At 47.1% G+C, this 71,786-nt stretch overlaps 4 protein-coding genes across 6 annotated transcripts in view; 1 reads left to right on the top strand and 3 right to left on the bottom strand.

Annotated features, from left to right (window-relative positions):
- LOC135911768 (uncharacterized) overlaps positions 1-6,228 on the top strand; it is a 20,551-nt gene extending 14,323 nt beyond the window's left edge. Inside the window, exons 2-3 of one of the 2 annotated variants that reach the window (XM_070533516.1) lie at positions 508-640; positions 4,673-6,228. In XM_070533516.1, coding sequence (XP_070389617.1) covers positions 4,781-5,953 — 1,173 coding nt within the window. In that variant the 5' untranslated portion in view covers positions 508-640; positions 4,673-4,780 and the 3' untranslated portion in view covers positions 5,954-6,228. Of the gene's footprint in view, positions 1-507; positions 641-3,254; positions 3,511-4,672 lie in introns of those variants that run through there. The other variant, XM_065444110.1, reaches the window with a different exon arrangement.
- A 6,996-nt stretch (positions 6,229-13,224) lies between these two features.
- On the bottom strand, positions 13,225-48,596 carry LOC135911800 (uncharacterized). Of its 2 annotated transcripts, none has more exons than XM_065444144.1 (10): positions 48,453-48,596; positions 38,175-39,743; positions 35,246-35,497; positions 30,041-30,224; positions 28,422-28,679; positions 23,257-23,427; positions 20,998-21,144; positions 18,949-19,073; positions 16,680-17,960; positions 13,225-13,777 (listed from the first exon to the last, which is right to left on the bottom strand). In XM_065444144.1, the coding sequence occupies exons 1-10, from the start codon at positions 48,540-48,542 to the stop codon at positions 13,529-13,531; spliced, it is 4,326 nt and encodes a 1,441-aa protein (XP_065300216.1). In that variant the 5' UTR covers positions 48,543-48,596; the 3' UTR covers positions 13,225-13,528. The 2 variants fall into 2 exon arrangements, with proteins under 2 accessions (XP_065300216.1, XP_065300217.1); XM_065444145.2 differs by lacking the exon at positions 48,453-48,596 and adding an exon at positions 43,969-44,099.
- A 2,116-nt stretch (positions 48,597-50,712) lies between these two features.
- LOC135911787 (cuticle protein 64-like) lies at positions 50,713-51,610 on the bottom strand (the record flags this gene model as incomplete). The annotated part of the gene is made up of 1 exon (XM_065444124.1): positions 50,713-51,610. A coding segment is annotated over one exon (795 nt), but the record flags the coding sequence as incomplete, so codon positions are not given.
- Positions 51,611-67,679: 16,069 nt separating this feature from the next.
- Positions 67,680-71,786, bottom strand: part of LOC135911766 (arylsulfatase B-like) — a 36,169-nt gene continuing 32,062 nt past the window's right edge. Inside the window, exon 11 of the mRNA XM_065444109.1 lies at positions 67,680-67,973. Coding sequence (XP_065300181.1) covers positions 67,771-67,973 — 203 coding nt within the window. The 3' untranslated portion in view covers positions 67,680-67,770. The remainder of the gene's footprint in view (positions 67,974-71,786) is intronic.

Below are 71,786 nucleotides of genomic sequence, written 5' to 3'. Positions count from 1 at the left end.
TAATACGTCATTTCTAGTGCACGTGCTGCAGTTTGCATACTAATGTTTTCCGAAAGCGACCGCCCAGCTAAGCAGTTCTTCATTCCAGTGAGTATAAGCACATGAGCTGCGGCCAGATGAGTATTCGACATTCACCGATTTCAAACGGTTATTTTTTGGCTCCGAAGTTGAACTGGAACGAAAAACTAAAATAACGAAGTTTCCTTTCCATGCTCTGCCCAGGACGATCGTGGGTGAGGTCTATGACAGTGTATCTGCTTGCCAGCTCTCCGGTGCGACACTAGGGAAGACGTGATAACAGTGTTGACACTATTAAAATAACATCAAGTTCAAATGTGTTTACAAATGAGGTACCGTTGTTCAACCTGAATCGAAAACCGCGATTTTTATTTTCCGTTTGGTTCCGGAGTAAAAACAAATATTAACGTAGCCTTAATTTGCGGTCTGTCCAGAAGTATTAGTAATAAACTTGACTTATCAAACGAGCACGCGACGTTTTCACCCTAGGTGGCGGAGTCCTCAAGTCCATGGACGCCGTGGGCCCTGGCCTTCCACCTCGTCCTGTCCACCAGGCTCGCCTGGTTCTTAGGGTTGGCCGGCCCTTCCACTGCTTAAGGATTGGTCCATTGATGGAGTCTACGTGAATAACGGTTTTTTTTTCAGTTTTCGACTTTCGGCTTAGTTCGGGCTCAGTACTCTGGTGAGGGGTCCTGCCTGCAACGCACGTATAGATAGGAACAACACGAACAACACACGGCATACCGCGGAATGCGTATCCTTAAGAGTTATTGAGAACACTTAAAAAGAAAACTCGGCATGGCGCCTCTTATGAAAGAGGCGCCATGCCGAGTGCATATGGCGCCTCTTTTGCCCTGCGGTATAGTTCCACTGTTCACCGCAGGGACTATCACCACCTCGCCTACGCCTCTCCCCCCCTCTCCCCCACTCCCCTCTCCCCCGCCCCTCTCCCTCTACTTAGTTCTTTAGCAACCCAGCACCTGTACGTGTATTCGAGAAGGCGATATTGACTCCCATCAACACTGGCGTTGTCGCCTTGCCCAGCGCTGCGTTAGTTCTGCGCCGAGTGTCGGCGGCCCTCCACCGCCTATCCGGAAGCTGTTCTCACATTTAGATTCTGAGAAGAACCAGCACCATGTGTGCCTAAGCTTCTCAGGATGACAATGCGCAAATATTTATTTCCGTATGTCAGACTAGAATAACCTTTTGAAAAAAAAAATGGCTGTGGCTTAGCTAAGGTTAAACCCAGGATGCGAAGCATACTAGCCTTTATTTTAACGCGACAGCGTTAAGAAGCTAGTGTCGCAGAAACGCCGGTGTCGTCGGCGTCGGCTCAGGCGTGCGGCGCTTGCTCAGGCGCACATTTCGTTGTCGCGCCGAACGCTGCGTTGCTCGACGCTCACCGCGTCCGATGCGGGACGCGTAGTCGCTGCGCCGTAGCAAAGCCACCTAGAAACAGTCTCTGTAGCACGCCGCAGCCTTCGCTTCTCATTCCAACGAGCAGCTCTGTCTCCAGGAGGGATCTCACCTCGTGAGTGTCTAGCAGAGGCAAGCGCAGCTGCTTATATACCGCCGCGACGCCTCGAGCGACGGCGCAAGTTGGAGCCCCGCGTTTCCCCTCTGTCGTGACGTCACGGTGTCACGTGGTATTGAAGGCGACACCGCCGCGCCTGAGGAGCTGGGTTGAGCTCTCGTAATATGCTTCGCATAAAAAACGAAAAGGTGGGTATCTTTCATAAAATTACCATTCTTCTTCGTTTTTTACTTCATCGGAGGAATATAGTTTAGAATTGTCTCGATTCCTACTAAAATATTACCTTGTTCACATGTCAAAAAGTCACATTAGATTTCTTTTTCATAAATATTTCCATAATTACAGGGGGAGGGGATCTTCGTTCATGTAGGAAAACATTGGATGTGCGGCCGCTGAGTTATTGGCATAACTGGTATATGGCGTTTGGCTGCTCTGCCAATTTGCGGTTTCGTGTCTCAGCGATCTTCATTCCGATAGAAGTGGAGCACAATATCACTCGTGTACCAAGATTTACATGCACGTTAACGAATCTGAGTTGGTAAAATAGCCATCCGTCATTGACTGATTGGTTTTAGAGTCCCAAAACGACACCGAATATGAGAAACGCCTTATAGAAGGGTTCTAACCCTACGGATGAATTTTGATCCTGTGCCATGGTTTCTTGCATTTTCTGTGTTCTTAAACCTTCATTCGAAGCTCTGTACACAACTTCTTTCACTATACAGCGTCCCTCCAAACAAAGTTATAGCTTCAGGCCATCGGTCATTGATCAAACTAGCATAATGCGTGTTATTATCAGCCTTGACTAATAAATGAAGTAGTTTCAGATAGAAAACACGTACACATTTATGAAATTGTCCTCCGTTCTGTTGTGTCATGGTTCAAGAAAAAAAAAACTACTGTGGTTCAGGTTTCTCTAATCTTGGTTCCTGGTGAGGAGGATTTTCTTTTTTTTTTTGATCAATAAAAGTTGGCGCAGGTGGGTGGCATGGGCATATTATGTACAAGATGACGCGTCAGCAAATATCAGCTTCTGGTTAAGCTCATTCAGTAATGTAATCTTTAATGCCGGCCTTGAATGAAATGCCCCCTTTACCAGGTCATCTCACGAGACCTTCGCTATAAAAAAAAATTATTTATAAAGGCGCGTACACCAGCAACGCCTTTAGACTGAGCAACGATTCCGTAGAAGCGTGCTCGCATGATCTGTTAAATATCGGCGAAAAATTGAGACAGGAGCCGAGAAACAGTGGCAGACATTTAGAGAACAGTCAGAGTTGATAAAAATTCATAAAGTATTTCTCCATCAAAGCCCTAGCATGTAAATTTCGTGCAGGAGGGTTGCTTAAAACACGCTGGCGGGCTAGTTGGTTAGAATCCATGGTAGAGTGGTAGAGTCCTCGTCCTGTCGCGCTTATACACTCTACCAAGGAGGGTTGCATTATTTCCGCGTCCGCGTTGTCTGTGCTTGCACGACGCTTCACAAATTGTGCCTCGCGGGTCTGCGCGCACTGACTGCGTTCAATCGCAAAGCGAGCGCTCCACACCATATGGGAGTTCCTCTGTTTGACGAACGTACAGGAGCAGAGCATGGAAGAAAGCGACTTTATAGCCAGAGGCCGACATAGGCCAGCCTTGGGGAACAGTTGCGATAGCATACCGACGGAAACTCGTTTAGGCAGTGAGCGCATCAGCAGTGAAAACACGGACACGATGAGAATAAAATGAAGGCGCTGTTCGTTTGGGGTGGCGACGTGATAGCCCAGAAGTGGAGTTGCATACGTTACCGGCGGCACCGCAAGCGCTCGCTGCGCGACCGCCCCGCTGCCCGCGATCTGGGAAAACCGTGTCGTTCTCGCCCAGACCCTCTCGCTGCCGGGTATAAAGAGAGCCAAAGCGGGGCGGCCATTGAGCGAGGCTGTCGTCTGCCTCGTCTGAGCCGCATCATGCGTCTCGCTGTAAGTACTGCTTCTGAGAAAAACCCCGGCGTTTTGTTATTTTCGCTTCCTTTCGTTTCTTTTTTTTTTTTTGCAGCTCCTTTGATTGGGGCGTGAGTGGACTGTATTTTTATTTTAGTGCTCACAAATGAGGCTTCCGGCAACTGTTGAAAATCGTGGCATATTGCATAGGGATACCCAACCCCTTGCATAACAGTGGTGTGAAATTTTTACCGCCCGTTCGTACGCTTACCCTTCTCAACGACACGGAAATATGAAGTGCAAGCGCGTTTAATGAATATTTTAACGTTGTGCACTGGCTGTCTAAAGTAATGTTGTGTAAGAATACGTAGAGAAATGTCTGAAGCGCTCGAAATTCAGAGCGTGCATCATCGTCGCGATATAAGTGAGGCATCACACACCGCATTGGCCCGTTTCAGTAATAATTAACTTCAGTAAATAATCACAAAAGAACTTGCCGAGGAAAGGGTGGGACGATCCCAATAGCTAGAAATGAAATTGTCGCAGTAACTTCGTCATTATAGTCTCTCTGTTCTAGCGCAGTAATGATTGCCTACTGTCTTGTGACTTCAATTGGCTATTAGTAGGCCTTCTTTTGCATTTGCTTTCAGGCACAGTTCTAGTGTAAAGCTGATTCCAGCTATATTTTCTGACAGTTTATTAGCCAAATAATGAACGTAAGCACAACAGCCTGCTGATTCAACCGACCTCACATGAACAGCATGCGGGAGTGCTAACGTGTTAACACATTAATTAGCTCGACAAGCTGCATATTTCGGCGAAGTAGTCTTCAAAATCATGTCTTACACCATATATATATATATATATATATATATATATATACACATTTATTTATTTATTTATTTATTTATTTATGCTCACAGAATATATGCTATCTTCTTTCCCGGGCACATGGTGCAAGTGCACGCGTTTCTTCCAGATAAGTGTACACCACATTCATACTGTTCCATAAAGAACTTCTCGAAGAAATAACGCGAACAGCTAAACGCTACCACCTGCCCGAAAACGTTCAATGCATTAATTTGTTATATTTGTGGATATCAGTATAAGCGCCGCACACGTGATCCTTGCAAACAAATTCAGCTTTTTAAGAAGAGCGTCCTTGCACTATGAAACCGAATGGGGCGTTTCTGTGACCCAGGCATTGCTCTCGGCGCTCGTGGCCTGTGCGTCGGCCGGTGTGCCCGTCGCACTTGGTGGCGGCCCGCTGGCTGGTGCTGCGCTACTAGGCGGCGGCCTCGGGTCAGCCATGCTCGTCGGCGATGGCCTGGGCACCGCCGCTTTCGGCCACCTCGGTGGCCTCCGCGGTTTCGGTGGACTTGGTGGCCTGGGTGCTGAGGGCCTGGGTCATGGTGGTCTAGGTGCCACCAACCTAGGAGTTGGCGCGCTGGGCCTTGGCGGCCTCGGAGACCTAGGAGGTGGAGGAGCACTCCTACATGCCGGTCCGACCGTGCTGGGCGTGGGGAGCCCGGGGTCCGTGGCAGCAGGCCCGGCGACTGTGTCCGGGCCGACGACTGTGTCCGCCCCGGTAAGCGTGTCGGCCCCCGTCTCTATCCCGGGTCCAGTGGTCACGCCCGTAGCGTCTGTGACGTACGTCAAGCAGCCAGTTATTAAGATCCGCTATGTGACGAGACCTGTCACCACCTACGTGAGGCAGCCCGTCGCAACTGTGACGCACACCATTAAGAAGATCGTCAACTACAACAACGCCGGAGCACTGTTAGGACTCGGTGGCAATGGCGACTTGGATCTCAGCGGGGATCTAGCTGGCGGCGACGGATTGGACGGGGGTGACGGAGGCAGTGGTGGTGACTTGGCTGGCGGCAACGGTGGCGGCAGTGGCGGTGGCGGCGGTGGCGGTGGCGGCAGTGGCGGCGGTGGCGGCAATGGTGGCCGTGGCCGCGGTGGCGGCGGCTTCAGTGGTGGAAACAGTGGTGGTGGTGGTGGCTTCGGGGGTGGAAGTGGTAGTGGAGGCGGTGGTAGTGGCTTCACTGGTGGAAACGGTGGTGGTAGTGGCTACGCTGGTGGTAACAATGGCGCAAGCTTCGGTGGAGATAACGGCGGTGGTGACCTCGCTGGGGGCAGTGGAGGTGGAGGAGGTTTCTCCAGAGGTCCTGTCGGAGGCGGGAGCTTTGCTGGTGGCAGTGGGGGCGGAGGAGGCTTCGCCAGAGGACATGGTGGTGCCGGCGGTGGCTTCGGAGGAAGCGGTGGTGGTAGCAGCTTTGGAGGAAGTGGTGGCAGTAGCAGCTACGGAGGAAATAGTGGTACTAGCAGCTTCGGAGGAAACAGTGGTGGAGGCTTCGGTGGCGGTGGCTACAGAGGTGCCGGCGGTAGTGGATTGGGAAGCGGCGGTGGATTTAAGCCTGTGCGAATTGCAGGACGAGGACCATCCTTTAACGTGTATAAGAAGCATCATTACTGAGTCCTCAGCAATAAGTAACACACGTAACAAAAGTGGTGGTGAGCTGCGTTTGTGCACAGCTTGCCTTCAAAGAAGTCGATCCAAATGAGTCAGTTCAAAAGTCACCCACCAGCTACAAGCTAGCTCAGGAACTCGTGCATCAGGGCGTGTCATGCGGTTCCATTGACTGTACAGTACTCCCTTCGCCCCTCATCAGTTTGTTGCCATTGTTTTCGCTAAGCGTGCTTTTGCTGTATAAAGCTATCAAATAAACTTGCCTGTGGCCATTTTTACTTTACATTTACATTTACATTTACATTTATTTACATTTACATTTTTACATTTTCGACCTGAAACGTACTTCAGTTTGGTTAGCATAGGGGAACGCTTGCTAAAGGCGCGTTTATAGTTCGACGTTATCGGCGCGTGTGCGAGCGTCGCTCGACGCCGGGCGCGTCGGAGCGCGTTGGCCACGTCCGGTTACGTTGGCTGCGCCAGTGCTTCGAACCATCGGTCGAAATATAGACGCTGTTGTTCTCGCCAGCGTGAAGTAACGTGTGCGAGCGCTCACGCTACATTGGACTATATTTAGCCCTTAAAACCGCATTTAACGAAAACATGTACCATTATTCTCACTGATATGTTTGCAACCATACCACACACGTATCTTTCTTGGTATCGTTGTGTAGAGAAAATAAGCCATTACTCGAACATGCGTGAATCGCGTGCACAGATGGCGCCGTTGTTGCGCCACGCATAACGCAATCGAAGTTAACTTGTCTCTCGCTCAGCGTCCAGAAAGGCATAGTTGGCGGTACGCTTGCCGATCCGAGTGGGAGTTATCTCGTTTGAGAGAGCTTACTCTGGCCATAGTAGGTATGCTCCTACGAACTCAAACCTGTGCTCATCAGAAATTATAAGGCTTACAGCGTGCAATTTGCTGCCGAAATTTGACCACTGCTCATCTATGGTGACCCAGCGTTCGACACGTAGGGTACAGAAATGGCGTGAGGAGACCCGGACGTCAAGACAGAGGAAGGCCAATTCGCGCCCACCATCTTTGACCATTGTGGGCCCACTCCGAACGGGGAGCCAGTATGATTGCAAGATTAGACCGTAACATCCCCACTAGCTGTATCATCCATTAAGCATGTAAGTTTTGTAATGTTTGTAATGCGTGAATAAATGTCACTTGTGTATTTCGGTACGTCATTTCTGTACCGCAGTGTCCATACACCCTCGGCAGCACGCACAAGACGTTTAATGTGCCCCGCTTTGGCTCTGTGTCCAATACAGCATACCCGATAATTTTTTTTCTCTATGTCTCGAATTTTACATTTCTGAGCTGATGCAGACTGAAGACAATATCGTACGTCTGCATAAACCACACACTTTAGCTTAATACTCCATTTGGTATTGTGTAACATTCGAATTCGCGTCCGATAGCCGTAAGCCTTTTACTCAAGTACGCTACAACTCTGAGCAGGCACTTCCAATATTCATGAGCTGTATTTAATTATATACAAGAGACAGCTGGCAGCGTAAAATCAGAAATTTTGGCTACAAAACCAGAGGTGAGCTTATACTAACGGCACACAAGCGTGAGTGACGTGCGAGAAATCGTCTGATATTGTTTAGAGTTGCACATCGAAGCAAGACAATATAACATTTGTATCAAGCCCCACGGTTGAAGCTCCACGGTAAAAGAAAAAGGGAAACAGTTATGTACATTACCAGTGAAGCTGGTCTTTGTAAGGTCACGAGTGGTGCATATTCTGGTAATAAGGATCAGTGAAGGCAGACAACTAGGGCAAGAAAAATATCAATATATGTTTGTAACAATGGCATTGTACAGGGAGTAATTGTGGACTATAATATCTCTATGGAAGGAGCTCAGCAGGTAAGGTTACAAACATTTATATGCACTCCATCTTCGTAACTCAATGAGAGTATTTCATGAGAGAGACTTACGTCTATATGAAGGCTTCTCGTCGCGCCACTTCCCTAGGTTATTCTGTCGAGCACCAACTTAATTGCATTCCATTTGTTCGTCACACAGATGCACCCACTTCTGCGCAGATATATGTGCACCTTTCTTCAGCGTAAGAATACTTCCACCGGCACGGTCTTCATTCGTGGGCTCTGTTGTTTCCAGAAGGACCATTACCCATGGGTCGGGCGACCCTCGAGTCAGAGTGTTCTAACGAGGGGCCCTCTCTAATATTCTCTACAGCTTGTCAACAGTTGCCAAAGGGGCCCGTTTCGGTCACCGCCGCTTGAAATGTTTAGCGACCCCGACTTGACATCACCAGTCCCTCAAATAGCGATCTTCCAAGATTTTGAGTGACCCTCGTGCGCGCCTTACAATGAAGTAGCATCGCTTTGCCTTGCGGTGACCATTTCTGTAGGGTCGACATGACGTACTATTATGAGCAATATGAAAGGGAACGCAGGAACGCGTAGAAAACACCCTCAGACCCAGCTATGGGTGATACGGAGCGGCCGCCGTAGGAAACGAAGTGGAAAGGGGAAGGCTGTTTTAAGAACTGTTTGCACTCTCGCCGTGCGTCTGCAAATTGCCGAGCTTGGCACTGCCAGCAGACAGTGATAACACTGTTAGATATTGCGTCACTGGTAACGTTTTGCGCGGAATCATTACAAAAGGTAGCACTGTTCCTTGCTTCGATATTGATTTATGGGAAATAGAACAAAAAATGGGCTGTAAGGTTAAGTTCAACATAAGTTTATTGGCACTTGCCGAATATTAGAAAGATATTGAAGCAAATGAAATAAGGCAATAGAGTCAATACAGATTGTGCTCCTCCTTTGTTTTGTTCGTTGGAGGCCTAATAACGCGTCATGCCACCGTCGACTTGAACGACGGCCTACATTCTTCGGGGCAGAGACGCGCAAGAGCCTCAATGAAAGCGGTACCACGCTGAAGGCGCTTCCACTCATGTTCTATTGCTTCCTATAGTTGGTCGGACTTCGCGAATTCTAGGGACCTCTTCGAAAGGTTCACTTTCATACTGCCCCAAACGTGCTCTATAATGCTCATGTCGGCACCCCTCGCTGTTCGAAAAGGCGCGACACATCCTTCGATGTGTGAACGGGAGACAATTCCTGCTGGAAAAAAATAACACCCGGTCCCCGTTTCACCCAAGAGGAAATGTTGAACCTAATTAGGGCCCAGGATCAGACCTCTCAAATTCTGGCAGTACAGAAGGTTCGCGAGAGGGCCGTGAGGTTTCACGTGATGGTCCCCGAGTGGACCTAGTCAGGTGACGTTGAGTTTGCTTGCGTCTATAGTGGACCAAATAAAGTTGTTTCACTCACTCACCCATCCGGGTGCGGCCGGTTCCACACATAGGTGATCATCTGGTGCTCGAGCAGAGTGAAATACGCAGCGCTGGTGAACTTCCCATCAATTCTCACCAGTGCGCCTTCGTGGAAAATCGTACCCCAGACATTCACAGACACGCGACCACTGGCGGCCACCTCCTGTATATTCTGCGGACTTAAGCGCGTGTTTTCGGTCCGCCACAATCTCTTTCGTTGGTCCCAGCGCCTCGAGAACGTGGACTCATCAGAGAAAACCACATACTTCCACTCGCTCCAGCTGCGGTGTTCAGTAGCGAACCTCAGGGGAGCTGCTTTGTTGGCTGCGGTGAGCAGAAGTTTCTCTGCGGCGTTGCGACTTCACAGTCCTGCTTCTCTAAACCTTCGTCGAACCGTGCTGTCGCTTAAGTTGTCTAAGCCAAGAGCACCTCTAACGTCCTTTGCACTTTGAAATGGTTTGTCGCTGATGGCAGCCACGATGCAAAGGTCTTGGTCGTTCATTGTTGATCGGGGTCGTCTGCGGTGCGGCGCATCGTTTATGCGTCCTTCATCTCGGTTAGCCTGGATAATCCGATTGACCGTTTTCAATGGGCGACCTGTCACGAGAGCAGTATTGCGCTGCACCTATTTTAGACATGTTTATTATATCTTCCCGCTGTTTAAGAGGCACTCGATCGAGGCATCTTGAGGCTAAAAATGAGAGTTGTCTACTCTGCGTGGACCACTGCAGTGTGCTGCGTGAATTTTTCTGAGCGAACTTGATGCAGCTAAGTCGCACGAGAGACAGTTTATCAAGGTGTTTTTTATTTTTCATTTTTCTTTATTCTATTCGTCTATCGTCATTCGTTCAAGCGCCGCCGCTGTTCGAGGTGCCACTGACAACCAGGTGCGTCGATTCACATACAGAATCTGTTTGAAATACAGTGCAAGCTTGGTCTAACAGTACTATCAAGCGGTTACGCGAAGAAAAAACAAGAGTGAATGAAAGAAAAGAAAACGTACCGATGCAAGTCACTGGCGGCGATTACCGTCTTATTGGCTGTCGCACGATACCATATTATCGGCGAAATGACGTAAGCTGCTGCTTTGTAGAAATGCCAGCATGGAGGAAGTGCCAACAGTTATTGGAAAAGCGCCCTCCTTCCCCCCTTTGTTTTTCACAGCGCCATACGCGTATCAATCACTCCGAGTCTGTTTCGAGGCTGTTTGCCACGCGTTCCTGTGTTCCCTTCCATATTGCTCATAATAGCACATGCTAAATCTCTCGTAAAGCTCTGCCACCAAGTGGGCCAGCGCTGTCACCGCCTTCGCGGAGGAAGGGGCTATACGTGAACGCTGGAATGATGAGTGGCATCGGAGCCAGCTGCGGAAGACTACGACGACGAACGCGCAAGCATGTGTCACCGGGCACGAGCGCGTTCGCGCGGTTACGCCGAAGGACGCCGACGCTCAACCCGGGAACGGGTGGCTAAAGGCCAAACCACAGAGAAATATCGGTGCTCTAGCGGCCTCACAAAAATGCGAGACGATGTCTACCAAGGCGAAAATGTAAGCCAAGGGGACGCGCGCTTGCGCATCTTGTAGGTTCGAACCGCCGTTCCTCGCGAGGCGTGACCACAGTGTACTATAGAAAGAAACGCAAGACGAGTGAGTGCGAGCTTTCGCGCGCTGGCAAGCGCACGTGTAGTTTGGTCTTAAGATCTGCAGTCTAACATCACACTTTCATCTTCACCAATATCATTAACAGCACGCGTGTCACCTGTAGTTTTTCTCTGGTGCTGAAGATATAGCCAAACATATTTAGTAGAAATTGCAGTTGAAAATAAAGTTACTGCCCATTTCTTATAAGGTTAATACAACATATAATGCCATTACTGCTTATGGCTACGCGTAAGAGTTTTGACATTACTGTGCTAAATACGGTAACACAATCTCAGCATATTTCAGCACGCATCATCACGAGCAAACTTCAGAAAGCCTGCAGTGTTTCGTACGCGCAATCATCCATGGATGGAAGCAAACAACTTGAGACTTCACATTTTCCAATTCTTTGACATTGTCGGTACTTTTTAAAATATTTCCGTTGCTAACATACGACATGCATTATTTTCATCAACTTTTGTTTTGCCTCGCGAGATGTCGCGCTTCACTCGCACGACCATAATTGACGTCGCTACTCATTGGTTTGGAACCGCACTTCAACCCCACCTTTGCGAACATGTGAATTGACTTTTTATGCTGTCTCAAGATAAAAAACAAGCTCGTTGACCACAATATACGATTACTCATTCCATTTCCCCGGGGGACACGCATCCTAATAAATCAGACAACGGAAGCGACAGACGTTTTCACGGAATACTCGTACACTTTGAGCTAGCTGCTTTATTTTTACCGAGGAGAAAACTGCTTTGCTTTATAAAGAATGGTGAGCTCATTGCCTCTATTTCAGTTTCAAAAGGCAAAACGGCAAGTTTGTATCACGTTACTAAAGCAAACCGGCGCCAACGGCGCAATCTTATACGCGTCGCGCCTACGTCACGCGTAGAAGAAAATGGCGCTATGTCAAGAATAGGGCCTTTGGTGGATGTTTGAGTAGGTCTTTCTTTCGTTAATGTGCCCCATCGGCCACTGGCTGAGCACAAAGTGGCTACAGCCATGGGCTCTCCTAGTATCGAATTTCAATCACCGACCCCTACATTGATATACGTATGACTATTCCTGTGTCCATCCTAGACCTGTCGGGCCTTTCATTCTCGTCTTTTCTCGCCCTGTTTTACTGTTTCATGCCGAATGTCTTTGGAATATTAAGGGAATACAACTCTGTCAACCTGGCGCCTTTCTTCAAACGAAACAAAGCCGAGAAAACGTCCTCAACGTCACAGCTACAATTCGCAATGAAAAGACCCGTGTCCACTTCCTAGGGTATTATCGCCGTTAACACGTATGCAACTTAAGGAAATGAGATCCAATGGGCCATTTTCGTATTCATGTAAACGCGGGTACTGACGAAGCAAGAAGCTTTCGCTCACTCAAAGCCGGCAGGTGCTGAATATATTCTGTATGCATGTTTTTGTCGAGTGTTTGGGGAAAAGGAAGCGTATATAATAAACCAATAGCGTTACCAATAGATCTTGACCGCCTACTCATACAAGGGGGCAGCGTTCATTACTTTTGCAACACCTGCATTTGTCCTTTACGGAAGGGGAACTTCGGGAAAAATCGGTTTAAACCAATCCTGACAAAATTTGTTCGGAATGCAAAAATTGGGAATTATTCGGTTTTATCCGTAAGGGAACGAACCTACGCATATTTGATTGTATTGTTGGTGCTAAACAACGCGCATTCGCGAAGATGCTTTCGGATGTGAAGTCCACCTAGGCTTTAATATATCGGAAGCGTCACCTAAATTGCACAAGAGGCGTTTAACTGCGCTTTTATAAGAACATTGTTGCGGCGTTCGTGGAAGCTCTGCTACAGGAGGCAGTTTTAGTCGCGCGTCGCTTACGTTCCGATTTTACGAGCTGAAGGCACTGCAGGGAACTGTAGATTTCCCCATTTGATAAGTGCGCCTTGCGAGACGTGGGCGACGCGCCATCAGCTCAGCAGCAAAACGACCGAGAAGCCAAGTATAGACGCGCCCTCCGCTCAATCGGCTCTGTAAGCGGAGCTATCCGTCAGCTGCCGGCATGAGCGTCATTAGCCGTCTGACCTCTCTAGATAACGCCGCTGACGACTACACATATACCACATGTACCGTGAAAGCTCTGCTACGAGGATTGAGAGTACATGCCGATTTAAGGGCCTGACTGGCTGTACCAGCTGGTAAACCCTTGTGTCTGGAGGCAGCGGTATCGAAGGCGCCAATGAAGCTGATCTTACTGTTAGCAGAATGTGCTATATAAATCGCATGTACTATCCTAATCACACCTTTTAAGCGCTACTCAAAAGGGAAAGCCATTTCTTTGTCACTTTATTTAAAGCGTATAACATGTACACAAAACAAGTACAACTAAAACAGCTGTTACAGAGACACGCGCTGGTTAGTTTGAGTCATGGGTGCAATGTTCTTTCCCTTTGCGTGAAACGAAAAAAAGTTAGAAAGTTATGTGCCCGCACTACAGGCCACAATGGAAAAGTTTCTCGCGGGACCATTGCACAGCGCTAAAAAGTCAGCTTGTTAAAAGATTAAAAGAGAAAGTCAGTTAAAATGTGTGCGTGAGGTGCAAGTGCAGCCTTGCACCTGCGTCAAAAGAAAAATCAGGCACGAATAAATTCGGCAAGGCTGCGCTTCAAGATCGCGCGGGCAAGCCAAGGCTGGAGGAGCAACTCTTCGAGGAACCAGCGCTGCCAGTCGCGGCCGACAGAGGATACGACGATGTAGTGACCGCCTCCGCGGTCGATGCCACGCCGGATGTGAACCTCCTGCACGCCAGACCAAGAGGAGAGCAGGCCGGCCACTTCGTCTTGTCCGTGAAGCAGCATGTCGCGCAAGGCTGCGTTGGACACCTGCGCAACGAAATGACGCCACGCGTAAGGCGCACGGTCCGCTGCCGTGTTATGCTGCGCACTGTAGCTGGAGGACAGCCGCCATCCAGAGCATCGTGTGAATGATTGTGGGCCTTACACAGGAAGCGCATGCATTGCAGAAAGCGCTAATAAACTCATCAGTACATCACCGAACAAATGCAACAAATTCAGATGATTGAACTTTTAAATCAGCGCAAAACAAGCAGCCGACCAGTACCACAACGGAACAAGTAGGATTTCTACCCTCGTTCATCACCGCCTCCTGCGCAAGCAGGAACGGTGGTGGGACAAAGGTGGATGGGTATGAAAGTCGTAGTGGGGCAGACCATGTAAGCTGCCGAACGCTACAGTACGCATGCCTCACGTCGTACGAGCAACATCCAGCCCGGCGGGTAATCCGCCCAGCGCAACCTTGCTGCTCTTGAATGTAGTTTTCAATTTCCAACATGAGCCAACTAAAAGCACCCAATTATATTGGCCAGTGAATGCACGACAGGCCACAACCGTTAAGAACAAAATAGACATTTCTGCGGGAACATTTTAGCGTGGCGACTTGATGGTTAAAAGTACAAGGACAGCGTGGGTTACGTGCAACATCAAACAATGATTACTATATCTTATGCAATAGAAGCTGTGTAAAACTTTACATGCTAGCATTACGCGCTAGCCTGTAGACAAAGGCAAGAAAGAATAGTAAGATAGTAGACCATCTCTTACTCATGATAGCGATGTTAGATTATGGGGTTTTACGCGCCAAAACCACTTTTTGATTATGAGGCACGCCGTAGTGGAGGACTACGGAAATTTTGACCACCTAGGGTTCTTTAACGTGCACCTAAATCTAAGTACACGGGTGTTTTCTCATTTCGCCCCCATCGACATGCGGCCGGGATTCGATTCCGCGACCTCGTGCTCAGCAGCCTAACACCATAGCCACTGAGCAACCACGGCGGGTACATGATAGCGATGTAGCACCGTTGTGTACCCTTCCGACCATCGCCCAGTTACTGCCACTGACATCGTCTAAGCTATTAGCTTACATGATGGAAGGCGTTCCTCCTGCTTAGCCCTATCCGCTGCCAAACCAATGTGGACTCTGGGCTCACGCGAACCCTCCTGTTATGACAATGCGAGCAAACGGGAACGAACGCCAGTAACCAGTTGCAGCTCCACCATGCGGTGGACATCAGGGGGCTATCGTCAGGAACATAGGGCTGTCGATTTCACGATAGGAAATAAAAGAATGAGGCAGAATATGGATATACGGCATATCATCAATGCTACTGCAAGTTCCGTATTAAGTTAACCTGCATTTAGTTAGTGCATTACATTTTTCATGCTCTCACGTCGCTCTTTGTGATAACAGGGTTAGCTACGCAAAGGCGGCGTTCTCGGAGCAGCTGTTATCGCTTCGGCGGCAATAGCAGCCATATGCGCATATACTCGCGGCATTAAATGACTGGCGAAGATGAAAGTAGCCGTGATGGTTATACCGATTGCGCCATTTACCCATTTCGCCGGCTCTTCTGGAAACTTGGCGAGCACTTGCACACAGGAGTAGCAGAACGGATTCGTAAAGCGGCGATAGTTGCGGCTGCCACCAGAGACGAAAACATCATGAAATGATTTCAGATTCCCCAACACTGGTACCAGCAGAGGTACCAAACTCCGCTTTCGAGTGGATGAGGTGGTGTTCGCGGTTGCTACAAAGCCAACTGACGCCCATTTGTGTATCAGAGAGGCAAAAAATATTGCATACTCCGAACGCTTTAGTGCGCCTGATACTATCACCAGTGGTTAGACAAATGCATTGCAGCTGTCCCACTACGGCACTTTAATGTCCAGCTCACCGACACATCTAAATTTCTTCCTAATACGCTATTGAATGCATGCTGCCGAGACTTGATATGGATTGTGAACGTTTCGCTTCTTTCCGTCGTGGCCCATTCATCTTGCGAAAACGACCATACGCTATAGCAACACGAAGAAATTATCGATGTATGGTATAACGAAATTTAAAGGGGCATACGGCGGCTGCCCGTGTACTCCTATCGAATAGAATTAGCTCGTTACATATCTGGTCGAAAGAGCACGCATTGCTTGATATGCAAGATCATCGACTTGCCTGGGTCGTGTTTGCCGACTGTTTTCACATACCTAAAGTGCTGGAGAAGCTTTGACTAGGTCCTTCATGTACGACGACACGGGTGCAGTTTACAGCGGATGCTCGACTGCGCTGCCCATGGAAAAAAAATGCAGGAACCATCGACGATGATTGTTCGGATTACTCACTTACGTTGACACACAAACGAGCGAGCGAGTGATTTTCTTGCCGAGCGATCCACAAAACTCACGCGCATTGTAGCAGGGAGAAAAACTGAGGCAAGCGGCGACTGTCCCGAATGATCCTTCTGCAAGAGAGCCGTGTGTGTTGCGCACAGGCACCAGTTTGAGAGAAATCGAGGGTAGAATAACTTCTGAATAGGCTCAGATGATTCACTACGAATGCCTCACTTTTAGAGACCCTTACGATTTGTTGTCTAGAATTAACGCAGTTTATTTTATGGCTAGCCTCACGATGCTTGCATCCGGTGACGCGTCGTTGTCGCCAGAAGCACTTTACAAACTATTCCATTGGCCGGAAGACCAGTTGGGAAAGGCATCACATGAAGCTGTGAAATATAATTGGGCCTTTTATTTTACCAAGCGGCCTGCACAGAAATGAAGACCTATGTGGTTTTGTAACGCAAGGCCCAATGATGGCCAAAGAGCACCACGGAAATATCACTTCAAAAATTTCATCATTTCTTAAGCAATCTTTCCTCGAATATTCGCATTCTCAAATTGAACTATTCAAAGAACCTTAGAAGAGGTGGCTTACTTTGATGCGGACAGAGCTGCCTTCCTTGATCTCTTGCACGGGTTCATGGAGACTTGCGTCACAAGGCAGGCCCAGATGGCAGAGGTCGCACAAAATTGACAGCATACTGTAGGTCCTGAGTGCAGCCATTGTCAGAGTGTGGGTCTGCGATGATTGGCTGCAGGCGTCGCAATCGGGGAAGACTATGGAGGAACTGCTGACATAACGCAGAAAGGCAGTGACATAACGACCAGCGGAAGGCAGCTGCTTTTCAGGTCCTTTTTCAGCATCCATGGCCTCTTCTGCAAGCGTGCTTTTGGAGAAGAGCTCTTCTAAACAATTTCTGCAAATCCGAGCACAGTTCACGGCTGTAGTCCGCAGTAGCAAGTCTTCTTTCTCGGCCCACTTCAACACCACTTCGAGGGCCACTCTCTTGGCAGAGAATTGCGATGCAGCAGCCACCAACTGGTCATCCAGGCGGGAGACGAGAAGGTTCTTGCTCGTATGCTCATGACGAGAGGAACTCTCTTGCATGACGAGGAGAATGACGTCCGCAAAAGACCAAGGGAAGCTGGAATAGGTCTTCCGTGCATTGCAGTACGTCACCATAAAGCACGCGGATGCCATCTTCAGAAGAATCTGCTTTTTATCTGCTTCCGACCGCGCATTTTCCATGCGGCAAGCATAATCAACTTCTTTGAAGAATCGCTCCCTTGTTGACTCTACTATCGCTCGGTACTGTTTCGCGACAAGTACTTCCACGTTGCTCTTCTCGTAGTGGCTCTTGTTGGAGGCAGAGACGTCGTTGATGAAGCCAGACACTACCTCAGCTTGACTCTTTATGCCATACTGCTTGAGTATGCGCTCCATATCGGACTCGTGGGCAGCAAAAAGCTCCTCTACGATGAACTTGTAACGGTTCCAGCCACCCAATTCAAGCAGTTTGATATTGCTACCGCCATCAACGAGGTGACTGTCGAAGCTAGAGCTAACGACTGACTCGAGAAACCTTTGGAACCTGTACAGGTGTCCGAGAACCCTATTCGAACGGTAAGTGTTTTTGTGACCGCCCTTGTCCATAAAATCCGGGTACTCTTCGGGTCTTTCGTTCCTGTCCAAAAGAGCAGGAACACCAGTCTTTGCAAAGTCGAGACATGTCGAGATTTTTTTCGCTATAGAAAGACATGGCTTTGAGAACACTCCGCTGTCAAGCTTGTCAGCAAGGGCTAGGTGTGCGTTGGACATGACCCCAACGTTGTCGTTCAGGATGTAGTCAGAGATGAATTGCGCCATGCCGTCAACCTTGAAAGCATGTAAAAAGAAAAAAGATCAGTAACTCGTGAAGAACGTTTAAAGCATCCCTACCGAAAAACACTGAAGTTCGGCCGAGTTATGAGAATCGTTTTAATCGCGAATGAAAACGAAAGCCAGCAGACTAAACGAGCGTGGAGTTGTCTCCAAGAAGTCGGATGCATACTACTTGGAAACAGCCTGCTTGCTGACGTCTCGCGCACATGCGCACGTGGATGAGACATAGAAGCCACGGTTCATGAGGCAGGTACGAGTGCAGGGCGTCAAAGCAAACAAGCTACATGGCAAAGTTTTAGGTACACATCCGATCAACGCATCGGAAAAATCGCGCTTATAACGTCACATTTCATGGCGACGCGTCTGTGCTGGCACACACACGCGCGCTCAGACGGGTACGCTGCCTTCGCTGTAGTAAACTAAGATTTTTATCGGTCATACGGTGTGGTGAGGTGAGAGTAAACGATATTATTTTGCGCTGTTAATTTGTTCGCAAATGCCAATTGTAACCACAGGAGAATCCATAGCGCCGCGAGTCGCCGTTTCGTACTACTAACATCGCGAAACCCATTCAACAAGCGATTCAGCGGCGAGAGCGCAATGTAGAGATTGTATACTTGATCGGAAGCGGATGCAAAATTCTTGCAATATAACCCCCGGTAATCCCCGGTGAATATAAAACCCTGAGAAGCCGCGCACGCCTTCTCGAGGTGTGCTCTTGCATATACCAGTGGGTATCAGGCGGGGGGATTTGACCACACCTCAGTGCGTATTGAAGTTCATTGACCACATTCCCGCAATATGTGTCGCGAAACGTGAACAAACAACGCCGATGCCATACGTAGCAGCGAATATCCTTCGGAAAAGGTCAGCACTTCTTTAAGGCATTGACGTCTTTATGTAATTGGAATGTTTCTCTGGAAACGGCACCGCAGACTAATGAACGCCTGAATAATAGCATGTGCATGACGACAGTAATTACCAGATTAAGGTCTGATCGTTGTTGTGGAACCTTTTGTCCGTAAACCATAGGCTCCCTGTTGAACCCCGGAAAGAACAGACTCTCGTCCCAGATGACAATATACTCGTCACCGTCCAAATCCGAGCCTGCAAATGAGAAACTGTTGTATGTCTGTGCTGGGCGAATTTTTTATAGAAGCACGACAGGAATAAAAGTTTTTACATTTATCCGCAGCGGATCTGTGCGCGATCGTGAACAGGACACGTTATGAATTTGTGCCGCCGAAGTCGGGCCAGCAGTACGCCAGTCAGCGTGCAGGCTTCACCATTCTCGGCATGCCGTTCAGCTACAAACATGTGCTTTGCCTTTAAATTGGGCCCTGCCCAGTGCGCCAAACAACTTTCAAACTAAAACTGATCGGGTTTAGATTGACTAGTTTGGCAGACGCGAGAGAGCACCCGTGCGACCGGGGAGAAATTTGGCTGCACTGCTGAACGAGGTGCTTCCGGGAACAGCAGAACGATCTCAGGCCAAGAAATATAGGTCTCGAATCTTCGGCACACGACTATTTACCTAATGTTGCAAACCTTTCCACATTACAGTTATAAAATCAATGTCAGATCAAATGCTAAAGCGCAAGGTGCAGACCACAGCATAACGTAGTGCTAAAATATTAATTATACAGATATGCAAAGGCAACATAGCGACAGTTCTGAAAAATAGTGCAGAATATTTTGTTTACAAGAAACTTCACCCGCGTAAACTGGCTCCGTTAAAATAAGAGCGCAAAGAGTTGGAACATTAAATTATGGCGTTTTACGTGCCGAAACCACTGATTATAAGGCACGCCGCAGTGGAGGACTCCGGAAATTTCGACCACCGGGGGTTCTTTAACGTGCACCTAAATCTAAGTACACGGGTATTTTCGCATTTCGCCCCCATCGAAATGCGGCCGCCGTGGCCGGGATTCAATCCCTCGAAAAGAGTTGGAACATCTATAACAGCTTGCGTTTAATGTTGATTGACTACTAGCCGGATTTTGTAAGAAATGACTGTATATATTGTCAGTATAAAAGCGCAAGCAGACTAGTAGCTAGACGAGGTCAAATAGAATGTCGGCGGCTGCTTTGAAACATGTGCTCCGCTGCTCGCAATCGTTAGCCGGATATAGACAGCGTTCCTTTTGGCGTCCCACCACTCGAGCGTGGCACGCATTTAAAAAGCTCGCAGCAAGAAGCTCGCACTCCAGGCGCCCCTAGCTTCTATAAGTACCGTGCGCTAACCAATTGCGCCACTGGGGATTAACGCGCCCCTAGCTTTCACGTGAAACTATAGCTGCATGTGGCTACGATCACGCCTGGCTGCCGGCGCGCAATTACGGGTGGCTCGCTCCACACCGAAACGATTTGTTTGGTCGAGATCTACTGAACTATGCGAAGTTTTTGCACCATTTTTGATACAGTGCGCACATTCACACAGCATAATGACAGCCGACGATTAACGGAATGCTGAACTTTTGCAGTTTCTTTTTAAGATCGGTCTTACTAGATTTTATTGTCTGCTCAAAAGAGGTTGTAGGAAATGGTGCTGGGCTAGTTTTTTTTTTACCACCTGGGGCTCTTCATGCATCGTAAACAGTACACAGCGTGCTTTTTTTTCCTCCATTCATTCCGCACCCAACTGAATTTCGGCCGCCATGGTCGGGAATGGACCCTACGATCTCAGTAGCAGAATGCCATAGCCACTGAACGTACGCGGTGACAGCATAACTGAATGGGAGCGTGCATCCGAAGTATTGCGCTTCTGCCGTCTGGGCGTTGGCGGAGAGCGCAGATTGGGAATATGCTCGAAAGCACTGAAGGCATTAGAGAAACTTTGCCATTCAAGGGCTTCAGAAATCCATGGTGCATCGTCAATTGAAATATAGCGAGGTCTGTGTGGCCCCGCGCTCAGTAAAGAGCGAGAGAGAAAGGTAAGGCAGGGAGGTTAGCCAGAGAAGATAAGAAAACACGATGCATATTCTAACACGAACTGCCATCCGCAGATGCAAGGTGGTCTTGGTAAGCTTGCCTGCCATTTCGTCAGGATGTGGCCGGTGTCCATTTGCTGGGAAAACAATACAGTCTTTCACATGATGAAGTGCGGGTCGATCGACTGCAGTGAATTTCCTCACATCGCCGGGATGAAGACAGGGACACTTCGTCACCAGCACCGTTCCTGTGAAAATAAGCATTTTACTTCGGAACTCCACATGCCGTCAGTTTTCTGGGAATAAAAAAAACGCACATGCCAAGTAATGGTTGCAGTTCAGTGTAGTCTACCTGAGGGGTTCTCATGACGATGTGATGTGTCTCGTTAGGGACGTTTAAAAAAACTGATACCGAACACAAAATGCTTAACTACGATATGGTCCAGATAAGTAGTCTGTTTAGTTTTCCGATGGGCTATCTTCGCGTGTTCGTCCTTCCCTTTCTTTTCACCGCTTCAATCACACACCGAGTCTCTCGCGTTAAGGCATGAGGACACACTTTTTATATTACAGGATAAAATTGCACGGCTTCCTTCGTTAGGATAGTCTTAATGGTATTTATGCGTTTTCCGCTTAAAGTGCCCAATTTGCCCTTCACGGCACCATTCGTACCTTTGAAACCGATTCCTGCATCCCATAATGCTTTAGGATTTATGGAGAACTACCTATGGCCTGTGCAATGAACTAGAATAAAAATATGCGATACGTGCCTTGGAATATATCCATCAAAAACGAGCAAGAACTGGCGTCGTGCAAGCTTACATTCTGAAACAGGCCATAATATAAAACGACCTGAAGGGAACGGTTCCGAGAAAAAGAATACTGAAGATTATGAGATGTAATACAGACATGAAAGCAAAGGGCCAGAAGACAAATATGCCCCAGACTCTTGTTTTGCCCGTTTTTCAAGCTTTTTTTTCTTGCTTGCTTTGCTTCATCAGTGCACTTGCAAGGTGAGTGCCCGATAAGAGACTGGTCCTTCACAGGGCAAGCTTTATAAGTGAACGAACAAGGTTCAAGTCATATTTGCCGCAAGACATCTAAAATTGCGGGATTTGCACTGTTAACGTGGAAGTTAGTAACAAAGAGGCCAAATTTTAGGATTGGCAGCTTCATGTACGCGGCTGTCGAAATTATGGACACGTTCTGTAGAGCGTGTTGCCCATCCACTTCAGTACGATGCGTCAAATCAGGTCAGTGAGGCGTCCCCTTATGAAAGATTTGAACAAAACATTACCAAACAATGCTAAATATGTTCGGAACATAGCAATGCGCGCGGAATATACTAATCTATTGTAAAACAAGCAATGTGAAATGAGAACTGAAATTTGTACTTCGTGAAACCGATAACTATGGAACAGTAGGAGCACGATTTTTATTTTTTGTTTTGTGATAGGTAGAGGCGTGTGGAGATGCATAAAGCATAATTGAAAAAATGCCTTTTTCTTAAGTGAATGGGCAATTGAAGAGTGTCCTGTTACTTTAACAACAAAAGCTGCCTTAATAGTTTGCACACTTCGCATTTTGTATGCGACTCACTGGCGGCTCCAGTTTATGTCACAGCAACAGCGGAGAAAATGGCGAATGTTATCACGAAAGTAATTTTCGCGTTGTAGGCAATGTCGCAAGGGCTGAAGCTGTCAGCTTAATGACGCGTTGTTACGCTCTACATTTCACACTGTAGGATCGCATATACGAGAGTGCTCTGGTATACCTGCAGGAACTACAGTGCTACCGTGTATTTTTTTATTGATAGCGGAGGGTACGCTCACCTAATCGTGGAACTGACATTTTAGGCTATTCCGCAAAAAGTGGAACAAGCTGGACAGAAATTCTGAATGAGTGTGAATACAGTATGGAGACGGTGGGAAAGCTACCTGGGTAATTAGTGTTGAAATAATTGACCCAATAACCGCAATATATGGACTGTGTCAACTAAGCATTGCGGAAGGCAGCAACGAGTAGCGTTGGTACTGAGTGAAATATTGTGGGGTTTTACGCACCGAAACCCCGATCTGATTATGAGGCACGTCGCAGTGGGAGACTCCGGAAATTTGGACCACCTGAGGCTCTTTAACGTGCGCCTAAATCTAGGTACACGGGTGTTTTCGCATTTCGCCCCCACAGAAATGCGGCCGCCGTGGCCGGTTTTGATCCCGCGACCTCATGCTTAGCAGCACAATACCATAGCCACTAAGCAACCACGGCGGATGTTACTGAACGATGCTTCTCGGTTAATACACAAAGCTCCGGAAGTATAAAGGTCAGCATATGCATTAGATTAATGAATAAAAGGATACCCGTAAGAACTGTAGTCACGGGGTCATCGTCACGTCGGCTATGTGGAACCAGGGAAGTGTACTGCACGAACACTTCGCCGTACTGCAGCGTCCTGGTCTCATCCAACACGCCGAACATGTTCCGGCCCATGTTGTGCGGCACAGCAATGCGGGACTTGGACAACAGGGACTCTGTAACAACCAAGATAGGGTGCTTTGGGACGGATGCACAGGAAGCGGCACACTACACATAAAAGGAGGTGACAGGGAGAAGCGCAGAGGAACTTCCCGCAGAAGACAGTCGCATGAGCGCAATTGACCCGCGAGCGCATGCTGCAGTGTACTGCGTCGCATAACTGGGGAGTGAGGACTATAAGCTTGGGTATGAAAACTTCGGAAGCCTTCCAGGCTAAACGACTGGCGAAGAAAGCCGCGATACCTAAAAGCGTTCAAGGCTGTATAACGAGAAAGTTTGAAAGGTCTCAGCAAAACAAAAAAAATCTTAGGATAACAAAACATGCGTATGGAACCTGACCACTGGTGCGTTAGGTCTTACTGCTATATGAATATCAGCATTTTTACAAGATTCCCAGTCATTCGAAACAACCCATTCAGCCACATCGTACCATCGACAAATGCAAGCCGTTTCGCAAGATTTGGCGTCGCTACCTAGAATAATTGAGAAATCGCACTAGTAAACCGCTTGTGCACAAGCTCTACGACATCAATACTGAGACAAGTGCTTTGCAAAGTGTATTGAAATACACTTCTACGGAAGACAGTTAAGTGCGAAGTCTGTTCAGAAATCGTGTCAAGCTGTACATTAAAAAAAAGGCTGTAGTTGCTACCATTTGTTACCAAGTGGTCGTCACATACGTTGGTAACGCGTTTGCGTCTCCAGTTACTCCACTGTTTCGCCAATCCCACTAATACGCTAAACACCTTAAACTAAAACTATAAAAAGGTGGTAGCCGTCAATAATGGGCCTTGTGCACGGTCTGCGACACCTTGGAACGGTAATGAATATATCTGAATTTTTAAAAGTGCGCTGTGGCCTACCTTATCTGTAGGAACCGGATAATTATCGTACAAAGGATATAACCCTGAAATGGCAAACAACTTAAGCGATTACTGGCTGCTGCCTCAGCTTCCAAGTCGTACAAACAAAAACTGTAGACATTTGGCTTTGTCAATTTTTGTGTGTGATCATCACCAGCCTATTTATGTTCACTACAGGAACGAAGGCCTCTGCTTGCGATCTCCAATTACCCCTCTCCCGTGCCAACCGATTTTAATTAGCACGCGCAAATTTCTGTATTTCGTCGCACCACCCAGTCCTCTGCCTTCCTCTACTACGCTTCCCTTCTCTTGGTACCCATTCTGTCACCCTAATGGTCCACCGTTTATCTAACCGGCGCATTACATGAGTTGCGCAGCTCGATTTTTTTCTCCTGATGTCAATTTCCGTCTCGAAGTTATGCCTATCATTCTACGTTCCATCGCTCTTTGTGCGGTTCTTAACTTGTTCTCAAGTTTCTTTCTCACTCTCGAAGTCTCTGCCCCATATGTCAGCACCGGTAAAATGCACCAATTGTACACTTTCCTTTTCAATGATAGCGGTAAGCTTCGAGTCAGGAGCTCACGATGTCTGCCGTATGCGATCCAACCCATTTTTATTCTTCTGTAAATTTCCTTCTCATGGTCAGGGTTCCCTGTGATTAGTTGACCTAGGTGGACGTACTGCTTCAGATTCTAGAGGCTGACTTGCGATCTTGAACTCTTGTTTCCTTGCCCGATTATTTATCATTATCTTTGTCTTCGGCATATTAATCTTCAGCCCTACTCTTACACTCTACGTGTTAAGGTCCTCAATCATTTGTTGTGGCTTGTGTGTGGACTGCGGTTCAACGTTGCTTTTGTTCTAAGTTTAATCTCAGACTGAGGCAAAAACTGACCACAACGAATAAAGAACGAATAAGAATATAACTCGCCCTCTCATCTCACGTAATAATCTGTCTTTTTCAGTAATTTTCACGAACGTACGCAGCTTTCTGCCAAAGCGTGAACACATAAAATCTTATGTCATCATCCGCCAGTAACTTGCTGATACTAACAGAAACGTGGCTTACAAAAGTCTTCCCAACTTCGACGTTTATCGATGCGATCGGAGAGACGCACGTGGCGGAGGTGTTCTGGTCGGCGTGAACCAACAATTGCCGTGCACACTAGTTAACATTGACAGCCACTTGGAAACACTGGTTAATATGTCAACGTTCCCCACAAACAATACTGCTGGGCGTTTGTTATCGACCCCCTCACGATCAACCGGACTTTTCTAATCTCTTAAACACATTAAATGAAATTACTTCAAAGCATCCCAATGCTATTATTCTCCTTTTTGGATACTGATTTTCCCGACATTAACTGGCACAATGGCACTGCTTTACTAACAAATCAAACTGAAGCGAGCGACTTTATAAAAGTGTATTTAAATTACAATTTAACACGGCTAGTACTGGAGCCAACCCGTGTGTCGGGGACATCTGCTAATATTTTAGATCTTGTACTAAACAGTCATCCTGAAAGCTTAACATCCCTTACATATCTACGCGAGGTCAGTGATCACAAAGTTATTCATGCTGCCTTCACTTTCGCTTCCCCACCACGTGACATGTACGAGATGGCAATTTGTTTATATGACAAAGGGAACTATGAGGCTATAAATACTGAAATAAACGCATTCTTCTCTACCTTTGCAGATGAATTTGATAACCATTCGAGTCATGATAACTGGCTGTTTAAAAACAAACTGAACTAAAGAACCAATTAATTCCCACGATAACCGTTCGATCCAATCGACAAGAACTATGGTTTACGAGATCCTTAAAACGACTAGAAAATAAAGCGCCTTTATCGCCACGCTAAAGTTAAGGCAAGCTCAGTTGCGTGGGAGAAATATTACACTGCCGAAGCCGCGTACTTAATCGGAATTCGCAATGCCAAGCGAACCTTTTTATTCACTATGAGCTGCCAAACATTTTACTAATCCAAGAAAAATCTGGCAGATGATAAACCCCAAAACGCGCATCAATGTTACCAACGAGATGGGTGAATCCGACTGATTTAACCTGCGCTAATATGTTCAACAACGCGTTTTCTTCAGTCTTCACTAATGAAATGGACACACTTCCAACCCCGCCAACCACAAATATACAATGCAACATGTCAGCCATCTCATTCACAGTACGTGGGCTTTTATCTGTGATAGAAAGTAGCAAGTTGTCTTCATCTGGCATCGATGACATTAACTCTAAACTACTAGCACGAAACATTTCTGCAGAGGTTGTATATTATTTGCACAGTCGCTTTCCTCAGGCACCATGCCAGACGAGTGGAAGATGGGGAAGGTTACTCCAGTCTACAAATCGGGCAACGAAAATTCTCCCCTAAATTACCGCCTCATCTCGTTGACAAGTGTTCCCTGCAAGATCATAGAGCATGTAATCTCTCATATTATGAACTTTCTAGACACTAACCACTTAATTCATCCTTCACAGCACGCGTACCTGCAGGGGCCGTTCTTGCGAGACCCAGCTTGCACTATTTCTTCGTGATGTTCATGCTAATCTTGACCGTAAAATACAAACAGACGCCATATTTTTGGATTACGCGAAAGCGTTTGACAATCATCCATCAAAGCCTATTACTAAAATTTTCTCGTTTGTATTTGCATCCCAAGATCCTAAAATGGGTTGAGCAATCTTTAACCGCTCACAGTACGTCTTATTTAAAAACCACGCTTCAAACATTATACTCGTCATATCAGGCGTACCACAGGGATCTATCCTTGGCCCCCTTTTCCTAATTTGCATTAACGACTTAGCCTTGCATGTGTCCTGCCATATCCGTATGTTTGCCGATGACTGCATTATTTACCGCGCAGTCAACACCATCACTGACCAAACAAGTTCAATCCGACCTTAACCGGGTACAAGAATGGTGTGATGTTTGGCTGATGACACTCAACTCTAATAAATGCAAACTTGTCTCGTTTACCCGTCGTCATCACCCTCTTCGCTTTTCTTATCGGATTGGTGACGTCACCGCGGAATCAGTGGAATCCTACAAATACCTAGGTATCACCTTGACTAATGATCTAACCTGGAAAGCGCATGTTACTAATGTTATTTCATCGGCTAACAAGACAGTGGGATTTCTAAGACGTCACCTTCGCCTCGATCCATTGCATGTAGAACGGTTAGCCTAAAGATCATTGGTAAGAACGAAACTCGAATATGCATCTGCCATCTGTGACCCGCATCAAGCATATTTCGCCAATGCCCTCGAGGCAGTTCAAGAACGCGCCACCAGGCATTCCATATACTCTTACCACGTCAGCACATCTTTTAAAAAAAGAATCTTCCTTATCGCTTCTATCCCTTCGTCGCCGCATTGCCACCTTTTCCCTCTTCCACAGGTTCTACTATTCGACGCTCAATCTACCACCATACATTGCTCCCCCAACGCGCCGGCCACGTCGCATTGGCCATCCCCAGCAGGTAGCGCAACTACATTCACGCACAAATACATTTTCAGCCTCATTTTGCTACCGAGCATCTAAAGACTGGAATGACCTTCCTCATCAAATCTCTGCCATCACCTGCTCTTCACAATTAGTTCAATATGTAACAACTTTTTATTCACAGAATTGAATGCATTACAACACTTGTTTGTATATGTTGTATTCCCACCCCTTATGTAATACCCCTACTACGGGGTCGTTAAGGGGATAAAATGAAATGACAACAATAAAAAAATGAAACAAAAGGACTAAAGAAACCGAAATGTCTGCTCTCAGGGGAGACTACACGAGATCGCAATGGGGAACATGAGCGACAGTTTCATTAGTTAGCTCACCCGTTTTCTTGCAAGGCTCACCAAGAAGTTTCCGGATCCCACGGCAACACGCAACTCGTCGTCCAATCAAATAAAACTACATCGAAAAACCATGGTATGCCTTATATGCTCACTTGTTTTATATGACAAGTTTTTTTCAGTTACCTATCATTCGGGGTAAAGTGCTTAGAGACCATTGCTATATACTGTGCAATGAAAAAAAAAGCGAGAGCGAAAAGCAGTAGTGTCGGACAAAGGGGTGCAGCTAGAAAACTGCTAGCATCGCTTACCCATGGATGTCCTGTATACCGCGAATAGCATGGAGCGCACAAAGGGGTCCCGAGTAAGCGAGAAACCATATCGTGTGAGCTGGTTGAACGGGAGCGCGGAGCCGACGTACGTGTCCAGCACCTGGAGCGCGCTGCTGTCGCAGACGAGCGCTTCTGTGAGAAGCATTACCATGCGTTGCTGCAGGCAGAAGAACATGCGGCTTGGAACACCGAGCTGTTCGAGAAGTGTGATCAGTTGACGGTTGAGAAATACTGGCCCTGGCAGCAGTAAGAGATGGAAAAGAGCAGTTGTACAAGCGATTACACGCAGTCACCAGTACGGCATGGAGGCAATAACACTGCACCACTATACAAGAGTCAATCAGAACGTCAAAGAGGAATGCCGCCCCGCTCGTTTTCGAGAACAGCACGGTACAGAGGCCGGCAGTTATCGACAGTAACCCCAAGCGACAGCAGTAACAGCATGACGGCTGCGGCAGTAGGAAACGGCGCAACATCAACTGAAATATTTAGCGCGGAATTAAATTCCACCCGTTAGCACATGTCCACCTTTGAGATTCCAGCACTACGAAAGGGACAATGCTATCTGAAGGGTGAAACGTTCCTTGAGCTGCACTTAACGAAAGGCGCCTGTGAGAAAGACACTGGGGCACAACAAACCGCGAAAACTGACTGGAAACATGGCGCACTACTATAGTAAATGGCTATGCACCTTCAAAGTCCATTGCACCGTTACTTGTAAGGCGCTACCAACTATGTCGGTGTTTTATCCTAATGGAGCTATGAGACATTTATAAACGCCCGTGCAACTACGGAGACAAAAACATAACTGCTCGTCAGCGACCGCCCTTCACAAAGTGCCTATAAACCATAGTCTATAAGCCTGTAATAGATATATAGCATGTCTATATACAGTCTATAAACTTTTGTATAAGATAGCTTCAATCAACCTTACGCGACTATACTTTCCTGAATCACTGCAACAGCACATTTCAAAATAAATTTGCCATAGGCAACTCTTTCCTAAGCAGGTTTCGCAGTAGCCCGATATTGTTTCACCTTGTACTGTGCAAGACCTCGAGTTAAGTAAATCGCTTTACGACACCGATCGTAGGAATATTGTGCATACGACTTCCCACATGTAAGTGATTTAGTATGGTTATTACGTTTCTCTAAAAGTACCAAATATTGTAGGCGTTGCGTTAGGGTATGCAAATGCCCGACAAACTTGTGTTTTCTACTGCGAGTAAATTTATTGTGCCACTATATGCACCCGCACATGTATACTTAACAGGTTCACCATTTCACCAACCACTGGACATGATGTCGCACTCATTTGCAACCTCCCTGAAGCGACTACATTCATAAATGTCTATAAGCGTAGTACGTTAACTGAAGAAGCCTGACCCAATGGAAAAAAAAAGACTTGTCACCGACGTTTGCGAAGGCAGTAACGCAGACGGAAGTAAAAGTCAAATAAGTTCACAGGCAATTTAAACCACCTGAACGTGCACTGCAGTTTTTACACCATCCTCATACTATCAAGGCGCGAATACGTCCCGAGTTACCGCGAAATTAGGCGGGAAGAGCGGTGAATTAAATGGTCACTGCGCACTTACGAGGAGCCGAAATTTTGATCACTTCAATGCTCTCGGAGTTGACGCAGTTGAACTTGCGCATGCTCTTTCGTAGAACCAGCTGGCGTCCAGGAAGCAACGGATTGTGACAAAGCATGCCTTTGTACCCGGCGTAGCGGATCTGAATGGCTGACGGTGTCTCCAGAAGCTTCAATTTCTTGTGTACCTATCAAAGAAACAAAATCGCTTTTCACAGTCTTAACTAAAGAACCTTTCTCTGTAGGCGTACAACGCCACTACCTCTTTAGACATTTTTTTGGTAGGAAAGGCAAACGAAAAGGCATTCTTGAGTAAAAAAAAAGGACTCGTAGTTCGCCTTGTTTGAGGCATCGAAATCTAGCATAACTAGAGACATTCTGCATAGGTTCCATACTGCGAACCTTGCACAAATTCATGCAGGAGTGAGCTCGTGCAATGATGAGCGGGAACGTAGCCATCTGTGGAAGACGGCGACGAATGCGCAAGCAGCGACACTACCGCGTTAGAGCGGTTGGCGCCGAGAATTCCTTAAACAGGCCTGGCTGACAGGCTGCACAGTGAAACGGCCTCGCTTGTGGCAGAACACAAAGCCCTGGAAACGGAAAACTTCACTTTCCCGCAAGGTCTCCGAGCTCGAGCGGTAATCGAGCACTAACAACATCGAAATCAGGGGTATTCCCTGTACTCAGGGGCGAGGACTGTCTCGCTGTATTGGATGGAGAGAGTTCGCAGAAAAATTGGATGTCCCGCGAGTTACTGACATCGATGTTCACCGAGTCCTTACTAAAAAAAAGGGCAAGAAAAACTTAATTACTAGATTCTGGTCTAAAAAAAAAAGCTTATATCAGCGAGGTACGAAAGGCACGGCTCTGCCTGAGTAACATCGACGAATTCGACAGCAACTTTCCTATATTTGTCAGCGACCACTTGACACAACTAAATAAGGCACTTTTCCAAAGCACTGGCGCTAAAGAAAACTAACGGGAAGCACTTGTGGAAGGATAATGGTCAAATTAAGGCTAAAACGACAAATGAGAGCCGTGTTTGTCGCATTGCTGATGATTGACCTTTCCGTCTCCAACTAATTGGCTCTATTGGGACCCTTAAATGTCACTACCATCCAGCATGGATTCTTACCTGTGAACATCTTCACTGATCAAGTTCATGCTGCACAACAACCATTCAATCAACCACTTCAATGCTAGAAGTCTCCGCAAGGATTGAGATTTGCAGCGCCTGGTTTCTACCCTTCTCCCCTAAGAATATGGGCGTCAGAAACCTGGCTTAGTAATGATGACAAGGACATATTCTGCTTTAACTCGCATGATTCCAAGTACTTCCACAGAGACGAGTAACCACGGTGGTGTAGCTATATTTGTCTCATCTAATATTTCATTCAAATGCCTGCATGATTTGTAGTTAAATATTACTAACTGTGAATCAGTATTTGTTGAATTTGATTCACCCGTGTTCTGTATAGGCCAGAACTTAATGCATGGCTGCATTGATTGCTCACCTTTAGTTGCAGATTTCTGTAGTTCCCTTGATTAAGCCATGGAGAAAGTATCATGCGCTAATTGTAACGCAATGATCATGGGCGACATAAATTTTAGCATCTTGCATACCACTTCATCTTATTTTTCTATTTATCAAGCACCTTCCATAGTTTAGTATATGAATGTTTAAATACTGTCCATACTCTGTCCTAACATTGCCGATGGCACGTTGATTGGTCACGCATTATCAAACTTAACAGGCTCACAGGATGCTGGCACTTACCACCGACATTACCGATCACTACCCTATCCTTCTACGCCTTCGCAATTGAACGCTATCTTAAGGAACACTTCCTACTACAGAGATTTACTTGACAAAGAAATGTTCCTTGCTAGCCTAATTACAACTGATTGGTTGGAAGTTGTATCCTCATGATCCTCAAAAAGCTTTTTCAGTTTCGAACTACACTTTCATCGTATTTCAACTTCCACTCTGATAAACTAAAAAAAAAAAGGTAACATGACCGCAAAATCCAAGACTTACAGATAACCTGAAAGCCATGCGGTCTCGTGAAAATTTGTATAAGAAAGCTAAGAAACAACCTTTCAATAAACTGAACTACTTGCCCGTTACAAAAAATTCGGACTGACGTTCTGCTCAGCTCAGAAGTGCGAAGACAAGTTATGACGAACAAATAATTGCAGATTGTGGTAATAACACTAGTAAAAACTGCGTAATAGTTAGCACCTTGGCAGGGTATATAGTAATCCGCTTGATGCTGCAAATGCCTTTGTGATGCTGTCTTAAGACTTCCGATGCCGCTCCATGCTGTAACACGGCTTTTAACCGCCTACCTCATTCATTTTTCCGTTTTCCCCTAAATACGCCTGATGAAGTAATTTCCATAATTTGGAGCCTTAAAGCCATTAGCGCTGGTCTCTATACTATTAACGCTTGCCATAATAAAGTGATCGCGCAACATATTGCTAACGTCCTCTCTGCGATCAATAACCTTATTTTTTTAACCGATGTTTTACCACGTGAACTCAAACGCGGTAGAGTCATTCCCGTTTTCAAAAAGAAAAAAAAAGGTGATCGCACGTTTACGCAGACTCATTTGCGTTGTTCCATTTTTTTTTTGCAAATGTTACTGAAAAACTTATCCAAAAGCGTCTGACAAAATATTTAGGCAACTTTAGTATTCTTCACCCCTATGAGCTTGTTAGATTGGTTAAATAGCCAGAACGAAAGCCTCCATATTCATTGACATATCCAAAGACTTCGACCCAATTACTCAGAATCCTTTGTGCTAAACCTGAAGCCATTGGAACAACTGGTCCGCCACTACTACTAATCCGTAGTTCCTTGCAAGACAGAACAAGTCTAACATTTTCGGATACTGCTCCAAAGAAGCTACTACTAACATAGTGCGCCTAGTATAGACCCCTGCGGTACACCTATTTTTCCTAATTATTCTCTGCCTAATTGTCTCTCCTCACCGAAGTGTATTCTGTACGCTGACGGAACTACTATATTTAATTCTGACAATTGTGTAACACTAACAAGTTAGCTAAACGAATATTTCGTGAAAATTTCCACGAGGTGTGAATTTAAGCTGCAGATTAACTACCAATTTTACCACCTTTACCTCGTATAAGCAATCGCCTGAGCCCCTTCAATGTCCGCCAACAATCACCTAATCACTGCAGTTGATCATTGCACCTGTTTAGGTGTGGAATTTAATAGCCAGCCTAAAGTTCATGTTCGCATAGCTAACGTGAAAAGAAAATGGCATATGGAATACGCGTTCTGATTAAAGCACGACCATATTTCTGATTTTGTACTCTCCTGTCCCTTTATTATGATTTTGTTCATTCTCACATTAACTGAACACTTATAACAGTCAGCTAACGTCGTTGCAAGAGATTTAAAATCGAGCTATTGTGTAACATTTCCATCTCGTAGCGTTAGCTCAAATCTGGGATGGCAGTGATGATGATGATGACGATACGAAGGGGGCGTGCGGAAAAAGCTGTCATGTCGACAGCTTTTTACAGTTATTACATGCACATATTTTGAATGTGACTGATCGTTAAACATAACCTGGCCATTTTTATTTTAGGGCATTAAACAACACTGTCCCGGTAACCATCAAAACAAGGATATCCCCTAAGATAAACAATACTACATTTGCAGGCAATATGAACTTCATTGTACCCTGCGTTCGGACCAAGCAGCCACTTTTTAGCTTTATCTCTCTGGAACCCATCACCATTTGCTTTAATATTACTGAAAACACATTCCATACACAACTTAAGCACTTTCTGTAGTAATTGACGCCACTAATGAGATACCACACTTTCTTTTCGCTTCCTTAGACTCCATTTTCAGTCTAGTGTGTTTTTAACTTTTTCTATATTTGTCTCCTGCATTATTTCTTATATCTACATTTTTTTCGGAAAGGCTGCCTTTGTAGTTTTCCAATTATTGATTAATCGGAAGCCTTATTGTTTATTGCATTCAACTGCTGCTTTTCCCTTTATGCCTTCTCTCCAAAAACATGCACTACCGTAAAAGTTACACGTATTACGGGACCTCCTTCTGCGTATACATGTGTAATTATCTCCTTTTCGTTATGAATAAACTTATTCCGATTCTGAAAATTGCAGCACAGGTACTGCCAACAGCGGGCCTTGAACTATATTACCTAAATGTTATTCTTGGGCACTGCAGTGTCTAGCCATGTCAAAGTAAGAAAAAAAACGTTCAAACTGCATTGCAGCAAAAGCTGAAGTAATGAACCTAGCCTTTATAACATCTCTTTATTAAAACGTGCTACCATTGTGAAAATGCCAATGATGCACCCCTCTTATTTGGTTCTTAATTCCACACACACGGAATGGGAACAATGACGTCTGCGAAGGCTTGAGCTGTGTCGAAACCTGCATAATGGAAAGTGCAGATTTATTCTGAACTGCGCAAAATAGCACTTTGCTAACAACTCAACTTTTCTCGAAGCTTTCTTTGCCTTTTCCTTTGACGCTGCTGTTGTCTTGCTTGTTATCTGTATGTTATAGGTGTATCTTTAGGCACGAAAGGGTCCGTCCAAACGCGCATGCGATAAAGGTTCTTGGGAACGTGCCGTATGGAGGTATCAGAAAACGGCTTTGTCTACTGTCAGTCGATGCGTACTCTACTCGAACCACCGAGCATACTATAGGCTATGCTAAAAATCTCGGTGTCAGTGGGAGTGTAGCCCATGGCGTTACTGGGCCACATGACGGGCTACTGCGACAGCCTTTCTATTGTACACTCCAGAGGTGGTATCTGATATCTGTTAATGCTGCGAAAGTCGTCAAAGACAGCTGTGAAGATGTATTACAAGATTAAGTGGGTGTGGTAGCGATAATCGCCCTCTATTATCACTATTGTAGGGCAATTGTGCTCGCGGTAAAGTTTCGTTGATGTCTTACACGAGGTATGTAGCATTAGTCTGAACACTAGGAAGCGACAAAGCGAACGCGTCATCAAACACTTGAAGGCAGGTACGTGCGTTGGGTGCATAGAAATCGCGTCACAGGTCTAGGACCTAGGATGCACCTCTAGGATGAGTCGCACATGTGGCGTATACGTGCTTTAACAGAAACGGCGCTTTGTACATCCGTGCCGACAGGTGCAAGCAGAATAAAAAAAAAATGTGGCTACACGCACCTCTTTCAGCAGCTGTGTGGAAATCATGCCGATGCCATCCGAGAAAACGTACTCTTCGTTTGTTACCGAATGCTTCGCTCCTAAAATATCCGGGACTTCTAGGACAGAGTCGCTGAGGAGGGGAACTTTCACGGATTCTTCGGTGGATGAAAAACATTGGCCCATGCGTGCCATCTTCTTTGCGGTGTTGGAGATTCCGCTGAAGTCGCCCATCCAGTAGCGGATCATGTCGGTAGAGTAGCCTTTGCCATCCTAGGAACAAGTGAAGAAAGCGAAAAAGTCAGGTTCGCACGAAAGGCATAGCATTGATTGCGATAGCAAATTATGAGAGCCATACGCAGTAAGGTTGGCCGTATCTGTATAGGCCGTAGGCCGTAGCTGTATAATGTGCTGCAAACATTCTATCCCTAACTAAACGAACAAGCACGTGTCACGAGTGCACAAGCAAACATGAACACATCGCAATCGATAACGGCGGACATTTGTCGGCACGCTGGCGTTGTAAAGAGCAGCAGCAGCGGCGGCGAGCGAATTCCGCTTCGTGCTACCTCTTCATGAGGATTCCCTTTTAATGAGAACTAGGCGCGCGAAAATAGAGCGCACACGAAGCCTTCAACCATCTCGGGTAGGCTGTAGCCTTCGAACATATCGCAGAACCCATCGCAGGAAGCTCGCGCCCGCGCTCAGCTGACGTAGTGGGAGTAGAAGAGGAGATGCACGCTAACTTGCCCATTCCCCTCCTCCTCTTAATACTCGTGCGAAGAGGTGAAGGGACAGGACTTCAGCGAGGAAACACGACAATGGAACCCAAGTCCTGTCCTTTCATCTCTTTGCGCGACAGTGTTATGTCGAACGAACTAGCCCCCTGAGAAATCCTCTTAGCGCACTGAAAGTCGTTGCACACCCTCCCACCCTCCCTCCTTTGAGCGAGGGAGAAGACAACGCCGCACCAAGCCCCCATCCCATGTTCATGCCACCAGGTAGGCTGCTGCCAGCGTCTTGAACCGTTGCCCATACGTCAAAGTAATTTTTCTTGATTTTCTTAATCCTTAGTTCCCGTGCCAGTGCTACAACACAGCACGCCGTGTTATACAGAGGAACGCTGTGTAGGGTGCATTTGGAATAAGAATTAAACGCTCTTGCGTTTCCCAGAGGGGCTGAAGGTGGCTAGAACAGTGATCGCGGCGTCATGTCCCAGTTTGAAGTATGCGGATGACCGCTGCCGCAATAAAAAAAATCTTGGAGGGCTCTGCGAACTCGCACCAGGCATGCATCGAGAACAGTGCGATGCTGCGCGCGACCCTTGAAAGGAGACTGGTGAATTTCACGCATGAGACACGCCTGGTCATAGAATATTGACCTAATGTACTAAAGCATATGTAAAGGTTGACATAAAGACCACTAGAAACTTTCTAGACCACTAGAAACACCACTGTGCCCTGGTGAATTGTGACGTTGGCAGTTGTGGGCTTTCAGATTTTAGTGGACAATATTTAGAGCTATAGCCAGTCCGAACACAGGGGCCCTCTGGTTTCCTGGAAAGGTGAGCCTTTACAACTTTTGGTCTACGTCTGGCCATCGTAATATTTTCCCCGGGCTCCTGCCCAACAACAAGCAAAGATCGGTTCTGAAAAACTGACGATGCCGGGTGCGCGTGTGCCCGTTAATATTTATTACTTTATAAATTCGCAAGAACTATATTTTGACAGTAACCACGTAGGAGCGATCCAGCTAGCTTTGTACAAGAGTCGAAGCAAGTTGCGACGTCGGGAGCAAGCTGTCCGGCAGCAGTTGCCGTGGGGAAACTCCCCGAGCCTAGATAGAAGAGGCATCAATGACAGGCAAGGATATTCATATGATCCTTGAAATTTCTTGAAAGGAGTCAAATTACAAGCTAGTATCACGGGAACAGCCGTGTGTCAACTTCCAATGCACGGAGAAGACAAGATACTGAACGCCGACTGACCCAGCCCAATTATTGGAGTCTAAGTGCTTTGATGCTCACGGACTCCAATGCGAAATATTTTACTCCCCAAACAACGCTGTACTTAAGCCTGCCGATTCTCTCCACGGCTCCTTCTTAAAGAGTAGTCGACGAGTATGAAGTCATTTGTTTAACATTCACTAACCAGTCATTGCATCCTTCAGTAGAATCGGTTTGATCGACACGTTACCATTACGCGGGAGTCACTGAACGAAGCGCACCAACAACGTCCGAATGCGGCTAGGGAGGGAGAGAACAGGGCAGGGCATTCGTTGATAACGTTTTTTCACAGCATACGCCGTAAAACAACCTTCATTGCAAATTATGGCAGAGGCCGTTTACAGAAACTGGACAGAATTTCACCATTGCGAGCAGTGATTTGGTGTTATGGGAGTTCAGGCAATTTTCATAGCCTATAGAATTTGATATTGAAGTAAGGTATTTCGTTAGGCTGAAAAGACCTCGCGAAAGATAAGATCATATAAAGCGTGACGGTTACAATGCTACTTTCTTGTTAAACAGCGCGAAACGAGATAAAGGACGGCGAAAGAAAAAAAACTCGGTGCCGTTCCACATTGTGAAGGATGACCTGCGAAGTTGCCTATGTGGGCCTCTTAATGGCAAACAGCACCTCCGCCGCTGGTCGGCCCGGTATTGCACCATGTTCGGGATCGGCCCGCGTATGAAAATTGTTGGTCCACGCGCGAGCGCCATCCCCCCAGATCATAGCCTTAGACTACTTAGCTGTAAAAAAAGGGGGGGGGGGTGGGGGAGGAGGGGAGTGGGAACAAAGAACGTCTGTCTTCGTCCCCCCCCCCTTTTTTTTGCCGTACTCTTTTTGTGCTGGTTAACAAGATGGAACACCAACAATCCCGGTCGGATACCTTACAATGCTACGACAGTAGAATCATTGCATCAAGAAGCACTTGTAAACAACCTACTCACCGTAGCGTAGAACCATGTACCGTGATCCCGCAGCTGGCTGCAAGAGGAAGCCAGAAGCTTGAACTGCCTGTCTCCTACAACCAGACCGTGTCGGAGAGTGTCGGTGACGACCCTTTCGATTGCCAACTGCCGGCAAGAGCCGGACATGAGCGAGTAGGATAAGTGCTGCAAATTGTCATCACGAAAGGACACGCGTAGCGAGTACTCCGCGTCGAATTTGCGAAGGATTCTGTTCTCGTTGTGAAGTTGGGGAGGAAGCAGAATAACCTTGGACGGAGTGACTATAGAACGTCGAACCAAGCGCGTTCCAGCGGGTGTCTTTGGGAGGTGAATCCCAGCGGTGCAGAATTTGGCAAACAGCTTCGGTAGGCACTGTACGATGTCCACAACTTCGTGTTCCTCAATCGCACTACGGATCGCAAAAAGAGCAGCCTCGAGGGCAGGACTGTTAGTGTGGGCAAAGTTAATCAATTCCTCTTCGAACTCTTCGAGCTTATCCCGAGCAAGCAAAGCCATTTGAGAGTATCCATTGTTTCCTTGCTGTAGAACTGCACTTAAAGCATAACAAGCGGAGAAACCAAGGCGTGGCTTAACTTTGGTGGTGCACCGTTTCCTGATCTCTTTCAGCTGAGAACCAATCTTGTGCGTCAACATCGGAGAGTACTGAAAAGTTGTCTCCCGCTTGCAACGGGCAGTTAGACGACTAACCGCTTGTCGTGCTTTGAGCTTGTTCCTGAAACTCAACTTCACAACAGAGCTTCCACCGATGTCGCAGCTGCGCATCATCCAGAAGCACGGGCATCCCAGTTGGAACACTCTGTTGAACCACGCACCATCGGCATTCCCGTTGGGCATGTCCCACCTGCAGGAATCCTCTGCGCTTCGATATAGCAATGGGACGGTGACCAGCTGAAGGTAGATGCCTATGGCGTCATGGTCTTTTTCGATCTCGTTCACAACAACCCGAAAAATGCTGCCGTATGGTATCTCCAGCTTGAACGTGCTGGAAAGGTGCTTGCATGCGGGACTGTGGCGCAATAGGAGCAGCACTTGCAGTAACTTTTCGTCGTGCTTGAACGCGCAAGTGAGTGTGTAACCTGGAGGGCCATCATCGGCAAAAACTACGTGGCTTTGCGCGAATACGGAGAGGCCAGCGAAGGTTCCGAAAGAGAGAGACTCCATGGGTATATTTGTTTCGTGCGGAGCCCAACCGCGCCAAAACCCGCGCTCACGGTCCGGTATCAGCCACTGCAAATGCCCCTTGAACGGAACGATCTTGCCCAGAAAACACCACTGCTGCGCTATCTTTGAACACATTGTGCCCAACTCGCTACACGTGGTACTGCCGTCTAGCAGCGTAATCGTGCACACAGCCTGAAACAGGCGCTCCTCAGTGTGCGTACCCGGCTGGAGTACGACATCACTCATGCTAAAACGTATTTTTCTGGATATGTCAATTGTAGTGAAGAATCGCTTATACAGCGAAACGGAGTCTTGCGGCTCGCCACGATGACCTTTCCACACGACCAGAAAAGGAAGGTTGTCGTCTGCCATGTCCTCTGGCCACTCCTGAAACAGTGAAATCAGAAGGTCACTAATCCGAGGTACTCGTGCAAGGATACAAAAGGAAGCGTTCGCGGAGCGCGAGAGTGCACCTACTAGAGCCTAGTTACGGCTGTGTCGCGCACACCGAAAGTGCAACCATTGATACAACAACCGGTCCCGTGGCACGCAGTAACTGCGGTGCATACACATGAGGGCCTCTGGGGGTACATATGTACGACTAGCTGTATGACTACCGAGATATCCGGTACTACATGCAGGGTGTCCCAACTATCATGTACCAAAATGTAAATATATGCAAATGCCACGTAGCTGGACAGAACCAAGGTAATGTTTCACGTCGCTTAGAGACACTCAGATTATTTCTTGCCTTCCGCCGAATTAGATAGTCCTAATTATTCAACTTCTCTAATTAGATGAAGTGTCAATGAGAAAATTTTAGAGCAACATGAAAAACTCCCGACACCGCTTTCTGTTGCTCGATACTGGCCGCTCGAGGCATTTTGCATGTATTGGAAGGCTGCTTGCACTTCTTGCCGGCGCAAGAAGTGCCAGTAGCCACGCGCTCCTAATATCGCATTTCAATCGCTGGGCACTGTTCGTGGGCCGCAAACTGCCAGCATAACATTTCTTTCGCGGCAGAGTGGAATCTATAGTCAATAAATTCGATGCCGATCTGGCTCGATCGTTGAAAATACACCGTGTGACAACGGTATAAGATTCCCGTATAATATAGCATTATCACAAGGGAAAAGAATCATGCCAACTCGTTTCCCCCTGTTGCTCTTACTCTCCCACCAGGTCACGTGGCCCATATTTAGGGAAGTCCGACAACGACGGCACAGGTTCCGCATAAACGGCTTCGCTGTGAAATAGCTTTCAGTAAGGATTTACAACAGGTAGTTCGCGAGTGCATACGCGTAGTTAGGAAATCAATATATAGATTCTGCGCTCCTAGAAGGGAGCTTTGAGGACTATGACGTATTGGTTGAAACCGGGCTCTCGGATCATAAACTACTTTATGTGGAGATAAAGTGTACCGTTGTGTACCCGAAAGCTGGTAGCGCTACGCATGTTCTGCGTTTTGATAGAGCCAATGACACAAGCATTACTGATAATGTTTCGCTCTATTTGGATGGATTCTACCATACAGACGACGTCAATGCGGTGGGGATTGCGTTTAAAGGTATTGTTTTCCATTGCGTAAGCAGATTTGTGCGAACTCTGAAGAAGAAATAAACAGAACCGGTGGATAAGCCGCGAAATTACATTTAAAGCGGAAAATGGATAGAGAGAAATAAGCTAAAGAAAACGATAAAATTCCGGCGCTAAGCTCTTTATTGCGCACAAAGACAGCTGCTGCTAAAACACGTGCATTATTATGACGTGAGACTAACTGATTATATGGAATCATGATCCGCAGCGTTTTTGGCACCATTTGTCGTACAGTAACGAAGTTCCCAGTGACTCATTAATTGTGAACTTGTGTCGAATTAGCGTATGGCAATACGTTTCAATTATTTTATTGTTCAATCTGTGTACCGACACTTCCGCAGATGATTTTTCACCCTTCGGACTAGAACCACCGTACACATCCCCAATGCCTAATATACAAGTGTCGCGTGAAGGCATTGTAGCTCTTGTGCATAAAAGTAACGATAAGAAATCTATCGGTCCAGGCGCCATACCAAATGCCTTTCTGTGCAGATATGCGCAATCGGTAGCCTACTCTCTAGAGGTCATATTTGATGCCTCGCTAGCACAAAAGCGGGTCCCAGATGACTGGCTAGTAGCAAAAGTGGTTCCGGTTCACAAGCCTGGTGAAAGGCAAAATATTGGAAACTATCAGCCAATTTCACTGACGTCTGTATGCTGTCAACTACTTGAACATATAGTTTCAAAGTCAATCCCCACCTGCCTTGAATACAAGGCTTCCTCCCCCTCCCCCCCAACCAGTACGTATTTCGATAGCACCTTTCGACTGTCACAGTTGACAGAAATGATTAACGATTTTTCGGTTTCCTTGAACAATAGAAAACAGGCCGGCGCTATATTTTCAGATTTGTCCAAGGCTGTAGAACGAGTCGTCAGTGACGAAATAACTAATAGAAATGAATATAAAGTATGAAGTTATGTGGATCCGCCCATACCTTACAGGTCGGACACAATACACCGAATCGTAACAAATCTAACGAATTAAAAATAACGTCAGTCGTTCCATGGGGATCTCTTTTAGGACCACTTCTTTTTCTAGTTTACATAAATGATATTGCTCATCACATAAGTAACGATATAACCATCCGTTTACTTGAAGACTAATATATCATAGAATCAAGAAGTAAAATTATAAGGCGCCACTTAGTCAAGCCCTTAAAGCTGTAAAAGTGTGGGCCGCAAAATGTAAAATGAGAACTAACGAACCGAAATCAGTCATGATCAGATTACGAACACAACAAAGCATGTTATTGATTGTAATGATAGGAATTCAATTCTAACTGGAGCGTAAACGATAAAATACCTAGGTTTAACAATTTCGCAAGACTTAAATTGGAAATCACACGCACACAGAACTTGTGCAGCAGCAGAAAAAAAAAATTTATGGTTCCTTCGCCGCAAATGAAAACTAGCAATGACACCCGTTAAGCTGCTTGCTTATTTAACTTACATTAGACAGACGTTAGAGTATGCCAGTGTCATATGGGATCAGTTTCAATCAGGATAAATAAACCTGGAGTATATCTGGGCAAGGACGCTTCATTTTTTCCGCGAACGATTAAAGAATGGGGCAGTTTGCCGGCGTGTTTTGCAATCGAATACCATTGAAGGCTTTGAGGAACGCGTTGAAAACTTTCTATGAAATGAATCTTAGTGGTGTCGTGCAAACGTTGTCCGACTGTTCTAGAATACATCCTGTAGTCTCATACTGCTTGCGATATCACTTTTCACTATGTGACAAACATTTCTTTGCAAAGGTATTGCATTTTGTATTCGCTTACTTTTATTTGGAGGGGGGGGAGGTATTGTATTTTATTACGGCCAAGACGGCCATAGTATTTGAAAATAAAATAAAAATATTGGTTGAACGTGACAAACCTGCGTTTTTTGCACTTCTGACTGGTTCATTTGTAATGTTATTAAAATTAATGATTTTCCGCATCAATAGAGGCTATGACAACGGCGACATTGAATTATGAAAAGTATGCAAGGCGGCGTCTTGAAGTTTCCTCATGCAGGGAGCCCACATGCAAGCTCCGTCTGATAGTGGTAACACGAAAATTTTGACCTCTTTTTTAGCGCCAAATTTCGCGAGCACCCATTTTGATTCGCAATCTCGCTAGAAGTCGTGATGCACTCCTGCTTTTTTTTTGTCACGCTCTCATGTGCCCATGCTCGCACGCGACCTGCTAAATTTTTTTAGATTGAATTTGATACCAATGCGCACATGAAACCTGCATACATGTTTATATACTAGCCGCCTTTTCCATTAACACTGTAAACTTCCTTTTCTATTGCTTTACACGTGTCGCACTACATGCAACAAGTTGCAAGGCACGAAGTTCGGTAATGTGGAAAGTCGGGCCAGTTCTTTAATGATCCTACCTTCCTGGTGAAGCAGCGCACCGACACGGTACAGCGAGTGTCGTCAAGGTATGACAGCAAGGTATGACAAGGCACGGTGGCGTGCTCGGGGCACGCCACCAAGAATGAACTGCATTAAGCATCGTCGTTGCCTTCCACTTGTACGTAATATACGAAAGGTGCTTTTCAAACTGTACTGTAATCGAGACTATGCTTAGTAGCCTGTTTAACTAAAACGTAGACGTGGCGTGTACTGCGCTCAGACACGCTATATGTCCGGCTGCCGAGGCCAACGTTGCGGGAAACGTGGTCTGTCGGCTGGTCTTCCGCTATTTTGATTCCCACATCTTTAAATTCATCGGACAGTTCAACGCGTTAATTTAGCTGGCGGCGGCAAGTACCCTTACAAAGGCTGTCATTGCCCTGAAACAGAGCTTGCATGTAGGCTGCCTATCCTCATCCGGTTGGAGTAAGCAGCAATGTGAACAAGAGATGGCAGCGCCGGCGCTTGCTTAGCGCAAGCGGATACGTGCGACACGCGCAAGGCTATCGGCGACACTGGGCCGCTTCTCAGCCCGCCGAGTCGGGCCGATTCACTTGCCATGACACATTTCACGAGATAGCGATAATGCAGCCTAGAACGTGCACTCACCACCACTGGTAGGTCCCGTATGTCCTCTGAAGGTAGAAAACGCGTTGGGGCCAATATACAATGATTCGTTCCGCATCCTAGCGAATGAAGCAGACGACGGCTTGTGTACGCAGCAGACGACGGAAACTAGAAGCTTTTCCGACGGAACAATCGTCTACTGCTTTGAGCTAGCCGTTGTACTTTTTGAAAAAACTAAGGAAGAAGAGTTTCAGCGAAGCTGCCTATGGCTAGGGTCTGGCGGATCGCGCCCGCACGTAGATTAACAATTTTTCATATGTGGCCCGGTACCGAAGACGGTGCAATACCGGGCCTACCCGCGGTGGAGGTGACTTCATTTCAGTTTCTTCGGCCAAACGTCAAGTTTGCGTAACGTTACGAAATCAAAACGAGACCATCAGCGACAATTTATACGCGTCGCGCGTACGTCACGCCTCGAAGAAAATTGCGGTAAGTCAATAGAGCCCCGGGATAGGTCGGAATAAAGCAGCCTATCCTAAAGTCCGCATTGCGAGTTATCTCTTATGAGTCAGTTTTCGGCCACCCCGCGTATTGAAACGAGAATCGCGCCTGGCACTCGTTATCAGCGCGCTCAGGTGCAGCCGCTCCGCTGTTGTATTTAGCAGAAAGAACGATGCAATCGATGCATGTACAATCGCCCAATTTTTTAACCTGAACGCGCGAGCATCGACCGGCCAGTCGATAAGCGCCGTATAACGGAGTACAGCGGCGAAGTGTGCGAGAATACGCCTGGCAGAGGGAAGCTGCATTGGACTGTGCATTGCGCGCACGCGCGTATTCTCGCACACTTCGCCGCTGTACTCCGTTATACGGCGCTTATCGACTGGCCGGTCGATGCTCGCGCGTTCAGGTTAAAAAATTGGGCGATTGTACAATGGCAATCAAAAATACGCGGCCCTCAGTCGCACTAAAGGCCCTGAATAAAACTTAAAGGTAGCCACATGCTTTTATCTTGCCGTCGCCGCGGCGACGAGGATGAGAGGAGGCGGGAGAGAAGATCTACGTCTCCCAATTGGTTGAGCGCCGTCACGTGGTAGTTTTCGCGCCCTGTGCTGTTTTTTTTTTTTTGTCTTTTCCGCGCCTCGGCGCACTGACCACCATGACAGTTGGCCGTCGAGTTTTCGCGGCGAGGCTTTAGCAAGGTATTTCGGATGTTTTGGCTAAGTTTCGTGGCTAACCGCGTCATTTAGGAACTCTGCTTTTGTTTTGCTTTAGGGATTCATTTTAAGAGTACTAGAAGGGCAAATGTATACGAACGGAGCTTTCTTTTTTTGCTGACGGGGTTCGGAGCTCAGGCATAGGTAAGCTGATGCACGGGTGATATCAGTGCTCGTTCAGGTTTGTTTTCCCGATCGCGCTATCGTAAACAGGTGTATGAAGCTATGGATTGCGTAGTCTGTGTTCCGTCATATCGTTCTAGAAACGCAACACGTGTTATTGGTGTAGTACTGAATGCATAACTTTCAGTCCATGCGTTTGCTAGGCACTGCAAATCTATTTTGCGAGGACAAGCTGTTCACGAACAGTGCAAATGATTGACAATTGTGAGTACGCTTTCTCCGCTTCGTTGTCTCGGTAGGATAAAGTGCACGAGTTTTTTGGATCATTGACTTAATTGGAACTGCGCTAATGGGGAATGTGCTCAATGACGGCAACCATTGCTACGTGTAACTTTCGTCCTTGCATACGCTTTGTTCACAGATCAAGTACAGGTTCCACAGTGATGTTTGCGCTTGAGAGCCAACGGCACCAGTTTGTCATAAAAGCGTAGGACCAGTTTCACAGCAGAAAGATGCCAGCGTCATGAGGAAACGACAAAAATAGCCGAGATGCTCCGCGTGCAACGCGCACGTGTCTACATGGCACGATCGTTGTTCAGGCAAATATGTCACGCGCCTTGTGTTCGGTCATCATGGTACTAAGATGATTAAATTATGAGGGTGCAAGAGCTGGACACACGTCAGTCGAGTGGGTTCACACGTAGGCACTTAGAAAAGCGCAAACGCATTGGAGTTGTTGAATCGGCAGCTACGCAGTGCTGAACACACGCATGCGCATCGCCCTCGGCGTGTACCGGCGAAACCTTCATCGCAGCCCTTTCACGCCAGGCAAGGGTCTTTAGAAAAGCGAAAAAAGAATCTGATCAATGCAATAGAAATACCTCGCGAAGCGGGTTGATCTGTGCAAGCCGCGACAGTTCTTGCCTACGAGTACAATGCATGGCCGTGGACGATATAACACTCAAAGCTCTGGCATGTATATAAACATTGTACATTACGTATACATTATTGGCGAGATAAATAATTCCGATTTTTGTGCTAGTACTCGACACTAAGAATAATTTGTCCACAAAACTAGCCTCAAAAGCCTTCTCACTAGAAGCAGGCAGCCAACCCGAAACCATTAAACAAGCACGCAGTTACGCGCCGAGAAAGCACACAAAACATCTGCTTCCGCCAGTTTCATAGCGTTCCATCATCGCTCCTAGCACAGCACACAATCAAGCCTTAACTGCGGTAAAAATTCATGCACAAGCACCCAAAAACAATTTTGAATGTCTCACTTCGTGTAAACTCTGCGGGCGGCTTCCGAGCGAACGGTCGAACTGCGAGGGCGAGCTACGAGAGAAAGAGCGAGCTGTGAGAAGGCCAGGAGAAGGAGAGGCCGGGCGATGAGGAATGTCGCTACCTTTAAGCTTTATTCAGGAACTTTACATAGGACGCCTGCTTTGGGGGTGCACCGAGTGACGCCAATCTTCACCGCAACTCTCGGGTGGCCAAGTCACGCCCTTGATAAATTTTATGTGTGGCGTTCAGCTGTTTCGCAGCTGACGATAAGTTGGAAAGAGGGTTCGTCAGTGCGCTTGCCTTACTCCCCGCGCCAGCTCGCATTTCTTGCGCACACGCACCGGCCGGCGCGCGGTCGGCCGTTTGGCCAAGCGCACGGAACGTATGCCTGGCAGTGTCCGTTTGGTCTCACGCTTCATGCTTACGCGCGCCCGTGTGTGCCGCACTTCCGTGCTTGGCGTTTGAACGGAGGGTGCATGTGCACGCAGGCTCTCAACGAAAGGCGCCATGGCAAGGCATTGGTGCATATGAGTAGCAAGCAAAGAGCTACCACTTTGTTGGTGGCGGCGCCCGTCCTGAATAATGTTCCATTCTCGTTTAAGGCGAAAGCGTTACTAGGCTCACATTGCAGAAACCGTCCGAACCTGCCAGCCGTGCCCGGAAGCCGTCCGCCGCCGCCGTGCCAAGAACTACGGCAGCACGGCAAAGGAAGCAAAATGGAAGCACCCTCCTGTGCACCGACCTTCCGCGCCGCACTTGAAATTTATTAAGCGCATGACTTGGCCACACGAAACGGAGGGCGAAGATTGGCGTCACTCGGTGCATCCTCAAAGCAGGCGTCCGATGGAGATAGCAGCGCCGCGTTGTGGGCCCGAAACCGCTCCTGCGGCCGGAGCCGTGTAGTTTTGATTGCGATTGTATGTCATCTTCCATTCTTTGTCCCCACGCGACTTCCTTCTTCCATATACATTTACTCGGCTGATAAAAAAGTATCGCTTGCGTAGTCTTTCAGTTTTAAGGGCGGTTTCTTAATTCGAACGCTCCTCCGTGGTGATGGGCCGATTTGTTTTTCCTGCAGTGAAGACTGCTCTCTACTTGATTCACTCTTGTGCTGTAGTGTTATCTCTTGCCGTGACACACATCGACAGTGAGCAGGCTACTCAGCCGACGGCAACGCGCTAACTGGAAGACGCGGGTCGGGTGGCGGCAGAGCCGACTCTAAGTGACCAGGACGATTGGTTGTGAACTTAGTCACGGCTTCTGGGTGTATTGCTTGAAACCTGGAAGCGTTCCATACTCGACCGTCCCCCCCCCCCCCAAAATAAGGGGGGGTGGGGACGCTGGTCCTTGTTGCTCGATAATCCTTTTCGGGTCCGAAAAATGTTATGTTGGCGCGAACTGTAGGCTTTCATACGCGGACGTAGTCGGCCGACGGCAAATTGTCTCACTCGAGCTCCGCGACGTCCATTCGTGTAAACCGAAGCGTGTTTTTGTCTAACACGCTGACGCAGCATTTTCATTGCCTCTGCTGGAATTTTATGAAAGAGTTATCCGGCAGACCAACGATATTTAATCGAGTGTTCCGGTTGTAATCCCGGTACAATCATTGCGGTGATCTAGCAGGTGAAATCCCCAGGAAATTCGCCCTTGCGTGGGTTTATAACATTATAAATTATTACACTAAATGATGTATTATAACATGGACGCATCTTTCGCTCGGGTTTTTTTTTTTTTTTACATACAGTATGCTCACACACCACAACCTACGCCGACGACAGCGCACCGAAACTACGCTGCACGTCTTACAACCAAAAACATCGCCCACCACGCGACAAAACTGCCATTCAGCCCTGCTTGCGCGGGCAACAGTATTGAGCCTGAAACGGCGGGTATACTCACATGAACGGGTGCTAGTCGGTGCGCCGCTGTGTGCGAAATGAAGGGCGAAAGCGTGGGCAAAGCGAATATATTGGCTCCAGATGACGTCATCGTGACGAATATGACGTTGCGGATCAAAGAAAGACAATGCGGTCACTCGTCGCGGACCCGATTGACGCACGGGCAAGGCAAGCACAAGCATCGCGTGAAACCTAGAAAAAATGTGATGATGATGGGCTTCATACTATGGCTCGTACTCACACTGGAAGGAGGAGGGGTTTGCCAAGAATTTGAAGTTTTGAAGTATTACATATTCCACTAAAAATAAAAATAATAAAAAGAACACTAAAAAACTTATTTGTTTAGTTGATGGTATGTAAACATAAACAGCATCAAATACGTCCCTGTGGCTCAAACCCAGTACTGACGCACCGAAAGTTGGTATTGTTTCTGATGTTAAGATTAAGACGTGACACAGTATTAAGTTCATTTTTCCCTTCAGATTGCAGAGGCTTTCACCTAATTCTTCACAGCGGAAGGCCAGTTTAGCTGATCATACAGTAATTACTAGAGAAAACTCTGGCGCTATTGTACACGGGAGCTGCAATGGGGGCGGTTCACCAGCATGGGAAGTACATGGATTTGCCTAAACTTCGTCCTTCTGGATTCAAACGGCTTCGTGATCTTGTAAACGCGTTATTTTCAACAATGTACTGCGTAAAAGACAGGTAAATAAACATTATTAAGACTGTCCGATGCCAGGATTCGAACACAGGACCTCTAGCACACACGCGCAATATTGAAACCATTATGCCACAGACGCACTTTTTTTCTTTATGGCATGGAATTATGAGTAGTGTAAAACCAATATTGTTACATTACATTTGAACTTGCATGAGAAACAAATGCACACATGGTGTGTAGTCCAATGAAAGTTCAAAATCCTGGCGAACAAACGCAAGCGTCCAGACGCGAAATCCATTCAGGTACGGGATCAAAGGTAGCAGCCACACAACTCACTTGAGCAGTCTCTTCTCGAAAGACAGATCTCGTCGAGCGAGGTGGCTCGGCACGTCCGTCGATCATTTGACTTCTCCATAATGAATAAAGTCCTAATAACATAAACAAGTCATATGGTGTATTACTGGCTGTCTTCCTGTCTGCATTGACCACTTATTGTGCCACTGTCCTCAATTTAAAGCAAAGACAATCTTTGTCTAACACATTGAGGAAACTAGGTGATCGTCCTCAGATTGAACAGACAGTACTAGGGCACCATCCCCACCGTTCATTGGCTCAGAAGGCAGTGAAGGCACTTTTGTGCTTTCTGAGAACGTCTGGTTTGCACAAAGCGGCTTTGACTCCATGACTGTCTCTGCACGTCTCTATGCCCTCTCTCTCTCCCTTCTCTCGCTTCCCTTTCTCTCTTCCCCAGCATAGGGTAGCCAACCAGACTCTTGACTGGTCAACGTCCCTGCCTTCTGTATATCCTTCTCTCTCTCTTACTTTCTTTAGAGATTTTTAAAAAATGTAGCATTCCATTCGGTAGAAGAATGTCGTTTCTCTCGAATATTTCAACAGTGCAATTTTTTTTATCGAATTGAACGCAAACACCTTTACAATTTTGCTTTCCTTCGGCATTTCTCAGTTCTTGTTGAAAGTGAATCTACATTACGTGTTAAAGCAAGTTAACAGAACTAAGCCAGTTACTCGCCGCGGTGGCTTAGCGGCTATGGTATTGTGCTGCTAAGCACGAAGTCGCGAGTTCGAATCCCGGCCACTGCAGCCGCATTTCGATGAAAGCGAAATGCAAAAACGCCCATGTTTTATGCTTTGGGGGCACATTAAATATCCCCACGTGGGAAAAATTAAACCGGAGTGCCCCGCTACGGCGTGCTTTATAATCAAATCATGGTTTTGGCACGTAAAACCCCAGAATTCAGCTATACGCGAGTTAGGAATGATGGCCAAAGCACTATATGAAGTAGCGAATGCTCATTTTGTAGAATTATCGTGTTAGTTGAGAGCTACATCTTCGAAAACTATAACTTGTGTCGTTTCATGCGCTCATGCAACTTCTTCGATTAATTTTGTAGGCCCTCTATTCATGTTTTAGCCAGACCATTTTAATAGTGTTATTGGTGGTTATCAAAGTAACTAAAAGCACTATCGAACGACAGTGCAGTCAAATAATAACGCTGAGAACGAACATTCTGCACAGAAGAGATCAGTCATACATTTTATTCTGCGACTAGCCATGGCATGTTCAAAATGAGGATGACATTTACACAAATCCAGCAAGTGCGATAAATTGACATTAGCGGTTGACGCCGCAAGGCTCTGACACACGCGACGTCTAGGTAAACGGAGAGCCCATGACGTATCTAACGACGGCGGCGATGACCGTATCCCTTTTTGACGCCGACAGGCCCGTAGCCATAGCTGCCTAGCCCAACGCCGAGGCCTCCTCCGAGCCCCCCAACTCCTGCGCCAAGCCCTGCAAGCCCGCCTGCAAGACCATCAAAACCTACGAGCCCTCCTCCGAGACCGGCTCCGAGACCGTATCCTAGGCCGCCTCCTAAGCCCGCAAGGCCCACGCCATTGACAAGGCCCAGGCCTCCAAGACCTCCAGCGCCGAGACCGCCCAAAGCAGCAGCAGCGCCGAGGCCACCTGCGGAGTATGTAACCACGGGCCTGATGGTGTGTGACACGGAAGCCACCGGCTGCCTAACGTAGCTGACCACCGGCTTGGTCACGTAGCTGACGCGCAGAACGGGCTGCTTCACGTACGACACGGTTGCCACAGGCTTTGCGACGGCAACGGGCGCTGCCACGGCCACGGGCGCTGCCACGGGGGCTGCCACGGCCACTTGCGCGGCCACCACGGGTGCAGCACCAACGGCTGATCCTGGACCGAAGCCGCCAAGACCGACGGGCCCCAAGCCAACACCTCCTAGGCCAACACCTCCTAGTCCGACGCCTCCAAGACCTAGTCCGCCTAAGCCTAGACCGGGGCCGCCGTAGCCAGGGCCGCCGTAGCCGACGCCACCGAGACCGACGCCACCAAGACCGGCTCCACCGATACCAGCGGCTCCAAGTCCGGGACCGTAGCCGAAGCCACCCACGTCGCCAGAGTAGGCGCACGCCGCAAGGGCTGAGAGGAGTGCGAGCTGCGAGAGTCAAAGGTCAATGAACATGAAGTCAGAAATAACAACACGTTAAACACTATCTCGAACTTAAAACATAGAGATAGGAAGCTAATTACGCGCAGTGGCGAAATCTCAGAAATGCCTCGGGCAAGGACTAATTACATCTACGAAAGGCTGCGTTTTAGATTACCGTCTTGCCTAAACAATATCTACATTGTCTAAACATCTGTTATTGTGCTTTTGATTTCTTTTCTTTGTTTACGCAAAAAAGAAAAAAGAGAAAAAATGCATTTTTGTTCGTGTGTATTTGCCGAATTGTGCATTGCAGTGTGTATCGCATTACACATTTGCTGATTTCATGTATGTATAACGTGTATACGTAATTAGCGTTCTTCTTTTTCTTTCTGTTTCAATTGCATCATTACACACGTTTATTTTATAGGTGTTGTATATATGCATTAGGTTTTACTCGTATTCATTCTGTATATATTAATTATGCTTGTCACTCATTTTATTGGTCCTCCGTTGACTCGAATTGAGTATGTAACACTTCACCTTATGCTCTGTTACTGCCTGTTAAAAAGGACTGCGGACCACGTCAAACCATAGAAAGGCTTTTTGTTCGTGGTCCTCAACATTTCGGTGTTGAAATAAAGTGAATTGAATTGAAATTGAATTGAATTACAACGTCTCGAGGAGGCTCAAGTGAATGGCAGTTAAGGGCAGTAGCCTTAAATTTAAGGCCCTTCTAGAGCATCCTACGCTTGTCAGCATGCATCTCATAGTTTATTTTTCGATAAGGGCTAAGGCAATGACCCTGTGCATGCTAGCATTCGTTAATCGCTGGTTTAGTGAGCCTCATCAAGTAAAACAAAAAGCATACATCTTACCTCATGAGTGCACGTCAAATATTTTATTATATGGAGCACGTTTAATTCGCTCTGTAATTGGCAAAAAACATTGTTTCAAGCATAGAATATGCGCACCTTAGCGATGGCGTATAAATTATCGCCAAATATTTACTTCTGCATGGATGATGCAACTGTAACATCTTTCTCAAAATGGTGCAATATCTCTTAAGCTGATGTCTGGTACTAATGTTAAATATTTGAATATTGTAATAAGCTGCACTGATAGAAACGCAATATGGTTCTCTTTTTTGTCTATTTTTATCTGTATAGGTTAGCCAAGTGCCTGTCGATGCTTCCGCACTGAAGGCCAACGTCAATGCCAAGGCAGCCGACTTGCACTCGCCTTCCTTGCAACACTACCTTGTTACTCCACGGTCACTCTTAACTTCATTACAAACTATTGCATCCTTAATACAACGCCTTTACTTACGAGTGTGTACATGGCTGCTGTCCTGGTCGGTTCTCCGCTGGTCTTATGAGAATGGTGTCCATGCCACCGACCCGTGCGCATCTTTTATACGGACACATCGAATACGTCACCAAACACTTGCGGCTTCCCATTCGGTGTCGAGGTAAAGCGGCAAAGCGAGGAGAAGAAGGCCTGGGATGAGAGCGGCCCACCCTCTATGTGGAGCCAATAGATTCGACTTTTAAGTTTGGCACGTACGAGGCTCCTTTAAAACTCTCGCCGATGAGCGTACGAGGACGCAGGCGCGCCACTTCTATATCCGTTCTCATCTGGCGACAGCTCTGCTCTTTTTTCTTCCGCGACCGCGATCTCTTCCATGTCCTCCCAGACGCCGGTTGTTTCCGCGCTTCCGCCGCGGATCCCTTTGATACCTTCCCGTATACCTGAAGATTTTAGCCCTTCTCAGGTACGCACCGGGTGTTTCCTGGGTGACTGTTTCCTGCTGCGTGCAGTTGTTCGGAGCGATACGGCTATACCGCCGCATTCAATTACTAAACGTTCGTAATATGCTCTCTCTCGCGCGCGAATTTCTCGTTCCTGTCTCCGGACAGGAAAAGTGACGACGGCCTCCCCCACCCTGCACCACGCCATGGTCCCTTCACCGCTCGCGAGGAAGTTCCACTGACCCACAGCAGCAACTGCGGGCACAACTTCACTCACACGACTGCGAATGTAACCCCGCGAAGCAAGAGAGGGAACGAGGGCGTTGCACCCACCGGTTGTAGCCCCTGGCACGTCGCCGAGATGATGTGCACGGATGTTTGATAAAGCATCGCGCATGGTCTTGATAGGTACAAGATCACGGCGATTGGTGAGGAATGACGACCTGTGCCGATTGTCGACATAGCATTAGGCTGACAACGAGCCTGTTGTCAGTGCGAGAGGCATCGTCACATGTCTGCGACTTTAAAGGTCAAAGCTGCTCCTCCACCTTCATTGTCCTTCGTCTGGCTGCTCGCAATCTCTCGCGACGTATATGGCCCATCTGTGCCAAGGGTACGAAAACACGGCATTTTCAATGTGAAAATGTGATCATGAACTGAACGCAGCATTTGTTCAGTCACAAGCGTATACCTCCTACTGGAACATACTAATCAGTAACGCGGTAGGCAAAGTCTGACATGTCATAAGTGCATGTTCCTGAGGTGAAAGATTTTGTCGCTGTCAAATGCATTGTTGTTTTGTTTATATCACAGCCACTGCCCAAGTAATCGAAGAGCGGGTATACGCTCACCGAATTGAGTGCGGACCGAAAGCGGGACCGGATATTGCAGCTGAGTAATCATATGCAGTCCTTTTTTTTTGTTGAACAATTTAAGGGTGAGATTATATCTCGAATACCGCAAAACCTAACTTCAAGTTCGCCTGTTGAAAGTCACGCACAGACTGCATCTCGGTAGTGTGTACGCAAAGTGTATCCTGTACAGAATAGGCCGAGCCACGAATGCCGCATGCTCTTCGACGGAAGCAGAAGAAATCACCTCTTGTTGCAATGCACCAGCATGCCTCTAAAAAATAGTAAGCGTCAAATCGCGCGCTGTGACCAGAAGGGCGCCCTAAATATCGGGGCTTTGGCCTGTAACTGAACTGAAAGAACGTTCAGCTGGCACTTTGTTTTTTCTTACTGAAATGAACGAAATAAAATATATAGTCGCCTTTAAAGGTAACGGCTACTCTTTTTCACATAACATTAATAATAAGAAAACTATTCTGTGAGAAGAACAAACGTCACAGGTGCGAGTAATCTAGAACGAAGTCGGCTAAAGAGAGCAAATGAAGTCCGCATATATCAATAACAGTTTACGCGTCCATGAAATTTCTAAAAGTCTCAAAAATTGAGAACTAAATAGATTTGATACATACTGTATAAATTATTCTACGTACGTAGTCCCAGGAGACAGTGTAATATTTGTGCGAACTGTGCCTGAGAGAGCTCGAACATTTTAAAGCTTGTGGTGTATCATGTACCAATGTGGGCGAACTGCTTCACCAGGCTCGACTTCACTCAACATCAAATTCACGCAATGATGCTGAAGTGCGTTCACTAGACGCCACCTCAACTTAAGAGAAGGCTAGCTTCCTGCCTTAATCTTACCTCATCCACATAGTTGAGATTGAACTCGAGTTCTCAACGTGATCCTCCTCTCGCGTATTCGTAGCCAGCTTCTCATTGTGGAATATACTTATCTTTGATTTTTAGATGCAAGAAAAAACAAATGACCATGATCTGATGCCTCTGTTGCAGCTGCATCAACCCCATAATACAGGGGATTAAATATAATGCTTTACGAAAACAAGTGTTCAATAGGAGACTTCAGTAGCGGAACATACTGCGTATGTCAATGCGTCTTATTTCTTAATAAAGCTGTGCCTAATTGTAGACATATTTATAAGGATGTGCAAATCTACATAAAAAGAAACTCTGCTCAACGAAGCCAAATCATCGGTTTAGGAGGAGCAGGTTTGCGACCTAATAAGCTACAAAATACTTTGACCTCACAAATGAATCTCACAAAGCACTCCACTTCATTCAACCTCAAATTCGCGTATGAACTAGAGGTTAGTTTGTTAACCCCACTTAGGTGTCTAGGACTTTCAGACTGACTCCAACCAAATATTATTTGGTTGGAGTCAGTCTTAAAGTTCTAATCAATTTCCCAACCAGACAGGCAATTCTGTCGAAATGTTTAGCTTCAAGCGCTTAGGTATCTCTAGCAGTCACCAGCCTCATCTCAATTTAAGGGCAGAATGAGGGTAATGTGGACCTCGTCAAGTTTTGCCTATATTTGCTCATGTAGTAATGATGGTTAGGTACATTGTGCGCACTTGAAACGTTTGTGATTGATCAGTAACCATGGCAGGCACGTACCCAGGCGGGGCCCACCCCCCCCCTCCCCCGAAATTAAGCGACATACCCCTCCCGCCCCCTATCCGCCCACGCCATCACCCTCACACACATTCCTAAAGCGCCGACAAATCAATCTACTCGGCGGTCAACATTTTGCTGCGTTTACAGCGAAAGCAGTGTATGACAAACTTCCGTAGTTTTTTTTTTTTTCGGCGTCCGTGGGTCATCATCATGTGGGTCAATCCTGGTGATAGTGCAAAAAGGGTCCAAGATCAATGGCACATACCCCTGTGGACTCGGCAACCTGTAACGCGCCCTTAGGAATCTTCGGCATGGGCCCACGTATGGGGAGCGCTTAACGCCTGCTTCACCTCCGCCGCAGGTGGGCCCGGTAATGCAATATCTTCGGCATCGGCCTACGTATGGGGTGTTGTTAATGCCTACTTCACCTCCGCCGGGGGTCGGCCCGGTGTTGCCCTATCTTCGGGAGCGGCCCACGTATGGGGAGTGCTTAACGCCTCCTTCACCTTTGCCACGGGTCGGCCCGATATTGCACTATCTTCAGGCCGACCCGCAGCGGATGTGAAACACCTTGCTTTTCGTTTGAGAGCTTTGACTGTCAGCTATCGCTGCCATTCCATCTTCACGGAGTAGAATAGTTGTCAATTTTTTCACTCCTTCTGGATGGCGGTAGTTATCGGCATCTTCTGGGGTGTGGAGGCCAGTTTTCTCATCGATTCGGTGCCCGCGTGATTAACTCAAGGTCAATTCAGTTGTCACCATCTATTCATTAGCGGTGCAGGTCGAGGCATCTCTCCTTTACGCCTCTCTCACTTTCTGTCACCATCTATTGCAGCAGGCAGGCCGTAGTTTATTGTTTTAATTATAGTATTTTATTTATAATGCCCAACACAATTTTTATTTCACCATTTATTCAACGATCACGCGCAACGCTGTTGCTTCGTTAGTTCAACCTTCTTTGTTTAGACTGATCCAGGGGCCAGGAAAGGGATTCGGTTCATAGTCAGCTACTCTGTGGCCCAAACAATGAAACGTTCCTTTCCTTCGAGCGCTTCCTAACCTTACGTGAGGCCTCCTTACAGCGAAGGACCGATGGAGGAAGCAAGCATACTCTGAAAGCTCCCTTCACCCGTCCTCACGTAAGGAGCGGTTGCCGCCATGCCTGGGTTCGAGATTATCTCTTAAAAGCTTTAGGCGAACACCAGAACACCACTATCCAATAAAAAAGGTTGTATCGTCACACAATCTTTAAGTTGATGAGCTAATATAGAGAAGCGTGGACGCTATTTTCTAGTTTTGTTTATTAAACCTAAAGAAGTAGCGTATTACGGTGCAAAACTTGATGTGATCCAGCAACGCTGGTACGCCGGCGTCGTGCAACGCCTAGCAACGCTTCCATGCCGCACGCGTGACTGAAACGAACGTGCCTGGCAAAACGTACCGTGCTCGCGCTTCTCCGAAGGTGGGCGACAGCACGCACGCGCAAGCAAACGTCACGTGGTTAAGCAGTGAGGCGAAGCGCTCGTTCAGGGCCAGGAGCGGCGTAAGGACGCATGAAGGTAGCTTGGTCCAAACAATAAAGCGTTCCTTTTAGGTGTGTGCGAATATTGAAATTTTCGATTACGAATCGAATACGAATAAGGCGAAGAACTCTCTTCGAATATCGAATCGAATATCGAATACATGTGTAGTATTAAAAAATTGCAAGAGAGGTAACAATAGCTTTATTACCCTTTTAAAAATAAGATTGCATTCTACAAGGTTGCTTCAAATTAAAGAGGTACTCAATTATAGATAATGGACTCAGGTAATGCCCTCAGTCAGGTAAAACGCTTGTTAGAGATTGTAGTGAAGGAAAATTAACTGCTCAATATGGCCAGAAAGTAAACGCTCTCTATGCACTGTCACATTTCTACCGGTAGAAAAGACTCACTAGGAACTGAAGTGGCAGGGATCGCCAAGTACTTCCGGGCGAGTGCACTTAAAAGCGGGTACCTGAAGCGGCCAATGGACTGCCACCACTCACAAGGATTCATGCCCCTTTCCAGAAGAGGCTTTTGCGCGTAGTCTGTAACTTCCCCCTCAGGGGCAGATGCCAAATGTGTCTTCTCTTTGTTCATCACTAGATCGTCAAAAGCATTCCATACACTCGATGCCACCAGTGGACACGAAGTCGACGATGGCATGGCGGTGTCCCCACGGTGTTCCACGACGGCTTCCTGGAGCTCCCTTGTCACAAGGTTTTTCAGCCAGATCATCTGAACAGATGCCTGATGAACTGTGGCCATAAAGCGCGGATCAAGAAACATGCCTAGGCTGGCCACTTCATCAAATTTCCACTCCGCACAAAGAGCCTTGATACATTTTGAATCAATGTTAGCAAACCCTGAGTTGCCTTTGCAACCTTCAAGGCAATGGGGCATTCCAAAAATAATTGGAATTATAAAGCTTGGTGAAAAAGAAACCGAAACTGATCATGTCTCAAATGCCTGAAGCAGATAGACTGAAACAGAGCATACAGATAATGGCAACTCAGGGTTGCAAAGGCAACCCTGAGTTGCCTTTGCAACCTTCAAGGCAATGGGGCATTCCAAAATAATTGGAATTATAAAGCTTGGTGAAAAAGAAACCGAAACTGATCATGTCTCAAATGCCTCAAGCAGATAGACTGAAACAGAGCATACAGATAATGAGCGGATCATGCGAAATTCTCAGTTAATAAACATGTTCTTAGGAGAATGCGGAGCAAGCATACAATTGGTTAATTGCTCAATTATTCGCAGTTATCCGAATATTCGCCGTTTCCACCGTTATTCGGCCGTCCTCGGATATTCGTGAATTTCCGAACATGCATTTCTCGAATGGAATACGCTTCGAATATGGAAAATATTCGATTCGTATTCGAAATTCCGAATATTCGCACACCCCTAGTTCCTTTCCTTCGAGCGCTTCCTAACCTTACGTGAGGCCTCCTTACAGCGAAGGACCGATGGAGGAAGCAAGCATACTCTGAAAGCTCCCTTCACCCGTCCTCACCTAAGGAGCGGTTGCCGCGTGCCTGGGTTCGAGATTATCTCTTCAAATCTTTCCGCGAACACCATTATTCTATTAAAAAATGTTGTATCGTCGCACAATCTTTAAATTGAATAGCTAATATAGAGAAGCGTGGACGCTTTCTTCTAGTTTCGTTTACTAAAGTTAAAAAAAAGTTGCGCATTACAGTGCAAAACTTGATGTGCTCCAGCAACGCTGGCACGCCGGCGTCTTGCAACGCCTATAGCAACGCTTCCATGCCGCACGCGTGACTGAAACGAACATGCCTGGCAAGACGTACCGTGCTCGCGCTTCTCCGCAGGTGGGCGACAGTGCGCATGCGCAAGCGAATGCCATGTGGTTAAGCAGTGAGGTGAAGCGCTCGTTCAGGGCCAGGAGCGGCGTAAGGACGCATGAAGGTAGCTTTGGAGCTACCTTATGCTGAGGAAGCACCAAGGAAGCCTTCACCGAGGGCCCCTCAGTAAGGAAGCTTTCAGAGTGACATAAGGTAGCCTCACCCCAATGAAGGCTTCCTTAGTGAGGTAAGGAAGGTTTCATTGTTTGGCTTCTTATGCTGAGGAAGTACCAAGGAAGCACCAAGGAAGCCTTCACCGAGGGCGCCTCAGTAAGGAACCTTTCAGAGTGACATAAGGTAGCCTCACTGCAATGAAGGCTTCCTTACTGAGGTAAGGAAGATTTCATTGTCTGGCCCTGTATGCTTGTGGAACGAGTTGTGGCCAGAGAAAACGACAATTGCGTTTGAATTTTCCTTTTGCTTCATTATTTCCTCGAGTGACTACTCGTCGCGACGCTGGGAGATCCTCGGAACCATATATCCGGGATATGCGTTAGATACGGTGGAAAATAAAATATTGCGAAACAGCGTCCAACTTCCGACACTGCAATAACAGTTCAAACCATAAGCAATATTACTCACCCGTTACCTCGTCTGGTTTTTCGCTAATTGCTTGCTTTGCTTTTGTCGTCCTTGCTTTCTTTTGCTTTCTTTTGTCGTCCAGGAAACACAGGAGTAATTTCTCCCAAAGTTACAAAGTTCTATTAAGGGCCGCTTTCGAAGCTAGGGCAACAGCAACGCAGTTTGATAACCTCTTTCCACAAAAGCTAAATACAAAATTCGCATATTAACGTGGAAAACCGCAAAAGAATAGTTTGTTCTCCTTCTCTCTATTCACCAACTGTCGTGCTTTTAAGTCGCGACTGCTTCACTTTATACCCTACAGTCGCTGACCAAGCCGTACATCAAGCTTACAATATCCGATTCCCTCGCAGTAGCCCTTTGAATGACCTACATCCGTGAGCATTTCATCTAAGACGAAGGCTGCTTATTTCATTTCAATCAATAAAGAAAGAAAGAAAACATACGCTGACCAATCGTAGAAACGAGGAAAATTGCAAATCTTTGGCCAGATAGAAATATTCTGTAAAATCAGCATAAGTTAGATTTGGGTTACGCTTTCTAGGGTCGACAACGTGAGCGCTGACTTTCAAATATTCGCAGAGTAAGTGAAACAAAGGCGGTGGGCATCACGGAAACGAAAGGCGCAGTTCGGAGGATCGTAGAAAAGCAGATAATCGCCGAGATCAACTTGACCACGCGCTCAGCTCAAACCGACGCGAAATGGGCGTGCCTTGGAAGACGCCCCTTTAGTGCTTTCGGAAAGCGGAAGCGAAGATAGGTAAATGCTCTTTGTTCTTTTTTTTCTGAAATCGCGCTCTGCTGCGCGACGCCTCTGCAGTGCTTGTTCCCCTCCCGATGTGGAGCAGTAGGCTGTGGTTGGATATCTCTTATCCTCAGTTTCCGGTGAGCTGGCGTCTCGCGATTCCGTAGCACATCTCCAAGTCGCTGCAGTCAGACTCGGAAGTGCCGACCACCCGGCTGCCAACGATGCTGCACGCTCATCACTCCAGGAAGGCTGAATGTCATGGACTGGCAGCCGCGAACGTCTCTTGATTCGGGACCGCAGTCCCTTCCGGGTGTTTCAAAGGCACGGCTCGTGAGGCTACTTGGAACAAAATGAACCCATATCGGAAGCTGTCTATGGCGTCCTGCTTCTTGCCACGACGTCGCACTTTCGATTCCCGGATGCCGAGGCCGCATTCTGGGATCAGTACGCAAAAAACTCGTACTTAGTTCAAATGCTTTTTTTTTATTTAAGGAATACAGTGACGGCGCTGTGCTGAGGCACAAATTCGAGCATCGTTTGCTTTGTGTCATTGGACGCAAGATGGCCACATCGTATAAACCCAGGATGCTAAACTTACACGTCATCTTACTTCATTGATTTTTTTTTATGTGGGGGTGGTAACAATATAAAACCTAACCTTGCTTTTTATACTGAACCTATTTGGCTGCGCTGGTACTTCGGTGAGTCAGACCCAGTGTATCAGCAAACAGAATCGACTGCGATCAATCCATATATGCTGTATTTCTAATTGCTAGTGGCAGTGTTTATTGGCTAAGTTCGCGGGCATGACGCACAGATGTGCGTCGACTTGATGCAGACGAGAGAACAAGAAGAAAAGGCGCAAAGGTTAACCTGCGGAAACTATGGCTGGCTATCCTATATGCATAAATACGTAAAAAAGTGTGTGCACTCTAAGTAAAATATTGGGAAAACAGGAATAACTGGACAGTTAGTCCTAAAAAGGGCGCACTCATCCCTCATGGAACAAACTGCAGGAGTGTGCATGCCTGGTGCAAATTTCAGAGAGCAAGTGTTTAGTCTCTGGTGGGAGGTAGAGCAACGGCAGGAAGAACGGTAGCAGTTACTCTCCATGCACTCCGCTATTTTCTCCAATGTCGTCGAGGGAAACGGCGTAAATGGTATGGGTTCTATAAATCTTAAATAATTTGAAGTTTGTGGACTATCAATTGGAACTACATGCAAGGCAATACTATGCCTCTTCGTGCGAGAATTGAATGAAATTTAAAAGGTGGGATATCAAAAGCCATGCACTTAGTGTACACACTATAAGTAAACAATACGCATTAAACGCCCAAGTCGTGGATGGACTGGCAGTTGTTTCCGTTCCAAGGAGTTTACAAATTTGAGTGAAGCGATGTGTAGCTCAAACCGGGTACGTTAAGCGACTCTGTAGTCCTACATGCGCCATTTGCGCTACACGTACATCCCGTAATGTGTATCATGTTAAATCATCCTACGAATGATCGGGCAGCTTCCTCTTTACAGTCGCGTATGGTTGCAAGTGCACGCAACGTTGGACTCTCCCCGCATAGCTTACACAATATATCGGGTCTCTTTTGCAATGCCACACCTGGGATGAGTTGCTTAACATGCTCTCCGTATTGGTTAGAGCACCTGGCTCGTGAACTTGAAGATGTAAGTTCGAATCCTATTTTAGGACATATTTTGTTGTTGCTTTTTTCAGCTGAATATTTCTTTACCCCGGTATAAACGGCTAATGTTGTTAAATGCTTACTTGAGGAGCATTGGAAAAATGACCGTTCCTCCCTTGAGGCGCATCGGGAAAAAACCAACTGTTAGTCCTTGAAGGAGTAACTGCATGGGGAGTAACAGTTTATCCCCTCTCAGTTACAATCCAAAAGTGCGAATGGCTGTGGCAGGTCAGTTACTCCCCAAAAGGAGCAAGATCGATACCCCTTGTCGGCCTTATGTTTTTCTTAGAGTGTAGGTACAGTAAATCGAACAAAGGAGAAAAAAAACGGAAGGATTGTTACCCTTGTACACTCCATTTTCGCCGTACATGCGCATATATTTGCCAGGAAACTATCACCGACCACCATAGCTTAGTGATCATCCCTTTGTCCTGCTAAGCACAAGGTCGCTGCTTCGATTTCCAGTTGCGGCATCCGCATTGTAATCTGGGTGGAGTGTTCAAGCGCTCTTGCGGACTGCTCTGGATACACGTTAAGCAACGCCATGTTGTCAAAATTGACCGGAAACCCCGCATTAGAGGGTCTCTCAAAGCCCCTGTTTTGCTTTGAAACGATAAACCCCGCCAAAAAACCACTGAGAGGAAAGAAAATCAGCAGTCTTGAAAGCGAGAAATATTTTACTTCTTTATAGTTTAAGCTCTGGAGGACACAGTACAAGATAGGCTGTGATATTTTCTTTACTTATTAAGTAGTCAAAAAATGGAAGCATTGATATGAGTTATTTAGGACACAGGCATTAAGAACTCCCCATACGTGGGCCAATTCCGAAGTTAGTGAAATACTGGCCCGACCCACGGCGGAGGTGAAGCAGGCATTAAGCACTCCTCATGTTTGGGCCGATCCCGAAGTGAATGCAATACCGGCCCGACCCGCGGCGGAGGTGCAGTTCGCCATTAAGGGGCCCACATATACAGCTTCGTTGGTCATCCTTCTTCCCAGAGTGGAAGGGCACTGAGTTTTTTTATGCCTCAAATGCCCTTCGTGCGGGGTTTTGCGTGAGGGGTGGGTATATGCAACGGCCAGGGAAAAACCTCAATGACGCTTAGAACGACAGAAAGCTGAGCTAGTTGGTAAGGATTCATTATGCAAAAAAGAGATGAGGCGTGCAGACAGGACAGAAGCCCTACTCTTGTGTCCTGTCTGCACGCCTCACCTCCTTTTTTTTTTTGCTCTATGACGCTGTCCTTTGTTCCAAGGACAGCGTCATACCGGTGACAGCTGCAGGAGCAGCTGTCACCGGTCGTGTATTGTGAGTAATTGCACCGAAATTATAGTCGCAACAGTGAGCACATATAAACAGCAGGATTTCCGCAATATATACGAGGGCGAGTCAAATGAAAGTGAGCCAATGCGAATATATGACAAACGGGGTACTTTATTTAAAAGTAGTCTCCACGAACATTTAGACATTTATCCCACTGACTAACCAATCACGTGATTCCCGTCTCATAAAACTCCTTGGGTTGCTGCTTCAAAGAGTCTGTAAGTGACTCTCACGTCATCGTCAGAGACGGATCTGATGCCCTTGAGCTGTTTTTTCAATTACCCCAAAATGTGGAAGCCGTATGGCCGATGTTGCAGCGCTTCCCACTTGAACTTGGCCAGTTTTATGTTAACCACATCAGCGACGTGGGAACGGGCATTGTCGTGGAGCAAGATGACCGCATTCGTCAATTTTCCCCGTCGTTTGTTCTTGACTGCTACAGGCAGCCGATCCAGCATTTCACAATATTGGAAACGACTGAGTCTTTCCAGGTTTAGCAAATTCGATCAGTAATGGCCCCTGATGATCAAAAAAAAAAAGTCAACACCTTTCCAACGGAAATGACGGATTCTGCTTTCTTTGGGAGTGGTGAATTCGAATCTTTCCAGTGTATGCTTTGCCGTCTTGTTTCAGGCTCGTAGTAGTGGCGATATGATTCGTCCCTGGTCTCAATTGCAGACAAGAAGCCGTCAGCCTTATTGTGATACTGGATCAGATGAGTCAAAGCAGTGCCGAACCTCTCCGTCTTCTGGCGGTGGTTCAAAATATTGGCCATCCATTGCGCACGCAAGAGCCGATAACCGAAATGTTCATGAATTATGGTGTGAACCGAACCATGACTGATGTTCACACGCTTTGCCAGTTTATAGATGCTTATCCTCCGTTCTTGTCTAATCAGCTCATCAATCTTTGCGATTGTGTTGGGGGTGATTGCGCGGTGGCTTTGGCCCGGTCTTGGATCGTCTTTGCAACTTTCACTTCCTTCTTTGAACAGTTTGCTCCAATGCTTCAAAGTAGCCAATGAAATAGAATGTTGAACGTACACGGCAGCTACACGGCGACCAATTTCTTTTTGGGAAACAGTTTCAGCTGCCAAAAACCTCACGACACCACACTGTTCAACTTTTGGAGCGTCCATTATACCACGCAACCATGTTCAACTCAGTGTATGAGAGCATTAAAGAACATTTACCCTCACACCTGCGTGTCCCTTTTGTAAATAAGAGATGCATGTGTGCTACGCGCATGCCTCGCAGTGAATTAACCGAACCACTATTGCGCGGGGTGGGTTGACTCACTTTCATTTGACTCGCCCTCGTACATTAGAAATGCGAAGATACACTGGAATATACAATTGAGAAGATACAGCTTGATAAAGGGCAAAAAAGTGTCACTGGAAACAAAGTTTTTTGCACGTATACAAAAAAACCTTGCAACAAGATATTTAAATATACGTACGAGTGTCCAATAAATCTACGTATCTAAGAAAATTCACTGCATATAATGCGTCAAACAACGCAAATAAACATGTTGCGCAATCACAGATTCACAAATCAGAGAATCCTAAGCCAAGGGCGATCAGAGAATCCTAAGACCCCTCCCCCTCCTCTCTCTCTCTCTCCGCTCCCCCCGATGTTTTGCGCGAGACAGAAGACGGCACTCGTGCGCGCTTTTCTCCCTTGCGTTCACAAGACCGAGCCACCATCGTCAGCTCACCCACAATCGAATGCCTGCTTTGGGCACCTAATATGGCTACCGAAAGAATATCGAAGCAAACGTTAGACGCTTGGTCCACGGAGAACCGTATGCATACTGCCAGGTATCCTATACCGGCGAGAGAAGACTTTCCGTAGAAGTTGCGCTCAAGCGAACGCGTTGCAATCCGTCGAGTCCCCACAGTGATGGCGGCGAGCGACCATTTTGGTTTTCTTTTTCTCGTATGCTAGCCAGAAAGCGTCCAAAACTCTGCCAGGCGAAAATCCACTCGGCCAGAGAAAGCCGAACGCGCACCGAAGTGCGCCGCGCGGTGGTCGGGGCAACACGAGAAAAAAATGCATGCGCTCTGGTTGGCTCTGACAGCCTGCGAGTAGCGAGAACAAGAAAATTGAAGAGGCTCAATGTGTCTTTGCGAATAAAAGTCAAAGTAGAAAAATAAATAAGAACGTAGTTACCTTTGCTGGCTTTAGTGTCTTGACATAGATGCTTTGGAGCAGGGTAAAAAAATGTTAATATTCTTTTGTGTGAGATGACGGCACTAATGAACCATCACAAAGCTTCGTCTCATCGGACTTCGCTGCGTGCTTTGTCAACTTGTCTGTCTGATGGTGTGTTGATTTGGCTTCTCACGTTGTATTGTCCAATGTACGACTTTAGAAAAGTTAATGCACCTTTGGCGTCAAATGTTTATAACAACATTAAACCCACAAAGTTCCGGATTTGAATATGTAAAGCACGACTTTGGAAATGTAAATGCACCTCTCGCATAAAAAGTTCATGAGAACTTCATACCCACAAAGTTTCGGAATTAAAATCCACGCGCTCCGTAGGCTCCGCGGCGTCTGCGAGATGCGGCGACGAGCCTGCTCTCCATCAAAACGCCCTTGAAACTTTGTGCTCGGATGGGCCTCCTTGTGTTATGTGGCTCCCGGCGCACGGGCGCTGCCCCAAAATCCAGCCCGTGTACGCAATGTTCGCTGTTAGGAATGGCCGTACGGGGTGGCAACGTGCCAGCTTTCAGCCCGCTGCGCGTGTTTCAAGCCCCCCTGACGAGGCGCCTTCTGAGAACTACGGATGACAGGCGGCCATGTGGCGCGCGGTCAGCTCTGGAATGTGGTGCGCCGCCGCGCCACCCGGGACGGCGCCAGTTCTACGAGGCGCTCGGTCGACGACACCGCGAGCTATGCTGCACCGAGAGTTCTACAAAGCCCTCTGACGTCGACTCCGGAGCCTTTGTGTGTGGGCTCGAACTTGTGTGCATTAGTGTGTGTGGGCCAAACGGCGGGGCGCTGGCAAGTTCACAATGATTGGACGAACATTCCCGACCACTCGTGCTCCGTCCACGTCGAACGATGACGTCAAGCGGAGGCTTATAAGCAGCGTTTGCCGGCTGCTAGAGCGTGCTCGTGTCGTGCTCGTCGTTGGGAGCTGAGTGCTCGTTGTTATGCTGAAAATGTAGTAGTGAGATGTGTGCTCGAATGCTGTTTGCTGAATGTTAATCTTGCGGGCTCCATATGGGAGTCACGCTAGACGGCCGATGTATGTCTTGTCTTAAAATATGTTAATCTGTAAATAAATCCTGTTCACCGAATTCATCTCTACGACCTTCGACTCCTTCAAATGGTGGCAGCGGCGAGGTAGTCCGACGAGTCCTACATCTGCTTGACAGCCGTAAGATCGTCCGACGAATCTAATATCGCGCTGAAATGTCTTTTCGAGCGTGAAAAATGCATTCTAGACGAAATCCAGAATGATTTCCGGGGCCGGGGGTTGTTTTGGTCGGCGTTGCATAACAGCACGAAAAATTTTCGGGGGAAACTGAAGCTCCGCAAGCCCCCCTCCCCCGCCGCCCTACCTCGGGCTACGCCCCTGGCGCGCACTTTGGCCGCGTCGCAGATCGCTTTCAAGATACGGCGCCCGCACGGCCGCGCCGTAAGCAGCAGCCGCCGCAGAAGAACGTCCCCCCTCCCCCTCACCTCCCACGCCTCGCCCCCTTTCGTCGCGCTCAACAGGAGAGTGCGCGCTTCAGGTGTCCTCTGCTGAGAGACAGTTACTGCGCTGCACTTTACCCCAACCTTTCCTTCCCATCAAGAATCTCCTTCTCCGTGAGCCGCCGTTCGCCGGCTCACACTAACACGCTTTCACTGGCAAATGCAGCATACGGCGCGCGGCGACGATTGTTTCGCCCTTGGACTTTATACGGGACCTCACGGCGATAGCGACGGCAGACATGCACCTGGAGGGTCCATATAACAGCTATCGCAATAAAAAACTACTTTCAATTCGACACTCCGATTGCTTAACAAAGTACTTTGGCAATGCATATGGCATCTTATGCGTACGGTAAGCGGTTGCTGTGGGATCGTTGTGCTGCCACGATCCGTGGATGGCACTGTACTTTGCACCTGCATTTTTATTGTCATTCTTTGTTGTGCAATCTTCCTTCAGTTGGGGTCAAGGGTACACGTGAAAGAGAGCCGCCGCGCTCGTCACAGGAAGGGGCCGAGCTGCCCGCGTGGCTCGCACCATCCGGGCGTGTACACGCCGCCCCACCGCCGAGGGTCGCCGCGTGGGTCGTCGCTGGGGTCGTCCTCGGGCACCAGGCGGCGCGCGAGCGTCCGCAGCCGCTTCTCGAGCAGAGCCGCGAGCTCTGGCTGCGACGGTGACAGGTCGTGCCTTTCTTCCGGATCGCCTGCATGCACGACCAGGTACGGAGGAGTTAAGGTTGACCAGTCGAAAAGTTGGCTAAGGAACTCCGAGCGGGAGACGCCTTGCGACCTGTGCATCAACAAATCAGAGACCGCGCAGGTCCGCTACGTGGAGGACGACTCGGGAACGGGAAAATGGGCATCCACCTACAGAGCAGCACGTAACTACTTACAATCAATTCTGTACAACTGCTTCTGAAAGAAAGCCTTATTGCTAAAGATATTCATCCTCGCTGGATGATCCAACCCGGCTTCCCCGTCTTTATATACCATCTTGTATTCTTTAATACCGTAATTCTTAATTATTTGACACCAGGCTATCAGACAGCAAACTGATCGACCACCCGAATCTCTTCATAAAAGTTATAGCTGAAGGCGAGCTTCTTTTTTTATTTCAAGCAATGCGAGTCTGAATGGAAGGGCCTTAATTGCAGTGAGACTTTGCGCAATTTTGAGAAAGTGAATGAACGAACAAACTAGAATGCACTCCCCCCCCCCCCCCCCCCCCCCCGTAGAATTTCAGAAAACTGCCTCCGTATGCTGCGTGCAGTGCGCTACGCCGGTGCCTATGCTCACCTCTACTATCTGTAGATATTTATGCACACGAACATGTAACCACCCGCCGAGAGCGTTGGCTCACGCCGTTCCTCACAATGCTCGCAGAAGTCGACAATCGCATGAAACCGCATCTAGGCGCCACGTGGTTACCCGGTAAACGTAATAACACGCTTTTCTACGTATCTAAGTATCTACGTCTATAAACACTTGAGCGTGTTTTGCGAATGTATTGTGCTCTCCCTGATAATCGTATATATTAGACAGTTTTAGTTACACGTACGTAGAGGCTTCACGTACGCAAACGTGAAAAGCCTACGTACCTTACGTGCACGCCATCTGAAACGCCTTTAGCTACACGTACGCGACGCACGCCAAGAGGGACCCCGTAGCCCCATCTATCGAGAAATGTGAACACGGCGGTAGCCAATTCAATCCTGTCGCATGTTTCGATACGAGCCGCCTGCGCGCGCGCGGACCGCTATCGCTTGTTCGTGATCTCGCGGAACTCCCGCGCGAAGCTGTCTACGTGCGCAAGAAACGCACGCAAAGAATTGAATCTCACGTACGTCCGTGAGACGCGCGCGCGCCCGCTACGTTGTACGCATGCGCACTGCTGACACGTAGAAGCTCTACGTACGCAAAGCCTCTACGTACGTGTAACTAAAACTGTCTATTGACACGTGTACTTACATTTATCGGGCGACCACGTTTCGCCGCCTAACAAATCTTATCGCACAGCAAGGGACGCGCTTGCATGTATCCGAAGTTTCTGGAAAGTTATCGATGCTTCTATCCGCAGTCTGTTGTCGCCGAACCTTGTGTTATCTGATTTATTCGCCTGACGCGAATGGTGTAGAACTTTGTGGAAGGCATGCGGGTCCCGACGATTAGTCTGGAAAATTCGATGACTACTGTATAAAAGCCGACGCACTTGACCCGCTGATCAGATTTTCGACGATCGCCGACTGTGTTCGCCGCTATCGTTGTGCTTTAAGTGTAGCCTGTTTTGTGGGCACAGGTTCGCCCAATAAAAGCTAGTTTTGTCTTTCACAGTCCTGCTACTGTGTCATTTAACGTCACAACCACGTGACAATATATATATATATATATATATATATATATATATATATATATATATATATATATATATATATATATATATATCACTGTACGCTGACGAAGGCTGGTCGACCAAAAACGTCAAGTAAAGACGTCTTCCGAAAAGTTCGTCGTCTCTTTCCTGCGTATACATATATATTCGGCGCAGCTTCCAGGTGCGAAAGTTTTGCGTTTGCCCAGACGTAGGGAAGGGGAAAGCCGCAAAATAAGTACACCTTTACATTCAGTAGTGTGTTTTGTCTTATTTAACTGTTGCTATGAAATGTTTATGTTTTCTCTTTCCCAGCTTAAACTTAAGTGGATGAAAAGACGGGACTCTTTTCAGAAGCGTTCTCACTTGTGCTCGCTTTACCTCCGTAGCTTTCCCATCATAGCCGCAGAAAGTTGTCCGCGAGTATAATAAGGGAGTTTCCACGTTTCACGTGTGTTTGAATCAGGAAGTGGGAGTTGGATATATGTATATATATATATATCATTTCAGTGGGTGCCGTACTCTTTAGCAGCATTGTTTAGAAAGAACAGGTAGCCCTGGCTTTTACACCTAAGAGAAGGCTTATGGCCAACACCCACTTCCTGATTCAAATACATGTGAAACGCGGAAATTCTCTAATTATACTCGCGGACAACTTTCTGTTGCTATGATGGGAAAGCTACGGAGGTAAAGCGAGCACAAATGAGAACGCTTCTGAAAAGAGTCCCGTCTTTTCATCCACTTAAGTTTAAGCTGGGAAAGAGAAAACATAAACATCTTATAGCAAGAGTTAAAGAAGACAAAACGCACCACGGAATGTAAAAGCTTACTCATCTTGTGGCTTTTCCCTTCAGCGTCTGGGCAAACGTGAAACCGTCGCATGTGGAAGCTGCGTCGAATCAGTGTCTGTTCCGAGCATCCAAAAGCACCGTCAAGCGCTGGCGGACTACTTAGCGCGGTAACACATGTGCAGAACCTCCGCCCCCGTAGCTTTCCCTTCATATAGCCACAGAAAGTTGTCCGCAAGTAAAGACAACCGCTGGATCCCTCTGAATGAAAATTGTTGCATTTAGGAAAGAAGGCTTCATTCAGTCGACTGCAGTAGGCAGTATTGTGATTTAGAGCGTAATAGCTTTCTGCAATATTTCCGAGAACCGATAAGCTTAAAAAAATGAAGCACGCGGTTTACATATTGACATCTCTGCACCAAGAGCGATATCGCAGTTCTATAAACTGCACCTGTTATGCATCTGAAGCGAACAAACTTGATATATGGTAGCATACATAGGATACATGGGGTGCAGCATACATGTGAGATATTATGTTTACAAGAATTGCTGAAAATCACACACACACACGCACACACACACGCGCACGCAGACACACGCCCACACGCACACACACGCGCACACGCACACACGCACACACATGCACACGCACGCACGCACACGAACGCACGCACATGCACGCACGTACGCACACACACACGAACGCACACACGCACGCACACACGCTACGGTCGCACTGAAACACTTGCGGAATATTTCAGCGCGGTGCATAATACATCGATTTTGTCCAGGTTAGCTGTCTCAATAGGTGCAGCATTCAGAACTGATATCATTTTTATCGCTGAATCTAAAGTTGTAAACTTGAAGGTTCAGTGCGTGTACGTGCCTGGCGTGTGTGCATGTCTCTGCGTGCGTGCGGGTGCGTGTGCGTCTGTGTGTGATTTTTTTTTTGTTCCTTTTACTTTTGTGCTTCAAGGCATAAATCACCGGTTTCTAAAAGAAGTAACTGGAACGCCAATGGATTTCGTCATACACTTTGAGAATATCTCGGAACTGGTGCTGTCCAGAGAATTCGTTCCCAGTGGATATGCCGTGTGAGCTCAGCGGCTATAATTCGGAGATTAAAATATGTAGCATAAAGTAATGAATTAAAAGTTAATTAGCGTAATTACTTTAGGTATTCAATTGGACATTTTGATTTCTCGTAGAAGTAATGGCCGCCTCATCGCGTGATTTAAGTCAAGGGGTAGAATTGTGCTATCTGCCCTAGGCAATCTCTAAAAAGATTGGTGCATATAAAAAAGAACACCCTATATATATATATATATATATATATATATATATATATATATATATATATA

Source organism: Dermacentor albipictus, chromosome 1, assembly GCF_038994185.2.
Source record: "Dermacentor albipictus isolate Rhodes 1998 colony chromosome 1, USDA_Dalb.pri_finalv2, whole genome shotgun sequence".
Classification (NCBI taxonomy): Eukaryota; Metazoa; Arthropoda; class Arachnida; order Ixodida; family Ixodidae; genus Dermacentor; species Dermacentor albipictus.
Note: the sequence above shows the minus strand (reverse complement) of the source record. Positions and strands in the feature narration are given on the sequence as shown.

What these genes read in the sequence shown, in the direction of transcription:
- LOC135911800 (XM_065444144.1), bottom strand. Translation starts at nt 48,542, where the DNA reads ATGACGTCATCTGGAGCCAATATATTCGCTTTGCCCACGCTTTCGCCC. An exon ending in CCACACAGCTGCTGAAAGAG is followed by an intron (nt 30,225 to 35,245) that starts GTGCGTGTAGCC and finishes TTTCTTTGATAG; the next exon opens with GTACACAAGAAATTGAAGCT. An exon ending in GGTATACAGGACATCCATGG is followed by an intron (nt 23,428 to 28,421) that starts GTAAGCGATGCT and finishes TGGTTGTTACAG; the next exon opens with AGTCCCTGTTGTCCAAGTCC.